The sequence below is a fragment of the Pristiophorus japonicus genome, unplaced genomic scaffold (genome assembly GCF_044704955.1).
Source record: "Pristiophorus japonicus isolate sPriJap1 unplaced genomic scaffold, sPriJap1.hap1 HAP1_SCAFFOLD_806, whole genome shotgun sequence".
In the NCBI taxonomy this organism is placed as follows: Eukaryota; Metazoa; Chordata; class Chondrichthyes; family Pristiophoridae; genus Pristiophorus; species Pristiophorus japonicus.
The window spans coordinates 94,100-166,188 of NW_027254725.1; the positions used below are offsets into that span (position 1 = coordinate 94,100).

The 72,089-nt window shown below is 45.5% G+C and overlaps 2 protein-coding genes across 10 annotated transcripts; one reads left to right on the forward strand and one right to left on the reverse strand.

The window, feature by feature from the left end:
- The first annotated feature begins 2,518 nt into the window (after window positions 1–2,518).
- Window positions 2,519–56,387, forward strand: LOC139257131 (zinc finger protein 436-like). 9 transcript variants are annotated; one of them, XR_011592228.1, is made up of 4 exons: window positions 2,519–2,605; window positions 3,375–3,605; window positions 9,542–9,645; window positions 56,185–56,387. XR_011592228.1 is itself a non-coding variant. In XM_070874399.1 (4 exons), exon 4 carries the CDS (start codon window positions 22,846–22,848, stop codon window positions 23,770–23,772), a length of 927 nt encoding a protein of 308 aa, XP_070730500.1. In that variant the 5' UTR covers window positions 2,519–2,605; window positions 3,375–3,605; window positions 9,542–9,645; window positions 22,491–22,845; the 3' UTR covers window positions 23,773–24,428. The 9 variants fall into 9 exon arrangements, 6 of the variants coding, with proteins under 6 accessions (XP_070730500.1, XP_070730499.1, XP_070730502.1 ...); XR_011592229.1 differs by lacking the exon at window positions 9,542–9,645 and adding an exon at window positions 44,845–44,929; XM_070874399.1 differs by lacking the exon at window positions 56,185–56,387 and adding an exon at window positions 22,491–24,428.
- Window positions 56,388–68,131: 11,744 nt separating this feature from the next.
- LOC139257134 (histone H3-like) lies at window positions 68,132–68,515 on the reverse strand. The gene has a single exon (XM_070874406.1). It carries the CDS (start codon window positions 68,513–68,515, stop codon window positions 68,132–68,134), a length of 384 nt encoding a protein of 127 aa, XP_070730507.1.
- Between the last annotated feature and the right edge of the window lie 3,574 nt (window positions 68,516–72,089).

Below are 72,089 nucleotides of genomic sequence, written 5' to 3' on the forward strand. Positions count from 1 at the left end.
AATCCCTTCAATCTGATTTCTGCCCTAGCCACAGTACTGAAACTGCTCTCATCAATGTCACAAATGACATTCTTTGTGACTGTGACAAAGGTAAACTATCCCTCCTCGTCCTCCTGCAGCCTTTGACACAGTTGACTACTCCATCCTTCTCCAACGTCTCTTCACCATCGTCCAGCTGGGTGTGACTGCACTAACCTGGTTCCATTCTGATCTATCTAATCTTAACCAGAAAATCTCCTGCAATGGCTGCTCCTCCCACCTCCGCATTGTTACCCCTGGTGTTCCCCTAAGGATCTATCCTTGGCCCCTTCCTATTTCTCATCGATATGCTGCCCCTTGGTGATGTCATCCAAAAACACGGAGTCAGGTTCCACATGTACGCTGATGACACCCAGCTCTACCTCGCCACCATTTCTCTCAACCCCTCCCATGGTCTCTAAATTGTCAGACTGCTTGTCTAACATCCAGTACTGGATGAACAGAAACGTTCTTCAATTAAATATTGGGAAAACCGAATCCATTGTCTTTGGTCCACGCCACAAACTGTGTTCTCCAGCCACTGACTCCATCCCTTTTCCTAGCATCTATTTGAGGCTAAACCAGACATGTAAGCAACCTAGGCATCATATTTGACCTTGAAATTAGCTTCTGGCCACATATCCACGGCATAACAGTACAATGTGGATAAATATGAGGTTATCCATTTTGGGGGCAAAAACACGAAGGCAGAATATTATCTGAATGGCGGCAGACTAGAAAAAGGGGAGATGCAACGAGAGCTGGGTGTCATGGTTCATCAGTCACTGAAAGTGGGCACGCAGGTACAGCAGGCGGTGAAGAAGGCAAATGGTATGTTGGCCTTCACAGCTAAGGGATTTGAATATAGGAGCAGGGAGGTCTTACCGCAGTTGTACAGGGCATTAGTGAGGCCTCACCTGGAATACTGTGTTCAGTTTTGGTCTCCTAGTCTGAGGAAGGATGTTCTTGCTATTGAGGGAGTGCAGCGAAGGTTCACCAGACTGATTCCAGGGATGACTGGGCTGTCATATGAGGAGAGACTGGATCAACTGGGCCTTTATTCACTGGCATTTTGAAGAATGAGAGGGGATCGCATAGAAACATATAAGATTCTGACGGGACTGCACAGGTTAGATGCGGGAAGAATGTTCTCGATGTTGGGGAAGTCCAGAACCTGGGGACATAGTCTTAGGATAAGGGGTAGGCCATTTAGGACTGAGATGAGGAGAAACTTCTTCACTCAGAGTTGTTGACCTGTGGAAATTCCCTACCGCAGAGAGTTGATGCCAGTTCATTGGATATATTCAAGAGGGAGTTAGATATGGCCCTTACGGTTAAGGGGATCAAGGGGTATAGAGAGAAAGCAGAAAAGGGGTACTGAAGGAATGATCAGCCATGATCTTATTGAATGCCGGTGCAGGCTCGAAGGGCCGAATGGCCTACTCCTGCACCTATTTTCTATGTTTCTATAACTAAATCCGTCTGTTTCCACCTCTGTAACATTGCCCGCATCTGCCCCTGCCTCAGCTCATCTGCTGCTGAAACCCTCATCCATGCCTTTGTTACCTCTCGTCTTGACTACTCCAACGCACTTCTGAATGGCCTCCCACATTCTAACCTACGTAAACTTGAGATCATCCAAAACTCAGCAGCCCATGTCCTAGCTCGCACCTAGTCTCGATCACTGATCACCCCTTTGCTCACTGACCTACATTGGCTCCCGGTTAAGCAACGCCTCAATTTCAAAATTCTCATCCTAGTTTACAAATCCCTCCATGGCCTCGCCCCTCCCTATCTCTAATCTCTTTCAACCTCACAATGCCACATGATATCTGCGTTCCTCAAAATCTGCCCTCTTGAACATTCCTGATCAGAACTGTTCAATCATCGGTGGACGTGCCTTCAGCTGCTGGGCCCCAAGCTGTGGAACTCCCTCCCTGAACCTCTCTGCATCTGGACATTTCTTTCCTCCTTTAAGACTCGCCTTAAAACCTACCTCTTGGACCAAGGTTTTGGTCATCTGCTGTAATTTGTTCTTATGTGGCTCGGTGTCAAATGTATGTGTTGTGTTCTGTAACACTGCTGTGAAGCGCCTTGGGACGTTTTACTCCGTTAAAGGCGCTCTATACAGAAAAGTTATTATTAATACTTCAGGAGTGTGCGATTGAGTGAGCTGGGAGTCCGGCGCAGGCGCACTACGAGCGGTCCCGCCTCTCAGCACCGACCGCCACATGTGATGTCACGTGGGTTGTGGGCGGGGCTATGACGTTTCCTGGCAACGGTTGAACGGCAGCAATTTTTGAAATCAGGAGCCACGTGACCCCCGAGCTGCCCAGCGCGCCTTCATCACAGGGGCACTGTGGCGCTGCCGGCTCCTATTGGTGGGAGTGGCTGGCAATCTGCTGCGTGCAGCTAATAGACGGTCCGGATGCTCTGAGAGTCATTAATTTTTGCAGGAACGCGCTCTGTGGCCGCAGTGCGCATGCTCGGTGCCTCCACACCCCCAGTCCCCGGATGCGGCGCAGTTTGCTGTGGGCAGCGGTTGGACAATGTGGGGAACGGGGGGCCGCAGGGAACCGGACTGATGGTGGGCGGCTGGGGCTGGGGCAGAGCGTTCGGCCGGCGGGCGGGGAGGGTGCGGTTCGTCTGTGAGGGAAAATACCGAACTGAACACAGCCCCGGAACTCAGGGTTTGGGGACATGCGGGAGATAGAGTGAGCTCAGACAGTGTGTAACCCGGGGGCCCAGTGAGATCAGACAGTGTGTAACCCGGGGGCCCAGTGAGATCAGACAGTGTGTAACCCCGGGGGCCCAGTGGGATCAGACAGTGTGTAACCCGGGGGACCAGTGCGATCAGACAGTGTGTAACCCGGGGGCCCAGTGAGATCAGACAGTGTGTAACCCGGGGGCCCAGTGAGATCAGACAGTGTGTAACCCGGGGGCCCAGTGGGATCAGACAGTTTGTAACCCGGGGGCCCAGTGAGATCAGATAGTGTGTAACCCCGGGGGCCCAGTGAGATCAGACAGCGTGTAACCCGGGGGCCCAGTGGGATCAGACAGCGTGTAACCCGGAGGCCCAGTGAGATCAGACAGCGTGTAACCCGGAGGCCCGGTGAGATCAGACAGCGTGTAACCCGGAAAGGATGGGCCCAGTGAGATCAGACAATGTGTAACCCGGGGAGAATTCTGGTGATTTTCTGAGAGTCCAGATGAGCGGGACAGAGATCTGAGGAAAAGGACGGAATCAAACAGAAATACTGGACATATACTTTTCTGAAACATTGTAAAAACACTTTATACTGCATTCCACTTCACAACATTAATATTTTTCTAATTTTCTGCCCTGCCATAATTAGATCTCCCGGTAAATGGCGGAGTAATTGAGAAAGTTCCACAGCTGGAAGGAAACAGGGATTGTGGACTGAGAAACAACAGCAGGTGAACCAGCACAGGATTTTGAGAGCACCAACCAGTGAGCCCCTTCTGATTGAAAGCGCTTCAATAGATCGACTGGGGAGAAAGATAAGAGAAAGTGCCATTTACTCAGATACACACCGGTCCTGTAGACAGTACACACAGGTTACAAGGTAAGGCAGGAAATGAGACTGGGAGAGTGACCACCGAGCACAATTATCCAGCATGAGGCCGTGCAATGGGATGTGAAGTGAGATCAGTTTCTGTCTCTCAACACACAGTCACAGTGAATCTTGTGTGTGTTTTAGAGTAAAGGGCTTTGATCTAAGAGGTGACTCCAGTTTGAGGCAGAGCCCAGCAGATGGACCGGTCTCTACATTAGGTGGGACTGAACTCACACCGACACCATCAGATCTCAATGTTCAAATATTTCCCATCTGGTGAGAAAGCCATTGGAAAGATTGAACCGGAAGCACGTTGTCAATTCACTGATCACGATGCACAGACCAATCTGAAATACCAGCACGACCTATCACCGATAGAATCAATTATTCATTCATGAACATTTAGAATTATAAGTAAATATATTGATAACTACGAATATTGAAGTATTGATCACTCGAGGTATGTAGTATTCTAATATACTGAAACACAGATATGGAGAGTTGCAATTTATTGATTGGCATTGTACTTGACCTCGGGATGAGCTTCTGAACCCGTATTCCCTCAATCACCAAGTACGTTTACTTCCACCTCTAACACCAGTGGTCTCTACCCTTTCCTCAGCTCATCTGCTCAAACCCTCATCCGCTCAAACCCTCATCCATGCCTCTTTTACCACCACATTGGACTACTCCAGTGCTTTTCTGATCGGCCTCACACCATGCACTCTCCGTAAATTTAAGTTCATCAAAAACACTCCTGCCCGTATCCTTATTCAAGAACACAAGAAATAGCAGCAAGCGTAGGCCGTATAGCCCCTCCCATCTGCTCCTCCATTCAGTAAGATCTCTATTCGATAGAGATTTTCAAAGACTCACAAAAGTGAAGAATATCACATCTCAGTTTTAAATGGCAGATCTCTTATCCTAATAAAGTTCGAGACTATCCAGCCCTTGTCAATCCTTCTAAGAATTTTATATGTTTCAATTATATCACCTTCCATTCTTCTAAACTCCAGAGAATATAGGCCTATTCTACGCAATCTGTCCTCAGCCCTCTCATCCCAACTTGTACCAATTTCCTTTCACCCATCACCCCTGAGCTCGCTGAACTACATTGGCCCCTGCTCCATCAATGCCTTGATTTCAAAATGCTCATCCTTGTTTTGAAATCCGTCCAGGACCTTGCCCCTCCCTATTGCTGTAACCTCCTCCAGCCCTACAACCCTCAGAGATCTTTCCATTCCTCCAATTCTGGCCTCTTGAGCAGCCCCAATTTTCATCCCTCCAATATTGGTGGCCGTACCTTCAGCAGCTGAGGCCATAAGCTCTGGAATTCCCTCCCTAAACGTCTCTACAATACTCCTTAATACCTATCCTTTTGAACAAGCATTTAGTCACTTGTGCTAATATTTCTTTACATGATTGGGTGTCAAATTTTTGTTTGATAAGGTGCTGTGAAGTGCCTTGGGACATTTTACTACATTTAAGGCACCATATTAAAGCAATTTGTTGCTGATAACTGAAGATATTTCGAATTGTAATGACTCTCACTGGGGTACAGTTTCCTCTGGCACTGACTCTCACTGGGGTACAGTTTCCTCTGGCACTGACTCTCACTGGGGTTCAGTTTCCTCTGGCACTGACTCTCACTGGGGTACAGTTTCCTCTGGCACTGACTCTCACTGGGGTACAGTTTCCTCTGGCACTGACTGTCACTGGGGTACAGTTTCCTCTGACACAGATTTACTGTGTATCTAATTCGTGCTGTCCCTGCCCTGGGAGTGCTTGATGGGACAGTTTAGAGGGAGCTTTAACCTGAAGCTGATCAGGAGCTGCGGGTGGAAAGTTTTCAGTGCAGTGGCAGATCGTACTGCTGCTGAATTTTAATTGATAAGCTGCTCAGCACGGTCGAGGCGGACACTGAAGTTTGCCCTGCAGCAGTGTAGAGGAAACTTTACTCTGTATCTAACCCATACTCCACCTAGTCTCTGGGAATTTAGTGGGATTTTGAAAGCAATTGCTTGGGTAGATAGAGAGAAAGTTATTCTGCTTGGGGTGTCTAGGACGAGGGAACATAACCTTAAAATCAGAGCCAGGCCATTCAGGAGAGATGTTAGGAAACCCTTCTTCACTCAATGGATGGTTGAAGTGTGGAATTTCCCACAATAAGCAATCGATGCTTGCCCATTGAATAATTTTGGGCTGGTTGTGATTTCTGCCCAGTGACCCATTGTTTGTTCCCTTGGATTGGATCTTTATTTATTCCTATGGTTTCGTTTCGGTTTCGTTTCAGTTTCATTGCTGGACCCACCACTCAAAAGCACTTTGTCTGATCTGCCCCTGGGAATGAGCAGACTCCTCCCTCATCTCCCACACTGTACCGTGTCTCCTCCTCTTTCCCCCTTGGTTGTGTTCCACACTCTGGGCCTTGGGCCTTCCCTGGGGATTCTCAGTATGAACAGGGGGATGTGTATTGAGACAGGATATCCCAGCTCTCCTCCTCTTTTCCCCCTTGATTGTGTTCCACACTCAGGGCCTTGGGCCTTCCCCGGGGATTCTCAGTATGAACAGGGGGATTTGTATTGAGACAGGATGTCCCAGCTCTCCACCTTTAAAGGGACACGGAGAGGACCACCTGGGCTAAATGGCCTGCTTTATGACATCACTGCAGTGCCTAGCAACCAACCTCCCTGAGCCTTGCTCATTATGGGCTGGCAGTGTCTGATGGGACAATGTCGAGAGAGAAAGACTTGGATTTATTTAGTGCTTTTCAAGACCATCGGACCTCTCAAAGCGTTTTACAGCCAATGAAGTACTTTTGGATTGTAGTCACTGTTGTAATAAAGGAGATTTACTCTGTATCTAAACCCGTGCTGTGCCTGCACTGGGAGTGTTTGATCGGATAAGGTAGACTGAGATTTACATGTTTATCTAACTTGTGCTGTACGTGCCCTGGGAGCTTTTGATGGGATAGTGTAGAGGGAGCTTCACTCTCTGCCTAACCCATGCTGTACCTGCCCTGGGAATTTTGGACGGAGCAATGTAGAGGGAATTTTATTCTGTATCTAACTCACCCTGTACCTGCCCTCGCAGTCTTTGATGGGACAGTGTAGAGTGAGGTTTACTCTGTATCTAACCGGTGCTATACCTGCCCTGAGAGTGTTTGATGGGGCACTGTACAGGGAGCTTTCCTCTATCTAACCCGTGCTGTACCTGCCCTGGGAGTGTTTGATGGGACAGTGTAGAGAGAGCTTTACTCTCTGCATAACCTGTGCTGTACCTGCCTTGTGAGTGATTGATGGGACACTGCAGATGGAGCTTTGCTCTGTATGTAATCCATGCTCTCCCTGCCCTGTGAGCGTTTGATGGGTTGTTGTAGGGGAAGCTTTTCTCTGTATCTAACCCGTACACTACCTGCCCTGGCATTGTTTGAAGGGACAGTGTAGAGGTAGCTTTACTCTGTATCTAACCAGTGTCGTAACTGCCCTGGGTGTATCTTGTGGGATAGTGTAGATGGAGCTTTACTCTGTGTCTAATCATTGCTGTACCTGCCCTGCAAGTGTTTGATGGGGTAGTGTAGAGGAAACTTTACACTCTTTTTTACAGAAACATAAAAAATAGGTGCAGGAGCAGGCCATTCGACCCTTCGAGCCTGCACCGCCATTCAATATGATCATGGCTGATCATGCAACCTGAGTACCCCACCCTGCCTTCTCTCCATACTCCCTGATCCCTTTAGCCATAAGGGCCACATCTAACTCCCTTTTGAATATGTCCAACGAACTGGACTCAACAACTTTCTGTGGCAGAGAATTCCACAGGTTCACAACTCTCTGGGTGAAAAAGTTACTTCTCATCTCGGTCCTATATGGCTAGCCCCTTATCTTTAGACTGTGATCCCTGGTTCTGGACGTCCCCAACATCGGGAACATTCTACCTGTATCTAACCTGTCCAGTCCCATCAGAATTTTATAAGTTTCTATGAGATCCCCTCTCATTCTTCTAAATTCCAGTGAGTATAAGCCTAGCCGATCCAGTCTTTCCTCCATTGTCAGTCCTGCCATCCTGGGAATCAGTCTGGTGAACCTTCGCTGCACTCCCTCAATAACAAGCACGTCCTTCCTCAGAACAGGAGACCAAAACTGCACACAATACTCAAGGTGTGGTCTCACCAAGGCTCTGTACAACTGCAGTAAAACGTCCCTGCTCCTATATTCGAATCCCCTCGCTATGAAGGCCAGCATGCTATTTGCTTTCTTTACTGCCTGCTGTACCTGCATGCCTACCTTCAATGACTGATGCACCATGACACCCAGGTCTCTTTGCACCTCCCCTTTTTTCAAAACTGTCACCAGATAATAATCTGCCTTCCTGTTTTTGCCCCCAAAGTAGATAACCTCACATTTATCCACATTATACTGCATCTGCCATGCATTTGCCCACTCACCTAACTTATCCAAGTCACCCTGCAGCCTCTTAGCGTCCTCCTCACAGCTCACACAGGCACCCAGCTTAGTGTCATCTGCAAACTTGGAGATATAACACTCAATTCCTTCATCTAAATCATTAATGTATATTGTAAATAGCTGGGGTCCCAGCACTGAGCCCTGCGGCACCCCACTAGTCACTGCCATTCTGAAAAGGACCCATTTATCCCGACTCTCTGCTTCCTGTCTGCCAACGAGTTCTCCATCACTTCAGTACATTACCCCCAATACCATGAGCTTTAATTTTGCACACTAATCTCTTGTGTGGGACCTTGTCAAAAGCCTTTTGAAAGTCCAAATACACCACATCCACTGGTTCTCCATTGTCCACTCTACTAGTTACATCTTCAAAAAATTCCAGAAGATTTGTCAAGCATGATTTCTCTTTCATAAATCCATGCTGACTTGGACCGATCCTGTCACTGCTTTCCAAATGCGCTGCTATTTCATCTTTAATGATTGATTCCAACGTTTTCCCCACTACTGATGTCAGGCTAATCGGTCTATAATTACCCGTTTTTTTCTCTTCCTCCTTTTTTAAACAGTGGTGTTACATTAGTTATCCTCCAGTCCATAGGAACTGATCCATAGTCGATAGACTGTTAGAAAATGATCACCAATGCATCCACTATTTCTATGGCCACTTATTTAAATACTCTGGGATGCAGACTATCAGGCCCCGGGGATTTATCGACCTTCAATCCCATCAATTTCCCTATCACAATTTCCCGCCTAATAAGGATTTCCTTCGGTTCCTCTTCCCATGAGACTCTCGGTCCCCTTGCATTTCCGGAAGGTTATTTGTGTCTTCATTTGTGAAGACAGAACCAAAGTATTTGTTCAACTGGTCTGCCATTTCTTTGTTCCCCATTATAAATTCACCTGAATCTGACTGCGAGGGAGCTACGTTTGTCTTCACTAATCTTTTTCTCTTCATATATCTACAGAAGCTTTTGCAGTCAGTTTTTATGTTCCTGGCAAGCTTCCTCTGATACTCTATTTTCCCCCTCCTAATTAAACCTTTTGTCATCCTCTGCTGAATTCTAAATTTCTCCCAGTCCTCGGGTTTGCTGCTTTTTCTGGCCAATTTATATGCCTCTTGCTTGGTTTTAACACTATCCTTAATTTCCCTTGTTCGCCATGGTTGAGCCACCTTCCCTGTTTTATTTTTACTCCAGATAGAGATGTACAATTGTTGAAGTTCATCCATGTGATCTTTAAATGTTTGCCATTGCTTATCCACCGTCAACCCTTTAAGCATCATTTGTCAGTCTATTCTAGCCAATTTACGTCTCATACCATCGAAGTTAACTTTCCTTAAGTTCAAGACTCTAGTCTCTGAATTAACTGTGTCACTCCATCTTAATAAAGAATTCTACCATATTATGGTCACTCTTCCCCAAGGGGCCTCGCACAACAGGATTGCTAATTAGTCCTTTCTCATTACACATCATCCAGTCTAGGATGGCCAGCCCTCTAGATGGTTCCTCAACATATTGGTCTAGAAAAGCATCCCTAATACACTCCAGGAAATCCTTCTCCACCGCATTGCTACCAGTTTGGTAAGTCCAATCTCCATGTAGATTAAACTTGCCCATGGTAACTGCTGTACCTTTATTGCATGCTTCCATAATTTCTTGTTTGATGCTGTCCCCAACCTCACTTCTACTGTTTGGTGGTCTATACACAACTCCCACTAGCGTTTTCTGCCCTTTGGTATTCCGCAGCTCCACCCATACAGATTCCACGTCATCCAAGCTAATGTCCTTCCTTACTATTGCGTTAATTTCCTCTTTAACCAGCAACGCTATCCCACCTCCTTTTCCTTTCTGTCTATCCTTCCTGAATGTTGAATACCTCTGGTTGTTGAGTTCCCAGCCTTGGTCACCCTGGAGCCATGTCTCCGTGATGCCAATTATATCATATTCATTAATTGCTGCCTGTGCAGTTAATTCGTCCACCTTATTACGAATACTCCTCGCATTGAGGCACAGAGCCTTCAGGCTTGTCTTTTTAACACACTTTGCCCCTTTAGAATTTTGCTGCAATGTGGCCCTCCACTTTTACTTTTCTTCTTTCTATCTTTTGCTTCTGCCCCCATTCTGCTTCCCTCTGTCTCCCTGCATAGGTTCCCATCCCCCTGCCATATTAAGTGTCATTCTCTAGTCTATCCTAGCCAATTCACGTCTCATACCGTTGAAGTTTCTTTTCTTTAGGTTCAGGACCCTAGTCTTTGAATTAATTGTGTCACTCTCCATCTTAATGAAGAATTCTACCATATTATGGTCACTCTTCCCCAACGGGCCCCACACGTCAAGATTGCTAATTAATCCTCTCTCGTTACACAAGACCCAGTCTAGGATGGCCTGCTCTCTAGTTGGTTCCTCGACATATTGGTCTCGAAAACCATCCCTAATACACTCCAGGAAAGCCTCCTCCATCGTATTGCTACCAGTTTGGTTAGCCCAATCAATATGTAGATTAAAGTCACCCATGATAACTGCTGTACCCTTATTGCAGTCCCTAATTTCCTGTTTGATGCCATCCCCAATCTCCCTACTACTGTTTGGTGGTCTGTACACAACTCCCACTAACGTTTTCTGCCCTTTGGTATTTCGCAGCTCTACCCATATAGATTCCACATCATTCACGCTAATGTCCTTCCTTGATGTTGCGTTAATCTCCTCTTTAACCAGTAACGCTATCCCACCTCCTTTTCCTTCCTGTCCGTCCTTCCTAAATATTGAATTCCTCTGGATGTTCAGTTCCCAACCTTGGTTACTTTGGAGCCATGTCTCCGTAATCCCAATTGCATCATACCCGTTAACAGCTATCTGCGCAGTCAGTTCATCCACCTTATTACGAATGCTCCTCGCTTTGAGACTCAAAGCCTTCACGCTTGTTTTTTTAACACTCTTTGTCCTTTTTAAATTATGTTGTAATGTGGCCCTTTTTGAGTTTTGCCCTCGATTTCTCTGCCCTCCACTCTTGCTTTTCTCCTTCCTACTTTTTGCTTCTGCCCCCTTTTTCCTTCCCTCTGTCTCCCTGCATAGATTCCCATCCCCCTGCCATTTTAGTTTAAACCCTCCCCAACGGTATTAGCAAACACTCCGCAGAGGACATCGGTTTTGTTCCTGGCCAGTTGCAAAACGCCCAGTTTGTACTGGTCCCACCTCCCCCAGAACCGGTTCCAATGTCCCAGGAATTTGAATCTCTCCCCCTTGCACCATTCCTCAAGCCACGTATTCATCTGAGCTATCCTGAAATTCCTACTCTTGACTAGCACGTGGCACTGGTAGCAATCCTGAGATTACTACTTTTGAGATCCTACTTTTTAATTTAACTCCTAGCTCCCTAAATTCAGCTTGTAGGACCTCATCCCGTTTTTTAGCTATATCGTTGATGCCTATATGTACCACGGCAGCTGGCTGTTCACCCTCCCCCTCCAGAATGCGCTGCAGCCGCTCCAAGACATCCTTGACCCTTGCACTAGGGAGGCAAAATACCATCCTGGAATCTCGTTTGTGGCCGCAAAAACACCTATCTATACCCTTTACAATCGAATACCCTATCACTATAGCTCCCCCACTCTTTTTCTGCCCTCCTGTGCAGCAGAGCCAGCCCTGGTGCCATGGACTTGGCTGCTGCTGCCTTCCCCTGATGAGTCATCTCCCCCAACAGTACCTAAAGTGTTAGATCTCTTAATTTCCAATGAAATACGAACTCCGATGGTAGTTTTAACTTTTTAATCTTAGCAGAGAGCAACAAACTGCTGGCTGATTGCCAGTTTCTTTGTCTTACTGAGACACATGGTCAAAATGGCTGTATTTTATACCTGGATCAATTTACAGAAAAGAACTCGCCTTCTTTGACCTTATTGACTCAATCGAAAGTCTTTTAACGTTTTAATTAGCTCGCTACTCAAGGTCCGAAAATGTCAAGTTGATTGATGAGTTAATGCAACATGCCGAACTGCGTAGCAGCCTTGACTTGGAGGTCTGTGAATTTTCACAGTCTGTCTTAATGAGCCTGTTTGAATACTCTATCAATCCCCCCTTTGATTCTTTCACAAACTGAATCATAAAACATCAGGTATCACTGGTTAAACATTCTACAAAATAATTTCATACATGTTAATAGAGTTTCCTTCTAAAATTTGTTGATGTGTTTCGCCACATGTCCGGACTAGTAGCTTCCACACAAATTTACACCAACCCGAGTTCCATCGTGGCCACAATGGAAGTCTGGTTTTAATAGGTTAATTAACCTTATTCCAATTTAATCCAAATCAATATTTTAATTCAACCAGTAAACAACCTTTCCTTAAGCATAACATACTCCTGTTCCACATACAGATGGTCTGCTGGGACCTGCAAGGTGTCTCACCTGCGGGACAGCAGCTACAGCCGCCTGGCGCAACAACATTTAATCAACATAAACAAACAATATAAAAGTAAAACAATTACAACAAATAGAATTAAACCTTCCACCAATGAAGTTCCTATTGAACCTAGCCATTCAGTGGCTCCACTCCACAAAGTGAATGATGGGGGTTGCTTAAGTTTTTCTACCTCCTATTGGATATGCTCCGCTAAGTGGGTAATTTCTTCGGAGCTATCTGGGATATATGTGCAACACTCAGTTCCGAGTAGGGTGCAAGTACCTCCCTTTTCAGCCAGGATGTAATCAAGGGCCAGTCTATTCTGTAGGGCGACTGCGGATTGCTACCATTTCTGCATTGATTTTAACTAGGGCCTCCGAGGTATCATTGGCTACTCGTTCCACAACGGATGCCATGTTAATGGATTCCCTTGCCAGTTTGGCGGTCCCATACCCAGGGATCAGGATGGCAAAGAACCTCTCTGTTTCTGTGATAGCTCTCTTAGGACGGTGTAAATGTTCCGACAGTAACTTTATATGATACATATAAGGCACAATGTAGGCTAAATAGCAGGATCCCATCCAATTCTGGGGCAGCCAAGGGTAGGCCTATGGCCACACACCCAATAGGTGCCATTATATGCAATGAATGTTAGCTGTTTCTTTGTCAGCAACACTCCGGGGCCTGTCCAGGCTTTTCCATTTGTTTTATTCAGAATCCCCGTTACGTTAAAAATTCCCACATCGGCCCAGTTTGGACGGTTCCGTGGCTTGATTATATTATAATTCCGGGAGCAGTTACTATACCCCATATTTTGGCCTCCTTTGATGTTTCTAATCAGACAGACCGATTTCCCCGGTCTTCCTAGTCCCGTTGTATTAGTGATAACAAAAAATGGGGGCCGTTTGGAATTATTGTAGCACGGTTGGTACCCCCCTTCAAAGGTAGTCAGATTGTAACCTGCTGACTTCCATTTACGTGCCCAGTTTTCCGTATCCTGAAATGCATTGCCTGTTTTATTTTAATTAATTATCCACTCAGCCATTTCCGAGATATTCAAGGGAACTGGCCTCAAGGAAATCCCTCCCTTTGAGTGAATAGGAATATGTGCACACACCCAACAACTAGAAATGTTACCTTGTTTGGCATAAATGTATGATGTATATAAAAAGGTATTTACATGTAATTCCCTTGCTACCCTACTATTTCCCTTTGGTGCAGAGGGTCGGCTAGTAAGAAGTAGGCCTATGCCTATAATACCTACAATCAATAATTAGATTTCAGCTTCAGTTACGGGTGCTCGTTTAACGGATCCAGGCTTTCTTTCCTTGGACTTTAACAGCTGCCTGGGTGGTCAATAACACTTGATAAGGTCCCTCCCACTTGGCACCCAAAGGTTTTTTATGCAACTTTTTCACATACACCAAGACTCCCGGGATGATGTCGTGTCCTCCTTCGGGTGGATTACCCCAAGCTGCCGATACCTGTCGGGAAACAGAACTAATAGCATTGGTTAAGTTCTGACAGTATGATAACAAAGTGTCACTCATTAAGTGAACATCAGCTTTCCATAAATCGTTGGTTCCTGGCAGCGGCATGGGTCTTCCTGTTAAAATTTCAAATGGGCTTAGACCTGTAGTTCTGTTCGGGGTTGCCCTAATGCTACATAGCACTATTGGTAGTGCCTGGGGCCATGGTTATCCTCCTTTGTGATTTGTGCTTTGTCGATGCTGGCTTTATGTCCTTTCAGCCGAAGGTGATCCAGCAAAGCTCGTAAATCTTGTTCATGCTGTACTTCCGTGTTTGAAGCTAGCAGGATATCGTCTACATATTGTTGGGGTAAGCATGTTAATTCCGCCCCTCTGTCTAAAAGACAGTCCACATCCTTATCGCCCACCCTCACAGTTATATATATCCCATCTCCTCTCTGTTGTATTAGTGCGAGGAGGGGGGCCAGGGTGGGCTCTAATCGTTTTTTGCTATCCCAAGTAACTCCTTCTGTTGTTGTATTGTCAGTCGCTTAAATGCTTCTATGAGGTCGTTATCTTGTGACAAGCCTGGCTTGTTGGCTGAATTGTATCCCTGGCTGCGACCTCTTCCCCAGCCACGACCTTTCTGTTTTGCCCTGCACGTCTTGGCCCAATGACCTTCTTTCCCACAATAATGACATTTTCAGGGTAATTTTCCTCATAACTGTTTATCGGAATCCTGGGATTTCCATCCCATAGCCTGTGCAGCTCGGACTTCAGCTCCCATATCCCGATCTAATTGGTTACATCGATCCACCAATGCTGCAAAGGTAGTTCCTCTACCTTCCCAGTCCGGTAACACTACCTTAAGCATTTTGGACAGTTCTGGCTTTAGACCTGCCACGAAAGCTGCTTTCAGGGGTCCAAACGCTTGTTCATCCATTTCCTCATCCGTATTATTCATACCCGAATGTTCTAGCCACGTGCATCTAAACCGCTCGTCATACTCCAGGACCTCCTCTGTTCCTTTCTGTTGGCAGGCTGCAATTTTTCCCCAGTCTGTCTTAGCTGGACTGAAGGCTTGCAGCCAGTGTTTAATCGTCTCCCATCCTGCATCTAATTCTTGCTCATTCTGCCCCAAAGCTTCATCTACCTTGTCGTGCAATTTTCTTCCCTGTGTTTTTGGCACCATTATGGTCAAAATTTGCACTCCGTCCCAGGGATGAAGTTGATATATATTTCTTAAGCGGTCCAATTGGTCCCACGTTTTTACTCCCCCTTTCTTTGGATTGGGCAATTCCTTGGACCATTTATCAATTTTCTCTGGGTCTGCCGGATCATGAACTAAGTATTCTTCGTACACCCTTCTCTTTGTTTTTTTGGTTCCGCCCTCATCCGCAGTCTCTTCTGATTTGACTACAACTCGTCTTTTTTTAAATGGGGCAAAGCGCACCCCTAATTCTTCATCATCCTCCGACACTGTATTGTCGGAGGATTCAGAAACCGTATTTATTCCTCGGTTGTGTCTTCGGGTTTGCGCTTTTAATTTATCCAAACATGGGTACCCTGGGAATTGATCAATACATTTTCCTTTTCCTATTACTGTCTCTTGACCTAATGATTTTTTCCATTCTTTAATTTCACCTTTAAGATCTTTAACTTCCGCTTCCAGCTTTTCAAGTTCAAGCTTTTTCTGTCGCAGCTGTGCACAAACTGCTTGCAATTGATCCTTTGTACTGGTCAGTTCTCGATCATGTTGGGAACGCATTATAATTTCATTCCAGTTTCGAATCTGTCCCATAACCGCTAGGGACCATCTAGTTCGCTCTTTATTTTTCATATGGGTCGTTTTTCCCCAGACCCTTTTAATCTCGTCCAAGGACCATTGTCCTTTGGAGGTTCCGTACTTTTGTTCGATCTTAATACAGGTTTTAGATAAGTTGAATTGTTGCTCTATGTATTCTTTCAACTGTTCAAGAATTAAATCTAAAGAAACTTCAGGTGGTGCCTGCCCACCTTTAACAGTTGTAGGCAATTCTTTGCCCTTATCTCCTGCTGCCATTTCTTTACTGAGTTCTTTACTGGGGTCTCGAGTTGAAGGCCTGCTAGCCGATCAATAGGTCGGTGATTAATTAACTAACACACCGCCGAAGTTTAGACGTCTATGGGACCTCGAGCCGACTACCAACCGGAGGGTTCGCAAACCGGAGGTTTTCGGAATCGCATAGAAGGAGAGGCAAATTTAGACTTTTGACCGAGGACTTTTTAAAAAAAAAAGTGGAGTCCTTACCTCAATATATAGGTCCGATGTCCAAAATTCAGTTTCTTTCCTCAGCGATCCTGCTCGCAGCGCCAAAATTGTTAGATCTCTTAATTTCCAATGAAATACGAACTCCGATGGTAGTTTTAACTTTTTAATCTTGGCAGAGAGCAACAAACTGCTGGCTAATTGCCAGTTTCTTTGTCTTACTGAGACACATGGTCAAAATGGCTGTATTTTATACCTGGATCAATTTACAGAAAAGAACTCGCTTTCTTTGACCTTATTGGCTCAATTGAAAGTCTTTTAATTGGCTCGCTACCCAAGGTCCGAAAATGTCAAGTTGATTGATGAGTTAATGCAACATGCCGAACTGCATGTAGCAGTCTTGACTTGGGGGGTCTGTGAATTTTCACAGTCTGTCTAAATGAGCCTGTTTGAATACTCTATCACAAAGTGGTGTATCTGTTTTGGAGGGAGATGACCGCAGAGGACCCCTGCACTACCTTCCTTCCACTGCTCTGCCTGATGGTCACCCATTCCCTACCTGGCTGTGTAACCTTTACCTGTGGTCCAACTCACTAAACTTGCCATTCACGACATCCTCAGCATCGTGGATGCTCCAGAGTGAATCCATGCGCAGCTCCAGTGCCGCAATGCGGTCTGTCAGGAGCTGCAGCTGGATACACTTCCTGCACATGTAGTTGTCGTGTCCCTGATTTCCCAAATAGCCCAGGAGGAGCATGACACTGGTCTGGGCTTAACCCTTAGATTAACTTAATTGGTAACAATGCCAAAGGTTTCTGACTGATCAGAAAAAGAAAAAAGATGAAGAAAAAGAAAAACTACTCACCAATCAACCAGCCAATCCCTTACCCTCTTGGCTGTGACATCACACTACGATTCCTTTTTACTTCTTTCTTACTTTTGACCCTGCGGCAGCTGCAGCTCGCTGCTCCTCCCCGAACTGCCGCTGACCTGGGACCCCGCTGGGCCTTTATAGGTCGCTGCTCACTCCTCCCCGAACTGCTGCCAACCTGGGACCGCTGCTGGGCCTTTATAGGCCGCTGCTCGGTCCTCGCTCGCTCCTCCCTGAACTGCCGCCGACCTGGGACCTCCGCTGGGCCTTTATAGGCCACTGCTCCTCCCCAAACTGCTGCCGACCTGGGACCGCTGCTGGGCCTTTATAGGCTGCTGCTCGGTCCTCCCCGAACTACCGCTGACCTGGGACCACGGCTGGGCCTTTATAGGCCGCTGCTCGGTCCTCCCCGAACTACCGCTGACCTGGGACCACTGCTGGGCCTTTATAGACCACTGCTCCTGCCCGTCCTGTACCTGCCCTGTGAATAATTACTAGGATATTGTAGAGGGAGCTTTACTTTGTGTCTAACTCGTACTGTACCTGCCCTGGCAGTCTTTGATGGGACAATGTAGAGGGAGTTTTACGCTGTATCTAACCCGTGTTGTACTTGCTCTGCAAGTGTTTGATGGGATAATGTAGACGGAGATTTACCGTGTACCGAACCTGTGCTAACTGGGCAAGTAGTGAGGAGGACTCAAAGAATCTACAAAGGGATATAGACAGGTGGGCAAAAAATTGGCAGATGGAGTATAATGTTAAAAAAATATGAAGTTATCCAATTTGGTAGGAAAAATAAAACAGGAAATTATTATTTAAATGGGGAGTGATTACAAAATGCAGTAGTACAGAGGGATCTGTGGGTCCTTGTAACATGAAACACAAAAAGTTAGCATTCAGGTACAGCAATTAATTTGGAAGGCAAATGGAATGTTGGCCTTTGTTGCAAGGGGGATGGAGAATAAAAGTAGAGAAGTCCTGCTACAACTGTACATGGCGTTGGCTGCGAAGTCAGGTCGCTCATTGCAGTGCGGGCAGGCACAGCAAGAGGGGTGAAGGAGCAAGAGTTTGTCGAAGGAAGTGACCGGGGCCCAGGAGAGGCGTGAGTTTGGGACCTAAAAGGGTCGAGGGTCCAGGGGCAGCACGGGCCAGCCCACACTGCTATATGTGTGCGCGCTCGGTCCGTGCAGCAGAGCTGGTCTCCAGTCGTCTTGGATAACCCTTGCCACTGGACCAAGACCAAGCTCTGTCAAGCCCGTGTGGTGGCTGGTGTGCAACGGCCACCACATGTTTAAAAAAAAATCCACGCACAGACATCTTCCACCCTTCAATATATAGTTTGGGACCTGCAATATTAGGGCCTTGATTGAAACACCTGTGAAATCATTGAACTCATCCCTTTTTGGCGTTGAAGCAAGTCATCCTCGATTCGAGGGACCGCCGAAGAAGAGGGGATTCGGCGATGGTAATGCCTTTGAATGTTATGGGGCGGTGGTTAGACTCTCGCTTGTTGGAGATAGTCATTTCCTGGCACTTGTGTGGCGCGAATGTTACTTGCCACTTATCAGCCCAAGCCTGAATGTTGTCCAGGTCTTGCTGTAAGCAGGCATGGACTGCTCCATTATCTGAGGAGTTGCAAATGGAACTGAACACTGTGCAGTCATCAGTGAACATTCCTAGTTCTGTTTTCATACCTTTGTAGTCGCCTTTATTTAGAATCAGAACACTGGGTTGAGATCTGACTTTCTCACCCTCCAACTGAATTTGAAATTCAACCATGTTATGTTCACTTTTTCCAAGAGGATCCTTAACTACGAGATCATTTATTAATCCTGTCTCATTACACTACCAGATCTAAGATAGCCTGCTCCATGGCTGGTTCCGCAACGTACTGTTCAAGGAAACCATCTCAGAAACACTCTATGAACTGTTGGTCAATTTGATTTGTCTAATGAATATGAAGATTAAAATCGCCCATGATTATTGCCGTACCTTTCTTACAAGCATCGATTATTGCTTGATTTATACTCCATCCAACAGTGTAGCTACTGTTAGGGGGCCTATAGACTACACCCACCAGTGACTTCTTCCCCTTATTATTTCTTATCTCCACCCAAACTGATTCTACATCTTGATCTTCTGAGCCAATATCATTTCTCACCACTGCACTGATCTCATCGTTTATTAACAGAGTTACCCCACCTCCTTTTCCTTTGTCTATCATTCCAAATTGTCAAATACCCCTGAATATTCAGTTCCCAGCCTTGGTCACCTTGCAACCACGTCTTTGTAATAGCTTTCCGATCATACTCATTGTGCCGTTAACTCTTCTATCTTGTTACGAATGCTCCGTGCATTCAGATAAAGAGCTTTTCATTTTGTCTTTTTACCATTTTTCGCTGCTTTGACCCCACGGTCTGTTCCACTCTTATTTTTATACATTCTGTCCCTTCCTGTTACACTCTGGTTATCATTTCCCCCACCGCTACCCTGCTCTATTGCCTTCTCCTTGCTCTTTGACTTTTTAAATTTACGCTCACCTGAACCCTCCCACCCCCCAACCCCCCCCCCCCCCCCCACTATTTAGTTTAAAGGCCTCTTTACAGCCCTAGTTATTCGCTTCGCCAGGACACAAGCACAAGCCTGGTTCAAGTGAAGCCTGTCCCAACGGAGCAGCTCCCTCTTGTCCCAGTACTGGTGCCAGTGCCAGTGCCCCATGAATCGAAACCCATTTCTCCCACACCGGTCTTTGAGCCACGTATTCATCTCTCTGATCATATTTACCCTATGCACATTTGCACGTGGCTCGGGTAGTAACCCAGAGATTGCTGTCTGGGTTCTGCTTTTTAATTTAGCCCCTAACTGCTCAAAATCCCTCAGCAGAACCTCTTTCTTTGTTCTACCTATGTCATTGGTACCTACGTGGCCCACGACAACTGGATCTTCCCCCTCCCACTCCAAGTTCCTCTCCAGCCCAGAGGCGATGTCCTGAACCTTGGAACTGTGCAGGCATCACAGCCTTCAGGACTCCCGCTCATGGCTGCAGAAAACTATACTGTTTCCTACCACTACAGCATTTCTTTTTACTCCCCCCCACCCCCCTTGAATGGCCTCCTGTACCACGGCACTGTGGTCAGTTTGCTCATCCTCCCTGCAGTCCCTGCCTGTGTCCAAGCAGGGAGCACGAATCTCGTACCTGTTGGACAATTGCAAGGGCTGAGGATCCTCCATCACTACCCCCTGCATCCCCACAGCTGCCTCGCTCGTAGTCACACCCTCCTGTCCCTGACCATGGGCCAAAGTTGAATTAATTAATCTAAGGGGTGTGACTGCCTCCTGGAACACAGGGTCCAGGTAACTCTCCCCCTCCCTGATGTGTCGCAGTGTCTGCAGCTCGGACTCCAGCTCATCAACGTGGAGCCGAAGTTCCTCGAGCAGCCAACACTTACTGCAGATGTGGTCACCGTGGACCTCAATGGGGTCAACCAGCTCCCACATGCAGCAGCAGTAACACATTGCCTGCCCTGCCATCTCGAATGTATTTAGTTAAGTTTTCACGTTTTGAAAGTTTAGATTTTTAATCCCAGCTCTTAATTTAAACCAATGCCAAGAAAAGAGAGAAAAACTGACCAACCAATCACTTCCCTGCTTTCCTGTGATGCCACACTTTGAATCTTTTTATTTCTTATCCTCCCAGGTCACTTGGTGCTCATTCGGCTGTCTGCTCGGCTGACTCACGCCCTTTGTAGGCTTGCCGCTGATCCCACTCTCGCGCCCTTTCCGAAGGGATGGGCATAAGTAGGTTTTTTCCCTCGTGTTGTTTCTCTCACCACCTGGTCAGTAGTGGTGCTACCGAGCCAGTCTTGATGGACATTGAAGTCCCCCACCCAGAGTACATTCGGTGCAGCTTGCTACTCTCAGTGCTTCTTCCACGTGGTGTTCAACATGGAGGAGTACTGATTCATCAGCTGAAGGAGGGCAGTAGGTGGTAATCAGCAGGAGGTTTCCTTATCTATGCTTAACCTGAAGCCACGAGACTTCATGGGGTCCTGAGTCAATGTTGAGGACTCCGGGCCACACCCTCCCGACTGTATACTACTGTACCGCTACCGGTGGGACAGGACATACCCAGGGATGGTGATGGAGGAATCTGGGATATTGGCTGAAAGGCATGATTCTGTGAGTATAACGATGTCAGGCTGTTGCTTGACTAGTCTGGGCCATCTCTCCCAATTTTGGCACAAGTCCCCAGATGTTGGTGAGAAAGACTGGGCTGGGTGGGCCATTGTCGGGTCCGTAGCCGGTGCGGAGGTCGATGCCGAGTGGTCCGTCCGGTTTTATTCTTATTATTGTTTTTCGTAGCGGTGGATCAATTGATGAATCAATATGATCTTATTGAATGGTGGAGCAGGCTCGAGGGGACAAAGGGCCTACTCCTGCTTCTAATTCTTATGTGCTTATACCCTAGCCCAGACCCTGTTTCTATATTAAGAGCAATGGTCCCAACACTGACCCTGGGGACACCACTGTTTACATCCCTCCAGTCTGAAGAACATCCATTAACCACTACTCTCTGTTTTCTAACCTTTACCCAACTTCCTCTCCACACTGCCCCACTCTCTTTAATACCATGAGCCTTAATTTGATCAACAAGTCTCCTATCCGGCACCTTATCAAACATCTTTTGACAATCCATCGACACAACATCCATTGCATTTCCTTTCTCGCTGCACTTTGTTATTTCCTGCAATAATCCCTGCTGTCTATCCTGAATGAATCCATTTCACTACCAAATGTTGCAACGTTTACTTCTGTAGCTAGAATCCCCCTGCGCACGGGACCGGGCTGTGCTCTGAGCAGGCGCAGTGCCAATGTTGGAGGTGGTCTGAGGCGGAAGTGACATTCTGCGAGTTGGTAGGAGCTTGTGGGCTCAGCGGAGGAATTAGACCCCTGGGTGGGCTGGGCAGCTTCATAAACACTGGTGTAGGCCTCAGGCCTCAAATATGAGCCCGCAGGCTCCATGTTTGACCTGCGATGATAGACCCGACCGCTCGGGGTAACTAGCTGAATTCTTGGACAGGATCAGGGCGCCTGTGTGGCCATCTTGGTACAGGAGCAGAGGGCAGGCGGGGCTTTAGGGTCCCAGTGACCTTGAGAGAAAATCATTTCCTCATTTATTCTCAGTCTGCACACATGGGATGTAGAACTGAACCCAACCAGAGAAGAGGGAGTGAGAAAACTGCAGATGGAAGAAAGAAATGATGGAGGTGGTGCGATGAGTTTGGATTTCACCACAGGGTGGAGGGAGAGTGTGTGGGATGGGAATTTACAGCTTTGGGGAACAAGAGACGAAAGAATGTTCCATAAAAAGTAGGATTGTCTGTCCTCAATTTCTATCCTGCACTTCCAGTGCTGACTTTCGTAAACACCTTTTACAGGATATTAGAAGAGGAGGATTTACAGATGGGAAACTCGAACCAATCATATCAAGATCTGACAGAGTCACTCGATTCACTTGAATATCATCAGCCTTTGAATGTGAAAGGAGAAACGTTTGTCTGCTCTGTCTGTGGGAAAAGATTTCAAACATCAATGTGACTGGAAAAGCACCGAGACACACACACCCGAGTGAGAGTGTTCCAGTGCCCTGATTGTGGAAAGAGCTTCAACCAGTTACACAGCCTGAAAAAACATCGCATCATTCACAGCGGGGAGAAACCGTACACGTGTTCTGTGTGTGGACGAGGCTTCAACTGATCGTCAAACCTGGAGAGACACAAGGACACCTGCACCATGGAGAATCCATGGAAATGTGGGGACTGTGGGAAGGGATTCAATTGTCCCTCTGCGCTGGAAACTCATCGACGCAGTCACACCAGGGAGAGGCCGTTCACCTGCCCTGCGTGTGGGAAGGGATTCACTCGTTCATCCCACCTCACTGAACACCAGCGAGTTCACACTGGGGAGAGGCCGTTCACCTGCACTGTGTGTGGGAAGGGATTCACTTATTCATCCAGCCTGCTGGCACACAAGCGAATTCACACTGGGGAGAGACCGTTCACCTGCTCCGTGTGTGAGAAAGGATTCACTTGTTCATCCAGCCTGGTGAGACACCAGCGTGTTCATACTGGGGAGAGGCCGTTTACCTGTCCCGTGTGTGGGAAGAAATTCACTGCATCTTCACACCTCATTGAACACAAGCGAGTTCACACTGGGGAGAGACCGTTCGTCTGTCCCGTATGTGGGAAACGGTTTGCTAAATCATCTCATCATCTGAGTCACCAGCGAGCTCACACAGGAGAGAGGCCGTTCATCTGCTCTGTGTGTGGAAATGGATTCACTAATTCATTCGAGCTTCATGCTCACCAGCGTATTCATACCGGGGAGAGACCTTTTACCTGTTCTGTGTGTGGGAAGGCATTCATTCGTTCATCCCACCTCACTGAACACCAACTTGTTCACACCAGTAAGAGACCGTTTAAATGTTCTGACTGTGAAAAGAGCTATAAAAGCAGAAATGATCTGATGAAACACCAACGCACTCACACTGGGGAGAGGCCGTTCATCTGCTCCGAGTGTGGGAAGGGCTTCACTCTTTCTTCCAACCTGCTGACACACCAACGCATTCACACTGGGGAGAGGCCATTCATCTGCTCCGAGTGTGGGAAGGGCTTCACTCGTTTATCCAACCTTCAGTCACACCAGCGAGTTCACAAGTGACTGCAGGGGTTGGATTCTGCTTTTATTGTTGCCGTTAATCACATCCAGGACTGAACCATGTTCACTTGGACAGTTGGAGTTTGTTGCTGCTGGTGTAATTAATCCCTCTAACTGGGCTGGAGTTTAATTTTCTGGATATCATAGAATCATAGAATGGTTACAGCACAGAAGGAGGCCTTTCGGACCGTCGAGCCCGTGCCGGCTCTCTGCAAGTCCCACTCCCCACCCTTTCCCCGTGGCCCTGCAAATGTTTTATTTCCGGTACTTATCCAATTCCCTTTTTGAAAGCCACAATTGAATCTGCCTCCACCACCCTTTCAGGCAGTGCATTCCAGATCCTAACCACTCGCTGCTTAAAGAAAAGTTTTTTCTCATGTTGCCTTTGGTTCTTTTGCCAATCACCTTGAATCTGTGTCCTCTGGTTCTCAATCCTTCCGCCAATGGGAATATTTTCTCTCTACTCTGTCCAGACCCCTGATGATTTTAGAGCACCTCCATCAAATCTCCTCTCAACCTTCTCTGTTCTAAGAAGAACAACCCCAGCTTCACCAGTCTATCCATGTAACTGAAGTCCCTCATCCCTGGAATCATTCTTTTAAATCTTTTCTGCACCCTCTGTCAAACAACGATGAAATAAATCAGCTTTGTTTCCTACATACAGTGAGTCGATTCCTTGATTTCTCCACGAGGAGACTAATTGATGTCCTGTTACCGACTGTTCCTTTTCTCCTTTGTATTTATAAAGTGCCTTTCACGGCCTCTGTTTTAGTGATGTTGGTTGAGGGATAAATGTTAGCCAGGACACCAGAGAGATTTCTTCAAAATAACGTCATGGAATCTTTTATGCCCACTTGAGAGGTCAGATGGTTCTGATTCTCAGAAGATCAAGATGTAGAATCAGTTTGGGTGGAGATAAGAAATAATAAGGGAAATAAGTCACTGGTGGGAGTAGTCTATGGGCTCCCTATCAATAGCTACACTGCAGGACAGCATCTAAATCAAGAAATAATGGAGGCTTATAAGAAAGATACTGCAATAAGCATAGACGATTTAAATCTTTATATTGATTGGATATATCAAAATAAAGATTAGGTAGCCTTGAGGAAAAGTTCATAGAGTGTATTCGGGATGTTTTCTTAGAACAATGCGCTGTGGAACCAACCAGGGAGCAGACTATTTTAGAATTGGTAATGTGTAATGAGACTGAGATTAATTCATGATCTCATAGTAAAGGATCCTCTTGGGAAGAGTGATTATAGTATGGTAGAATTTCAAATTCGGTTTGAGGGTGAGAAACTTGGGTCTCAAAATAGTGTCCTGAAAAATAAAGGCAATTACAAAGGAAGGGTAAGACAGTAGATAAGGAGTGGCAGATATTTAAGGAGATATTTCATAACTCAGCAAAGATATATTCCAATGAGAAAGAAAGACTCTAAGAAGGATGAACCATCCATGGCTAACTAAGAAGTAAAGGGTGGTATCAAATTGAAAACAAAGGCATACAATGTTGTGAAGATTAATGAAGGCCAGAAGATTGGGAACTTTTTAGAAAATAGCAAAGGACGACGAAAAAAAAGGGAATAAATTGAGAATAAACTAGCAAGAAATATAAAAACAGACAGTACGAGCTTCTACAGGTATATAAAAAGGAAGCGAGTAGCTAAGTTGGTTCCTTAGAAGAGGAGACTGGGGAATTAATAATGGGAAACAAGGAAATGGCAGAGAATTTGAATAAATATTTTGTATCGGTCTTCACTGCAGAAGACACTGAAAGCATCCCAATAATTGATAATCAAGGGGCTATTGGGAGGGGAGAACTTAAAACAATCACTATTGCTAGGGAGAAAAGGTACTAGGCAAACTAATGGGACTAAAGGTGGACAAGTCCCCTGGTCCTAATAGCCTGCATCCTCGGGTCTTAAAAGAAATGGCTGCAGAGATGGTGGCCACATTGGTTGTAATCTACCAAAAATCCCTGGATTCTGGAGAGATCCCAGCAGATGTAATTCCCCTATTTAAGAATGGAGGGAGACAGAAAGCGGGAAACTGCAGACCAGTTAGACTAACATGTCATTGGGAAAATGCTGGAGTCCATTATTTAGAAAATCATAATGCAGTCAAGCAGAGTCAGCATGGTTTTATGAAAGGGAAATCATGTTTGACAAATTTGATGGCGTTCTTTGAGGATGTAATGAACAGGGTGGATAAAGGGGAACCAGTAGATGTCATGTATTTGGATTTCCAGAAGGCATTCGATAAGATGCCACATAAAAGGTTACTGCGCAAGAGAAGAGCTCATGGGATTGGGGGTAATATATTAGCATGGAGAGAGGATTGGCTAACTAACAGAAAACAGAGAGTAGGGATAAATGGGTCATTTTCAGGCTGGCAAACTGTAACTAGTGGGGTGCCTCCACAGGGATCAGTGCTGGGGCCTCAACTATTTACAATCTATATTAATGACTTGTATGAAGGGATCGAGTGAATGTAGCTAAACTTGCTGATGATACAAAGATAAGTGGGAAAGCAAGTTGTGAGGAAAACTCAAATAATCTACAAAGGGATATAGATCAGCTTAGTGTGTGGGCAAAAGTTTGGCAGATGGAGTATAATGTGGGAAAATGTGAGGTAATCCACTTTGGTAGGAAAAATAAAAAAGCAAATTATTATTTAAATGGGGAGAGATTAGAAAATGCTGCAACACCGAGGAATCTGTGGTCCTTGTACATGATGCACAAAAAGTTAGCATGCAGGTACAGCGTAATTAAGAAGGCAAATGGAATGTTGGCCTTTATTGCAAGGGGGATGCGTATAAAAGTAGGGAAGTCCTGCTACAACTACACTGTTGGTGAGACCACACCTGGAGTACTGCGTACAGTTTTGGTCTCCTTATTTAAGGAGGGATATACTTGCATTGGGGGCAGTTCAGAGAAGGTTCACGAGGTTGATTCCTGAGATGAAAGGGTTGTCTTATGAAGAAAGGTTGAGCAGGTTGGGCCTATATTCATTGGAGTTTAGAATGAGAGGTGATCTTATTGAAACATATAAGATTCTGAGGGGGCTTGACAGGGTAGACGCAGAGAGGATGCTCTCCCCTGTGGAGGAATTTAAAACTAGGGGGCATAGTTTCAGAATAAGGGGTCGCCTATTTAAAATGGAGATGAGGAGGAATTTCTTCTCTGAGGACCATGAACCTTTGGAATTCTCTGCCCCAGAGAGCTGTGGAAGCTGGGTCATTAAATATATTTAAGGTGGAGATAGACAGATTTTTGAACGATAAGGGAGTCGAGGGTTATGAGGAGCGAGTAGGGAAGTGGAGTTGAAGGCAAGATCAGATCAGATCAGCCATCTTATTGAATGACGGAGCAGACTCGAGGGGCCAAATAGCCTACTCCTGCTCCTATTTCTTCTGCTTTTATGGGGTCTCATGTGAAAGAAGGCACCCCCGACAGTGCAGCGCTCCCTCTGCACTGCATTGGAATGATTTTATGCTCCATGCTCTGGGGGTGGACTTGAACCCACAACCTACTGACTCAGAGACTACCACTGAGCCACAACTAACACCGCATTGCTCGGGATTATTTGAGTTCTCTTGCCGTCTGTTACTCCCACGGGTAAGTCCGAGCTCCCCATACCTTCAAGAGTGCCTCTCCTAGCCTTGCGATCAGAGAATCATAGAAATTTACAGCACAGAAGAGGGCCATTCGGCCCATCATGTCCGTGCTTGCTGACAAAGAGCCTTCCAGCCTGATCCCACTTTCCAGCTCTTGGATCGTAGCCTTGTAGGTTACGACACTTCAAGTGCATATCCAAGTAATTTTATAAATGCTATGAGGGTTTCTGCCTCGACCACCCTTTCAGGCAGTGAGTTTCAGACCCCCACCAACCTTGGTGAAAATATTTCTCCTCAAATCCCCTCTAAATCTCCTACCACTTACTTGAAATCTATGCCCCATGGTTATTCAACCCTCTGCTGAGGGAAATAGGTCCTTCCTATCTGCTCTATCTAGGACCCTCATAATTTTATACACCTCAATTAGGTCTCCTAAGTCTCCTCTGTTCCAAAGAAAACAACCCCAGCCTATCCAATCTTTCCTCATAGCTAAAATTCTCCAGTCCAGGCATCATCCTCGTAAATTTCCTCTAACCTCTCTGGGGCAGTCACATCTTTCCTGTACTGTGGTGACCAGAACTGCACGCAGTACTCTAACTGTGGCCTAAGTAGTTTTTTATACAGTTCAAGCATAATCTCCCTACTCTTCTATTCTATGCCTCGGCTAATAAAGGCAAGTATCCCGTATGCCTTCTTAACCACCCCCCTTTGTCCCTCTACACTTCTCAGTGTCCTACCATTTATTGTGTATTCCATTTCCTTATTAGCCCTCCCCAAATGCATTACCTCACACTTCTCCGGATTGAGTTCCATTTGGCATTGTTCTGCCCACCTGACCAGTCCATTGATACCTTCCTGCAGTCTACTGCTTCTTCATTATCAAGCACAGGGCCAATTTTTGTATCATCTGCAAACTTCTTAATCATACCTCTTATATTCAAGTCCAAATCATTGATTATATATATATCACAAAAAGCAAGGGACCAAGTACTGAGCCCTGCGGAAGCCCACTGGAAACTACCCTGGGAGGGTGGAGAAGGAGATTTACTCTGTATCTAAACCAGGCTGTAGTTGGCCTGGGAGTGTTTGATGGGGAGTATAGAGGGAGCTTTACTATATATATATATATATATATATATATGTAGAGGGAACTTAACTCTGTACCTTGCCCGTGCTAAATATGACCTGGGAATGTTTGATGGGACAGTACAGAGGGAGCATTACTCTGTCACTAACCCGTGTTGTCTATGCCCTGGGAGTGTTTGAAGGGTCAATGTGGAGGGAGCTTTACTCTGTATCTAATCCCTGCTGTACTACATGTCTTATTACATTAATATATTTGCAGAATTGGCATATAATGAATTTCAACACTGATAAATGTGAGATATTGCATTTTGGTAACAGAAATAAGGAGGTCACATATTAGTTGGAAAACCAGAATCTAAATGGGGCAGAAGAGCAAAGTGATCTCGGAATACAAATGCAAAAATCACCAAAGTAGCAACGTAGGTTAATAAGGCCGTTAAAAAGAGCAAACCAAGCACTCGGGTTTATTTCCAGGGGGATTGAATTAAAAAGTAGCTAAGTTATGTTGAACTTGTATCGAACCTCGGTTAGACCACATTTGGAGTACTGTGTACAATTGTGATCTCCATATTATAAAAAGGATATAGAGGCATTGGCGAGGGTGGAAATTAGGTTTACAATTATGATACCAGAAATGCGAGGTTATGCCTATTAGGAAAGGATGAACAGGCTGGGTCTCTTCCTCTTGAAAAGAGAAGATGACTTTTGTTTTAATTCGTTCATGGGATGTGGGCTTCGCTGGCAAGGCCAGCATTTATTACCCATCTCTAATTGCCCTTGAGAAGATGGTCGTGAGCCACTTTCTTGAACCGCTGCAGTCCGTGTGGTGGAGCGGTGCGGTCAGGGCGAAGGAGCGGCGAGAGATTGTAGAGGGACATGATCGGGACCTAGGAGAGGCGTGAGTTTGGGGACCAGAAGAGGCGAGGGCGCAGGGGCAGCACGGGCCGTCCACACTGTGTCATATGTGCGCATTAGGTCCGTGCAGCACAGCTGGTCTCCAGTCGTTTTGGTTAATCCTTGCCACTGGACCAAGACCTAGCTCTGTCAAGCCCGTGTGGTGGCTGGTGTGCAACGGTCTCCATACGTTAAAAGAAATCCACGCACAGGCATCTTCCACCCTTCAACATGTAGTACGGGACCTGGAATTTTAGGTCCTTCATTGAAACACCTGTGAACTTTTTGACGTGGAAGCAAGTCATCCTCGATTCGAGGGACTGCCTATGATGATGGTGAGGGAGGGAGTGCCAGGATTTTGACCCAGCGACGAAGGAACGGTGATATTCTTACATATCAGGATGGTGTGTGACTTGGAGGGGAACGTGCTGGTGGTGGTGTTCCCATGTGCTTGCTGCCCTTGTCCTTCTAGATGGTAGAGGTCACTGGTTTGGGAGGGGCTGCCGAAGAAGCACTCTCATATCTCCACCTGTTTCTTTCTCAATTTCTCTCTCTTCCCCCACCTTCTCTCTCTCTCTCTCTCTCTCTAATTCACATTTGCTCTATTAAGAACATAAGAAATAGGAGCAGGAGTAGGCCATTTGGCCCTCGAGCCTGCTCCGCCATTCAATAAGATCTCTACCTCTCTCATTTCTCTCTGACTCACTGTCTCTCACTCTTTCCACCTTTCTCTTCTCTGCTTCTCTGTCCCTCTTTCTGCTATGTTCTCAGTCTACCTCTCTCCGCCTCTTTCACCCCTCTCTCTTCTCTCTGCCTTATTCTCTTCTCTCTTGCCATCCCGGCCAATATCTTATCTTCCTTTCCTCTCTTTCTCTGCCTCATTCTGTCTCTCCCACTCCCCCTTTTGGATTTAAGTCTCTCTGTCTCACTTACTTTGCTGTCTGTTTGATCTCACTCTGTCCAGCTCTCTCTCCCTTCCGTGTCAATCTTCCTCTCACTCATTTGCTCTCTCTCCCTTCGTGCGGATTGGAAGGTACCAAATATAACCCCACTATTTAAGAAAGGAGGGAGAGAGAAAACAAGGAACCACAGACCAGTTAGTCTGACATCAGTAGTAAGGAAAATGCTAGAATCTATTATAAGGATGTGGTAACAGGGCACTATTAAAAATAATAATAGGATTGGGCAGAGTCAATACGGATTTATAAAACTGAAATCATGTTTGACAAACCTGTTAGCGTTTTTTGAGGTGGTAACTAGCAGAATAGATAAGGGGGGAACCAGTGGATATGGTGTATTTGGATTTTCAGAAGGCATTCGACAAGAGATAATTAAACAAAATTAGAGCTCATAGGATTGGGGGTAATATACTCACATGGATTGAGGATTGGTTATAAAATCATAAAATAGTACAGGACAATATAAGCTTAAACCAAAGTAAGTAATAGAACAGGTTAGATTATAATGTGTGATGTTTATACCTATAATTATGAAACTAATAAGATACAACAACTAACAGCAGGCAGGGGAGTTTAGGGATAATTGGAAAATTACTGAAGAAAAGTAACTGCTGGGAACCAGGGAAAGTGTACTTGTAAATCACAGATTAGAGAAGTTCCAGCTGTCTTTTCCCAGCTTCCTGCCAAAACCCAGAGATGGATCACTGCAGGGTATAAAAGTGAGGGGAGACTGATGTAAGGGGGCAGTCGGGACTGGAGACACCTAAGATCAAGCTCAGGGCGCCCGAGGTTCCATCCAGTGGGCTGACCTTGTGTCATTTACTGTGGACACGAGCATGGATTGAGGATTGATTAACGGACAGAAAACAGAGTAGAAATAAACGGGTAATTTTCGGGTTGGCAGGCTTTAACTAGTGGAGTGGTACGGTAAGGATCAGGGCTTGGGCCCCAGCTATTCACAATATATATATCAATGATTTGGATGATATCCAAGTTTGCTGATGATACAAAGCTAGGTGGGAATGTAAATTGTGAGGATGATGCAAAATGCAAAGAAACTTCAAAGGGATATAGATGGGCTAAGTGAGTGGGCAAGAAGATGGAAAATGGAATATAATGTGAAGTTATCCACTTTGGTAGGAAAAATAGAAAAGCAGAGTAGTTTATAAATGTTGAAAGATTGGAAAATGCTGTTGTTCAGAGGGTCCTGGGTGTCCATGTATATGAATCACTGAAAGTTAACATGCAGGTACAGGAAGCAATTAAGACAGCAAATGGTATGTTGACCTTTCTTATAAGAGGATTTGAGTATAAGAGTAAAGATGTCTTACTGCAATTACATACTGCCCTGGTGAGACCACATTTGAAGTATTGTGTACAGTTTTGGTCTCCTTGCCTAAGAAAGGATATACTTGCCATTGAGGAATGAAGGTTCACCAGACTGATTCCTGGGATGAGGGGATTGTCCTATAAGGAGAGATTGAGTGGATTAGGCCGACATTCTCTGTAGTTTAGAAGAATGAGAGGTGATCTAATTGAAACATACACAATTCTTAAAGGGCTTGACAGGGTAGATGCAGGAAGGATATTTCCTCTGGCTGGGAGTCTGGAACCAGGAGTCACAATCTCAGATTAAATGGTCGGCCATTTAGGACTGAGATGAAGATAAATTTCTTCTCTCAGAAGATGGTGACTCTTTGGAAGTCTCTACCCCAAAGGGCTATGGATGCTCAGTCTTTGAGTATATTCAAGACAGGTTGATACATTTTTGAATATTAAGGGGTGAAGGGATATGAGGGAAGTGGAGTTGAGGTAGAAGATCAGCTATGATATTCTTGAATGGTGGATCAGGCTCGAGGGGCCGAATGGCCTGCTCCTATTTTTTTATGTTCTTATAACGTAACATAAGTGGATTGGAGTCACTGTTAATCTAGTGGAAAACTTGCTTTAGGTTCTAACTTCTGCTGCACCTCTGACACAGTTGACTACTCCATCCTCCTCCAGTGCCTCTCCACCAATGTCCAGCTAGGTGGGACTGCACTCGCCTGGTTCCATTCTTACCTATCTAATTGTAGCCAGAAAATATCGTGCAATGGCTTCTCTTCCCACTCCTTGTTTCCCTCTTATTTCTCATCTATATACAGAAATCAGTTTCTGTATGTATGCTGAGGACACCCAGCTCGACCTCTCCACCATTTGTCTTGACCCATGCTTGGTATCTAAATTGTCAGATTGCTTGTCCGACATCCAGTACTGGATGAGCAGAAATTTTCTACAATTAAATATTGGGAAGACCGAAGCCATTATCTTTGGTCCCCGCCACAAACTGCATTCCCTAACCACTGACTCCATCCCTCTCCCTAGCATCAACCTGAGGGAGAACAAGATTGCTTGCAACCTAGGTGTCATATTTGACCCAGAAATGAGTTTCCAGCTACATATCCGTGGCATAACTAAAACCGCCTTGTTCCACCTCCGTAGCATTACCCACCTCCGCCCCTGCCTCAGCTCTTGTGCTGCTGAAACCCTCACTCATGTCTTTGTTACCTCTAGACTTGACTACTCCAACTCACTCCTGGCCAGTCTCCCACATTCCTCACTATGTAAACTTGAAGTCATCCAAATCTCAGCAGCCCCCCATGTACTAACCCACCGCATCAAGTCAAGATCACCCGTCATTCCTGTGCTTTCTGACCTACATTGGCTCCCAGTTAAACAAAGCCTCGATTTCAAAATTCTCATCCTTGTTTACAAATCACTCCATGGTCTTGCTCCTCCCTATCTCTCTAATCTTTTTCAGCCTCACAACCCCACAAGATATCTTGCTCCTCAAATTCTGACCTCTTGAACATCCCTCATTATAACTGCTCAACCACCATTTTCCAATCCTCTCTGGCTTTAGATATGGTGCTGGAGGACTACTAATGTGGTACTTTTGTTTCAGAAGGGAGAAAGGGATAGACTGAGTAATTACAAACCAGTCAGCCCAACCTCCGTGGTAGGAAAATTATTGGAAAAAATCCTGAAGGACAGGATAAACCTTCACTTAGAAAGATACGGATTAATCAAGGACAGTCAGCACGGATTTGTTAAGGGAAGGTCGTGTCTAACTAACTTGATTGAATTTTTCGAGGAGGTAACCAGGAGGGTGGATGAGGGCCAAGCGTATGATGTAGTGTATATAGATTTTACAAAGCTTTTGATAAGGTCCCACATGGCAGATTGGTCACGAAAGTAAAAGCCCATGCGATCCAGGGCAAAGTGGCAAGTTGGATCCAAAATTGGCTCAGAGGCAGGACGCAAAGGGTAATGGTTGATGGATGTTTTTGTGACTGAAAGGATGTTTCCAGTGGGGTTCCGCAGGGCTCAGTACTAGGCCCCTTGCTTTTTGTAATATACTTGAATATAGACTTGAATATAGGGGGTATGATTAGGAAGTTTGCAGATGATACTAAGCTGTGTAGTTGATAATGAAGAAAGCTGCGGACTGCAGGAAGATATCAATCAACTGGTCAAAACAGTGGCAAATGGAATTTAATCCAGAGAAGTGTGAGGTAATGCATATGAGGAGGGCTAACAAGGAAAGGGAATACACATTAAATGGTAGGACACTGAGAAGTGTAGAGGAATAAAGGGACCTTGGAGTGCATGTCCACAGATCCCTGATAGTAGCAGTACAGATAGATAAGGTGGTTAAGAATGCATACGGAATGCTTTCCTTTATTAGCCGAGGCACAGAATACAAGAGCAGGGGGTTATGCTTGAACTGTTTCAAAAAAAATAGCTGGAGTACTGCGTGCAGTTCTGGTCACCACATTACAGGAAGGACATGATTGCACTGGAGAGGGTACAGAGGAGATTTATAAGGATGTTGCCAGGAGTGGAGAATCTTAGCTATGAGGACAGATTGGATAGGCTGGATTTGTTTTCCCTGGAACAGAGGAGGCTGAGAGGAGACCTCATTGAGGTGTATAAAATTATAAGGGCCTAGATATAAAGGGGATAGAAAGGGCTTATTTCCCTTAGCAGAGGATTCAACAACCAGGGGGCATAAATTAAAATAATTGGTAGAAGATTTAGAGGGGATTTGAGGGGAAATTTCTTCACGCAGAGGGTTGTGAGGGTCTGGAACTCACTGCCTGAAAGGGTGGTAGAGATAGAAACCCTCCCCCACATTAAAAAAATACTTGAAATGTGCACTTGAAGTGTTGTAACCTGCAGGGTTACAGCTGGATAGCCTCTTGTTGGCCGGCACGGGCACGATGGGCCAAAATGACCTCCTTCTGTGCTGTAAACTTCTATGATTCTACTTCCAATATAAATAGCTGTGACGTGGTGCATTTTGGTAGGTGGAATAGGAGGCCACGTACTCCGTGTCAGGTGTGGCTCAGTGAGTAGCACTCTAACCTCTGAGTTATAAGATTGTGGGTACAATTCCCACACCAGGGATTTGAGCACAAAAATCTAGGCTGACAATCCAGTGCAGTGCTGAGGGAGTGCTGCACTATCAGGTGCCGTCTTTCAGAAGCGACGTTAAACCACAGCCCCGTCTGCTCCCTCAGGTGCATGTAAAAGGTCCCGTGACACTATTTCGAGGAAGAGCAGAGGAGTTATTCCCGGTCTCCTGGCCCGTATTTATCCTTCAACATTACAAAAACAGATTGTCTGGTCGTTATCCTCTAGAGGATGAGATGGGGAATTAATAATGGAGAACAAGGAAATCACAGAGATGTTGAACAAATATTTTGCATCGGTCTTCACGGTAGAAGGCACTAAAAACATCCCAATAGTGGATAATCAAGGGGCTATATGGAGGGAGGAACTTAACACTATCACTAATGAAGTCGTACTCGGTAAAATAATGGGACTAAAGGTGGACAAGTCCCCAGGACCTGATGACTTACATCTTAGGGTCTTAAAAGAGGTGGCTACAGAGATAGTGAATGCATTGATTGTAATATACCAAAATTCCCTGGATTCTGGGACAATCCCAGTGGATTGGAAAACCGCAAATGTAACGCCTCTATTTAAAAAAGGAGGCAGACAAAAAGCAGGAAACTATAGACCAGTTAGCCTAACATCTGTCGTTGGGGAAAATGCTGGAGTCCATTATTAAGGAAGCAGTAGCGGGACATTTGGAAAAGCATAATTCAATCAAGCAGAGTCAGCATAGTTTTATGAAAGGGAAATCATGTTTGACAAATTTGCTGGAGCTCTTTGAGGATGTAACGAGTAGGGTGGATAAGGGGGAACCAGTTGATGTGGTTTAATTGGATTTCCAGAAGGCATTCGATAAGGTGCCACATAAAAGGTTATTGCACAAGATAAAAGTTCACGGGGTAGGGGGTAATATATTAGCATGGGTAAAGGATTAGCTAACTAACAGAAAACAGAGAGTCGGGATAAATGGGTCATTTTCCAGTTGGCCAACAGTGAATGGTGGGGTGTCGCAGGGTGCGAGGTCCTCAACTATTTACAATGTATATTAATGACTTGATGAAGGGACCGAGTGTAATGTAGCCAAGTTTGCTGATGATACAAAGATGGGTGGGAAAGCAAGTTGTGAGGAGGACACAAAAAAATCTGCAGAGGAATATAGACAGGCTAAGTGAGTGGACAAAAATCTGGCAGATGGAGTATAATGTGGCAAAATGTGAGGTTATCCTCACATTGACCCACTTTGGCAGTAAAAATAGAAAAGCAAATTACAATTTAAATGGAGAAAAATTGCAAAGTGTTGCAGTACAGGGGGATCTGGGGATCTGGGGATCCTTGTGCACGAAACACAAAAAGTTAGTATGCAGGTACAGCACGTAATCAGGAAGGCAAATGGAATGTTAGCTTTTATCGCAAGGGGATAGAGTATAAAAGCAGAGAAGTCCTGCTACAACTGTACAGGGTATTGGTGAGGCCACACCTGGAGTACTGCATACAGTTTTGGTCTCTATTTAAGGAAGGATATACTTTCACTAGAGGCTGTTCAGAGAAGGTTCACTAGGTTGATTCCGGAGTTGACTTATGAAGATGGGTTGAGTAGGTTGGGCCTATACACATTGGAGTTCAGAAGAATGAGAGGTGATCATATTGAAACATACAAGATAATGAGGGGGCTTGATAAGGTGGATGCACAAAGGATATATCCACTCATAGGGGAACTAAAACTAGGGGACATAGTCTCAGAATAAGGGGACCGCCCATTTAAAACTGAGATGAGGAGGAACTTTTTCTGAGGGTTGTAAATCTGTGGCATTCTCTGCCCCAGAGAGCTGTGGAGACTGGGTCTTTGAATATCCTTAAGGCGGAGATAGACAGATTTTTGAGTGATAAAGGAATACAGGGTTATAGGGAGCGGGCAGGGAAGTGGAGCTGAGTCCATGATCAGAACAGCCATGATCTTATTGAATGGCGGAGCAGGCTCAATGGGCCGAATGGCCTACTCCTGCTCCGATTTCTTATCTTCTCATCACATTGCTGTTTGTGGGAGCTTGCTGTGCGCAAATTGGTGCTGCGTTTCCCACACTACAACAATGACTACACTCCAAAAGTACTTCATTTGCTTTAAAGCTTTGTTTTGAGATGTGTGGTGGTGGTGAAAGGTGCAATATAAATGCAAGTCTTCCATTTTTGGGAAAAAAGTGTCTAAATGGTGTTGAGGAGCAAAGAGATCGAGGGCAGGGGGGGCAATTATTTGGGCTGGAGGGCCATTTAACAAAGTTTTGGTGAGCTGTTGAGTGCCGCCCACCAATATTCCACCAATCGCTGGGTCCCGCGCAGACCGATCCCCAGCTCCTGCCATTGGAAGAGACACTGCGCATGTGCAGCTGCATCGTGCCCGGCTGTGCAGCAAATTTAAAGGGACCGTGCGCAAAAAAAATTAGAACATTGCATAAACATAAATTTATGTAGTAGTCAGATGCTATCTTACATACACATCTTGTATCCGGTACTGCTTAGAAATGAAACATAGAAAATAGGTGCAGGAGTAGGCTATTCGACCCTTCGAGCCTGCACCACCATAGAATATGATCATGGCTGATCATGCACTTCAGTACCCCATTCCTGCTTTCTCTCCATATCCCTTGATCCCTTTAGCCGAAAGGGCCACATCTCACTCCCTTTTGAATATATCTAACGAACTGGCCTCAACAACTTTCTGTGGTAGAGAATTCCACATGCTCACAACTCTGAGTGAAGAAGTTTCTTCTCATCTCGGTCCTAAATGGCTTACCCGTTATCCTTAGACTGTGACCCCTGGTTCTGGATTTCCCCAACATCGGGAAGATTCTTCCTGCATCTAACCTGTCCAATCCCGTCAGAATTTTATTTATTTCTATGCGATCCCCTCTCATTCTTCTAAATTTTGTTGAATATAAGCCTAGTCAATCCAGTCTTTCTTCATATGTCAGTCCTGTCATCCCAGGAATCAGTCTGGTGAACCTTCGCTGCACTCCCTTAATAGCAAGAATGTCCTTCCTCAGATTAGGAGACCAAAACTGTACACAATATTCAAGGTGTGGCCTCACCAAGGCCCTGAACAACTGTAGTAAGACCTCCCTGCTCCTATACACAAATCCTCTCTCTATGAAGGCCAACATGTCATTTGTCGCCTTCACCGCCTGCTGTACCTGCATTTCAACTTTCAATGACTGATGTACCATGACACCCAGGTCTCGTTGCACTCCCCTTTTACTAACCTTTCACCATTCAGATAATCTGCCTTCCTGTTTTTACCACCAAAGTGAATAAGCTCACATTTATCTACATTATACCGCATCTGCCATGTATTTTCCCACTCACCTAACCTGTCCAAGTCACCCTGCAGCCTCTTAGCATCCTCCTCACAGCTCACACTGCCACCCAGTTTAGTGTCATCTGCAAACTTGGAGATATTACATTCAATTCCTTTGTCTAAATCATTAATGTATATTGTAAATAGCTGGGGTCCCAGCACTGAACTTTGCGTTACCCCACTAGTCACTGTCTGCCATTCTGAAAAGGACCTGTTTATTCCTACTCTTTGCTTCCTGTCTGCCAACCAGTTCTCTATCCACGTCAGTACATTAACCCCAATACCATGTGCTTTAATTTTGCACACCAATCTCTTGAGTGGGACCTTGTCAAAAGACTTTTGAAAGTCTAAATACACCACATCCACTGGCTCCCTCTTGTCCACTCTACTAGTTACATCCTCAAACAATTCTAGAAGATTTGTCAAGCATGATTTCCCTTTCATAAATCCATGCTGACTTGGACCGAATCAAAGATAAAAGTTGAAAATGTTGTGGTATCTTCTGGTCTCTCTAAATCAGTGCTGTGAAATAGAACTGTAGCCCCTTTAGAGCCTGTGTCAGCATCATTTTCCCACCTCAGTCATCATTATGTCCCTCTGCAAAGATTACTAATGCCGTCCCAATTGGTGCGAGATGAGAACTCCCCTGCCATTGTACCGGGAGAAGAAAGATGCAGAGCCAGTCACTGTGTTCGGTAAAAGATTTGTGGAGATCAGCAGTCATGACTCCACTCTAAATTGGATACGGCATATTCTAATACGCAGTGCATTCTGGGTACTGATGTCTGCCATTGGCGTCTAGAATTACGGAACGGATCCTTTTAAGATCGGGCCAGAGAGAATCGCTTTGGCGAATTATTAATTTGAATGAAGTATTACTATGTTTTTTCTTTGGCTGCAGTTCGGGTCTGTCTCTGACTCATGAGAAGTGAAAGTGGATAGACGAATGTGCAGCTCGAGATCCGGCTCGCTTTCTATTTCTGTCCCATCCAGCGGGCCGGATGGAATGTCTTGGCAGGCCGGAAATGGTCCATGGGCCGTATTTTGCCCACCACTGATCGAGGGGGACAGATGCACAAATCATTAAAAGCAGGTTAACAAGGCAATGGAAATGTAAATAAAGCACTGGATCTCATTTCTAGAGTAAGAGAATTGCAAAGTAGCGAAGTTTTGTTAAACGTATATAGAACTTGGTTGGACCACACTTGGAATACTGTGTTCAGTTTTGGTCTCATATTATGAAAAAGATATACAGGCACTGTGGCTGTTGCAAAAAAGATTTCCAAGGATGACACCAGAAGTAAGAGGTTATAAGTATCCAGAATGGCTGAACATGCTGGGGCTCTTTCTCTAGAAAAGAGAAGGCTCATAGAGATCTTTATAATTATGTTGCTGTTTGTTAGGATCAATGTAGAGAAGATGTTACCACTTGTGGGGAGTCCAAAACTAGGAACTAAATATAAGATAGTCACTAATAAATCCAATCAGGAATTCAGGAGAAACCTCTTTACCCAGAGAGTGGTTAGAATGTAGAGCTTGCTAGCACATGGAGTTAAGGTGAATAGCAGAGTGCCTTTAAGGGGAAGCTAGATACGTACATGAGGGAGAAAGGAATGGAAGGATATGATAGGGTGAGGTGAACTAAGGTGAGAGAATGCTCGTGTGGAGCATAAACACCGTCATGGACATGTTGGGAGGAATGGCTTGTTTCTGTGCAGTAAATACTATGTAATTCTCTAGTGAATTCTGAAAAGACGTGTTACAGCATTCGAAACAATCTTCAGCAGTCGGCTGGGTGTCACAGAGGGTCAAAACACTGACCTTTCACCCCTACCAATCTGAAGGATGTGTAAAATGAATGTGGGGAGTTCAAACACAGTCCTTGGTGAGATTTGTACCAAACCAAGCCCGAAATCAGCAGACAGACTGACGAACAAGTGCCTTTAAAAGTCTGCTTAAACCCTTAACCCATGTGTGTGTTTCAGCATGTCTGTGCATGTGTGTGTTTGTCTTTGTGTGTCAATATACAGACACAGAACCCAACCTAACAAAAATCAGTCAGTCTGAGTCTTGAACGCTTCAGTTGAGCTCCAGCTTTTTGGGGGAGAGATTTCCAGATTGCGACTGACGTTTGTGTGAAGAAGTGCATCCTGGCCACACCCCTGAACGGTCTCGCTTTAATTTTAAGTTTATTCCTTGTTCTGGACTCTTCCACCAGATGAAATAGTATCTCTCTCTCTCTCTCTATCATCATAAACATGTCAATAATATCATCCTTCATTTTCTATCTTCAAGGAAGTAAAAGACTTGTCTATGCCACCTGCCCTCATAATTTAACCCTTTTAGCCCCGGTATCAATCTGCTGAATCTGTGCTGCACCCCCGCCAAAGCTAATACATCATTCGTGAGGTCCAGAACTGAACACAATTCTCTCGATGACCTCTTCCTTTGCATGGTTTAGTTTGCGTAGATGCAATTCATCCAGTCCCGAAGATTTATCGTTTCTAAGTTTTCCTAGTTTATAAATTCAGGAACAGAAATGGTTTAGAGTAGGGCTGGGGACAGAGTGACAGTAGTAATGCCAAGGTAATGAGGATGTGCTCAGTATTGTATGTGCCCTGGGAGTGCTTGATGGTGACACTGGAGATAAAGTGGAGGAAGGAACATCGGAACAGGAACAGGCCATTCAGCTCCTCGAGCCTGTTCCCCCATTCAGTGAGATCAGGGCTGATCTGACTCTTAACTCCTTCTACCTGCTTTATCTCCGTATCCTTTTATACCCCTGCCCCGAAAAATCTGTTCATCCACAGCTCCGAGCTTCTCGCCAGTTAGAGAAGTGTATATGTGTCTATCTTTGTGGCTGTGTATGTGTTTATGTATATATTTTGATATATGAATGTGTATGTGCTTCTGTGGGTATGTCTCTACATGTGTGTATGTGTCTGTGTGAGATTGTCTCTTCCTCCTTGTTCTATTGGTCACTAAATACAGTTTAGTATCAATGTGTCTCGGCCATTCACCTCCCCAGAAAGTGCTGAATTTTCTGTTTCAATTGGTGCATTCTAATCAATTTGATTCTGGTATTTAACAGCAGAAAACAACTGTTCCAGAGTCTCAGCAAATGAATCTCTATTTGGATTAGTTCACCCTATGGAGCAGTTGCCAGGACTGAACAGGAGTAGGCCATTGAGCCCCTCGAGCCTGTTCCCCCATTCAATGAGATGATGGCTGATCTATGACCTTACTCCATATACCCACCTTTGGCCAGATCCTTTAATACTTTTAGTTAACAAACAGCTATCAATCTCCGATTTAAAATTAACAACTGACCTAGCATCAATTGGTGTTTGAAGAAGCGAGTTCCAAACTTCTACCACCTATTATGTATAAATGTGTTTCCTCATTTCACTGCTAAAAGTTCTGGCTCTAATTTTTAGACTATGCCCCGAGTCCGAGAATCCCCAAGGGAAATAGTTTCTCTCTATCTACCCCATCTGTTCCGCTTAATATCTTAAACTTCGATCAGATCAGCCCTTAACCTAAATTCTAGGGGATACAGCTCTAATTTGTGTAATTTTTCCTCATATCTTAAACTTTCGAGTCCGAGTATCATTCTGGTAAATCTACGCTGCACTCCCTCCAAGGCCAATATAACCTTCCTAAGGCATGGTGCCCAGAACTGCTCTCAATGCTCCAGGTGTTGGCTAACCAGGGCTTTGTATAGCTGCAGCATAACCTCTACCCCCTAGTATTCTAGTGCTCTCGATGTAAAAACCAGCATTCCATCAGCCTTTCTGATTATTTTCTGTACTTGTTCATGACATTTTAATGATCTATGTACCTGGACTCCCAAGTCTCTGTGGACCTCCACTGTTTTTAGCTTTTCATCATTTACTAAGTACCCTCTTGTATCCTTTTTAGGTCCAAAGTGTCTACATTGAAATCGATTTGATGCAGTTTTGCCCATTAACTTAATCTATCGCTATCGCTATCCCTTTGTAATTTGATGCTTTCAACTACACTGCCTGCAATGCCGCCTATCTTTTGTCAGGGGCAAATTTCGATATATGACTTTCTATGCCATCAACTAAGTCATTGATAAATACTGAAGATAGTTGAAGCCCCAACACAGATCCCTGTGGGACACCACATCCTGCCAACTTGAGAACCAACCTTTGTCCCTACCCTCTGTCTCCTACAGCTCAGTCAATTTCCTAACCAGGTCAATAATTTGCAATGAATTCCTACTATCACCACATTCCTCCACCCTGCTTGTGATCCACTTATCTGTGATGTTACAAGACAAAAGCTAAATTCCAATCTAGTGATTATTTACCTTATTCAACGAATACCTACCAGTGAATTCGTACTATCACCAAATTAATCCACTCGGCTTGTGTGAACGATCCAGTGATGGATTCCCACCAGCCCGAGCTCTCTCTCTCTCTCAATCTACTGGGCCTTGTTTTTCATTATTTTTGACAGCCTGTGTCTGTTTTTGAAGCAGTTTGGTCATTTTGTGCATTTATCTGAAACTTTTGAATAATTGGCAAAATGATCTGCTGAGTGTATTTCCAGAGAACACCTATGCCGCGAGGGAGCAGGGTTCATAGCCAGGTTAAAATAGAATAAACCCAAACTCACATTCCAGAGATTGACAGGTACTGAAACAAAACCTACACTCACATATTAGAAACTGACAGGTACAGAGTAAAACCCACACTCTCCCACCATAAACTAAGGATAAAAAAAACACACTCGCATACTAGAAACTGACAGGTAGAGTAAAACCCACACTCGCATCACAGAGACTGACAGGTACAGAATAAAACCCACATTCCCATAGCAGAGACTGACAGGTACAGAATAAAACCCACACCCAGTTATCAGAACAATAATATGCAGCAAGTAAAACCCATAGTCCCCTATCAGAAATGACAGGGGCACACTCACACACCAGAGACTAACGGAAAGAGTAAAACTCTTTAGGAAATCCCACTCCAGTGTCTGGCTCACCGAATCATTTTGTTGGTAATTCGGATTATAATTAAAATCCTCTCAATGTGGCCTATTTAATTAGAGATAAAATCAACTTATGAAACAATCCCATTTTTGCTGATTTAGATGTGACAAAAAGATGTCTGAGCATGCGCTAAATACATGCTGCTCCGCTCCTCCCATCCCCGCCCAGTGTTTAAACCGACGGGAAGGGCCCAGGCGAGCTCCCCTCATCCAGCTCTGTGCTGGGCTGATGATCGTTGAACACATCAGGGAGCAGAAATATCCCGGGCCAGAGTAAGAGAGCAAACAGCAGCCTCCTTACAGCAGCTCATCACATTGGGACTGTGTCCGCAGATGGGCTTTGAGTCGGGGTAAGTTCAGCGGCAGTCGGGGGCTGTTTGTAAGGGGCAGAGTGGAGCAGGAACTAGTTCCGGAACATGGAGTGAGTGGGAGAAGGGAGAGGCCATTCTCGGGCTGTGTGTGTACGGTGTAAGGTAACAGAGAAAGTAAATCACCTCGCTCTTTCAAATCAGTGCTGCTTTCTTTCCCCAAATCAGTAGTGGATGTTCCTGTTGTTCTTGGATAGTGAACAGTGGAAACACAGCCTGACAGTGAGGATGTGAGGAGTGTCACAAAGTGCATCTATTGCAGGCACCAGGATAGGAGTGTGACAGGAGACATTTCAAAAATGGGTTATTTTGTTTTGGTGTGTTGAATTCTCTAGAACCATGTTGCAGCTGATCGAGAGATACATTGTCGCTCCCTCAGATACATCTGTGACATTCTGTTAACTGTACAGGCTCTCAGCTCTGTTTCATTAGACTGAAAACAATTGTTGTACAGCCCAGGTACCTGTGCTTATAATCCAGGAAGCGATTCAGAATTTTACAGATTGTCCCATGTGAGTGGGAGATATAAACCTGGACTGTGCCAATCGGGTGTTCCCATTCATGGACCAGTGCTGGGTTTGGGTTGTGTCTGGATGCTGATAACTTACTATCGAACCGTCTGACACAGCTGGTGTGGGGAATCTGATCACTCGCTGCACCTCCGCCACAACCGTCCCGCTCCTCTGCTCATGGTCGTGGCGGAGGTGTGGTGAGTGATCGAGGCGGAGGGACATTGAGGGATCATGGCTGAGATTCGGTGGGTGATCGTGGCGGAGGTTCGACGAATGTTTGGTGTGGATGTGCGGTGGGAGATCATGGCGAAGGTGCGGCGAGTGTTTTGTGGCGGAGGAGCGCTGAGAGATCATGGCGGAGGTGCAGAGAATGAGGGTACAGGGCCCAGAAGAGCCGAGGGCCCAGGGGCAGCACAGGCCAGTCCTGGTCAACCCTTGCCACTGGATAAAGTCCTAGCTCTGTCAAGCCCGTGTGGTGGCTGATGTGTAATGGTCACCACACGTTAAAAAAAATCCACGCACAGGCATCTTCCACCCTTTCAAATGGAGTTCAGGACTGGAATATCGGGTCCTTCATTGAAACATCTGTGAACTCACGTGGAAGCAAGTCATCCTAGTTCGAGGGACTGCCTATGATGATGATGATGAGAGAATCTGAGTGCCGCTGCACTGCAGTGAGGTCAGACAATGTCACTGTTTGTATCGCGCATTCCTCTCTCCAGATACTTTACTTTATTATAAAAATATACATTAATTATAACTTTATTGTTATAGTCTAAGGGCACCTGTCCATGACTTGTACCTAATATTTTTCTCATTATTCTTGGAGCAAAATACTTCACCCCCAGAATAAATGTGATCTTTCCTCCACCCGGAACACAAGGAACAGTGCAGGCAGCTCCTTCTCACACACAGTAAGTACATTATCACTCACAGCGCGCAGAGACACAGAACTGACCTCAATCATATTGTCACAGGCAGCAGAAGCTGTCAGTCCCACAGTGATCCAAATCCCAAAGTTACATTATGAATCTTACAGTCACTTGGAACAGTACAATAAGTCCAAACATATCGCTCTGAGAGGCAGATCCATTTTCACCCCCTTACTCACACACAAGGACTGACTGACACGGTGTCAATCCACACTGGTGTCGGTACACTGACTCTCAAACCCAGCAACTAACATACAAGAGCAGGGAAACGGAGGTAATGGACTGAACCAAACCTCCTCCTGAGACAATCACAGATAATCGCAAACTAGCATAGGCCTAAAGAAGGAACAGAATCCAACAGTCACACAGAGCAAGAATAGCACGTACAAGAGACTGTCAATTACATAATGAATCTCGCACTCTCACACATCACCATTCTAATAGAGGCAGAGTGAATCTCACACTCTCAAACAGTAGCAGAAACTGACAGCTACAGAATGAACCCCACACCCACAAACAGTGCCATGGACTGAGAGACACAGAATGAACCCCACACCCACACAGTGCCAGAGACTGAGACACACAGAATGGACCCCACACCCACACACAGTGCCATGGACTGAGAGACACAGAATGAACCCCACACCCACACAGTGCCAGAGACTGAGACACACAGAATGAACCCCACACCCACACACAGTGCCAGAGACTGAGACACACAGAATGAACCCCACACCCACACACAGTGCCATGGACTGAGATACACCCACACAGTGCCAGAGACTGAGACACACAGAATGGACCCCACACCCACACGCAGTGCCAGGGACTGAGAGAGACAGAATGATACATACTCTCGGGCACACTGAATGACAGATTGAGATTGAATCACAATCACATATGGTAACAGACTGACTGACTGGCAGATATAGGTTAAAATCCATACTCACATATCAGAAAGTGACTGGTACAGAGTAAAATGGATATTCACATAACTTTTATTCTGTACCTCTCAGTTTTTGTTAACACATTCTGTAAGCCAATAGATACAGAATAAAATACACACTTGCATTCCAGAGTCAGACAGCTATAAAGTAAAACACACATTCACATACCAGAGACTGGAAGATATGACTAATATCCACACTCCTGTACAAGAAACTGGCAGGTACTGATTAAAATATACAATCACATCCTGGAAACTAACAATTGGAGAGTAACAACAACAGACAAATACCAGAAACTGACAGGTAAAGATTAAAACCAAACTCACATTCCAAAGACTGACAGATACAGAATAAAGCCCACACTGACACCACAGAGAATGACACATACAGTCTATAACACACTCACACATGAGAAAATGACAGATACAGAGTCAAACCCACGTTCACATCCCAGAGAGCGACAGCTACAGAGTAAAATCAACAGCCACATAAAAGACACTGACCGATGCAGAGTCAAACACACGCTCACATCCCACAGCCGAACAGGTACTGATTAAAACAGACTCACACATCAGAAACTAATAGATACAGCACAAATGCAGCACTATCACAGCAGAAACTGACAGGTACAGATTAAAACCCCCTATTCATATACTAGAAACTGACAGGTACAAAATAAAACCCAACTCAGATTTGAGAAAATGAAAGTTACAGCGTACAACCCAGACTCACGTCGCAGATATTAACATACAGAGTAAAACTCACACTTTCATCCCAGAGCCTGAATGATAGAGGAAAACCACACTTGCATACCAGAAACTGACAGATACAGAGTAAAACTCACACTCTCACATCAGAGACGAACAGATACAGAGTAAAATCCACACTTGCATCACACAGACAGACAGCTATAGAGCAAAATCCACACTCCCATACCAGAGACTAAGCTATACAGAGTAAAACTTACACTTACATAAAAGACAAATAGAGATACTCACTCTCTCATATCATAAACTGACATATATAGGCTAAAATCCACTCTCGCATATCAGAAACTGGCAGGTACTGATTAAAGCCCACATTAACATACCAGAAAATGACAGATACAGAATAAAACCCCACTCGCATACCAGAGTCTGACAGATACAGAGTAAAACGCACACTCACATCCCAGAGACTGAGAATTACAGAGTTTTACCTACATTCCCATACTGGAAACAGACAGGTACATGCAAAAAAATCACACTCACATCCCAGAAACTGGCAGGTACAGAGGAAAACCCATGTTACAAATTTAGAAAATGACAAGTACAGAATAAAACTCACATAACAGAAACTGACACGTTCTGAATAAATCCCCAACCACATACGAGAAACTGACAGGTACAGGTTAATACCCACATTGACATACCAGAGACAGACAGATACAGAGTAAAATCCACACTCACATCCCGGAGACAGGCAAAAACAGAGTGGAACTCGCAGTCACATTCTAGAAGCTGACATAGTGTATAATAAAACCCACTTTCGCACACCAAAAATTGAAGAAAGAACAACACTCACGTATCAGATACTGACAGCTGGAAGAGAATAAGAAATAGAAGCAGGCCATAAGACCCCTCGAGCCTGCTCCACAATTAATTACATTCATGGCTGAACTTCACCCTGAACTCCTGCCTGATACCCATTTTCCTTGATTCCCTTTGTTCTCTGTCTTAAATATACTCATTGACTGAGTGTCTCAGACCTATGTGTATAGAATTCCAAAGATTCACATCCCTCTGAGTGAATACATTTCTCCTCATCTCAGTCCGAAGTGTCTGATCCCTTATCCTGAGACTATGACCCCTAGATCTAGACTATCCAGCAAAGGGAAACATCCTCACAGCATCTACCCTGCCAAGCCTTCTAAGATTTTTTTTTAGGTTTCAATGAGCTCAGCTCTCCTAAACTCCAGAGTGTATAGGTGCATTTCACTCAATCTCCCTATCCCAGGATTCAATGTTGCACCCCCTCTAATATCCTTCCTTGGGCAATGAGACCAAAACTGTGCCCAGTAATCCAGGTGTGGTCTCACCAAAGCCCGACATAATTGCAGCCACACTTCTTTACTCTTATACTCCAAACCCCTTGTAATAAAGGCCAACATATACTTTACCTTCCTAATTGCTTGCAGTAGCTGCAAATTAACTATATGTGATCCGTGTACAATGTCACTCAAATCCCGCTGAATAACTACATTTACTAGTCTCTCTTTTAAACATTCTGCTTTTCCATTCATATAAAAATTAACACACACTCACATCCCATAGTCTGAACAATACAGTGTAAAACCCACACTCACATCCCATAGTCTGAACTATACAGTGTAAAACCCACACTCATATCCCATAGTCTGAACAATACAGTGTAAAACACACACTCATATCCCATAGTCTGAACAATACAGTGTAAAACACACACTCACATCCCATAGTCTGAACTATACAATGTAAAACACAAACTCACATCCCATAGTCTGAACTATACAATGTAAAACCCACACTCATATCCCATAGTCTGAACAATACAGTGTAAAACACACACTCATATCCCATAGTCTGAACTCTACAGTGTAAAACACACACTCACATCCCATAGTCTGATCAATACAGTGTAAAACCCACACTCACATCCCATAGTCTGAACAATACAGTGTAAAACACACACTCACATCCCATAGTCTGAACAATACAGTGTAAAACACACACTCACATCCCATAGTCAACAATACAGTGTAAAACCCACACTCACATCCCATAGTCTGAACTATACAGTGTAAAACACACACTCACATCCCATAGTCTGAACTATACAATGTAAAACCCACACTCATATCCCATAGTCTGAACAATACAGTGTAAAACACACACTCATATCCCATAGTCTGAACTCTACAGTGTAAAACACACACTCACATCCCATAGTCTGATCAATACAGTGTAAAACCCACACTCACATCCCATAGTCTGAACAATACAGTGTAAAACACACACTCACATCCCATAGTCTGAACAATAGTGTAAAACACACACTCACATCCCATAGTCAACAATACAGTGTAAAACCCACACTCACATCCCATAGTCTGAACTATACAGTGTAAAACACACACTCACATCCCATAGTCTGAACTATACAGTGTAAAACACACACTCACATCCCATAGTCAACAATACAGTGTAAAACCCACACTCACATCCCATAGTCTGAACTGCACAGTGTAAAACCCACACTCGCATCCCATAGTCTGAACTGCACAGTGTAAAACAAACACTCACATCCCATAGTCTGAACTGCACAGTGTAAAACACACACTCACATCCCATAGTCTGAACTGCACAGTGTAAAACACACACTCACATCCCATAGTCTGAACTATACAATGTAAAACACACACTCACATCCCATAGTCTGAACTATACAGTGTAAAACACACGCTCACATCCCATAGTCTGAACTATACAGGGTGACAGATTGAGCAGAGACCGTGGCCTCTGAGCTTCCAGAACAGCCTCGAGGCTTCACTCTCCAGCATTGAAATACTTGCCTGCTCCCCCCACCCCGCCCAGTGTTTAAACCGACAGGAAGGGCCCATGCGACCTCCCCTCCACCAGCTCTGCCAGCGGCAGCCATTTCCTCTGTGCTGGGCTGATGATCGTTGAACACATCAGGGAGCGGAGATATCCCGGGCCCGAGTAAGGGAGCAAACAGCAGCCTCCTTACAGCAGTATATCACATTGGGAATGTGTCTATAAATGGGCTTTGTGTCGGGGAATCGGGGGCTGTTTGTAAGAGGCAGAGTGGAGCAGGAAGTAGTTTGGGAACATGGAGTGAGTGGGGTAAGGGAGAGGAGATATCCCGGGCTGTGTGTGTACAGTGTAAGGTAACAGAGAAAGTTAATCACCGCACTCTTTCAAATCATTGCTGCTTTCTTTCACCAAATCAGTAGTGAATGTTCCTGATTCAGTCCCAATCTCACCGTGACTGCTGTTCTTGGACATGAACAGTGGAAACACAGCCTGACAGTGAGGATGTGAGGAGTGTCACAAAGTGCATCTATTGCAGGCAGCAGGACAGAAAGTAGACATTTCAAATTTGGTAATTTTGTTTCAGTGCGTTGAGTTCTCCAGAACCATGTTGAAGATGATCGAGAGATACATTGTCACTCCCTCAGATACATCAGGATCCGGGCTCTGTGACATTCTGTTGTCTGCACAGGCACTTAACTCGGTTCAAATAGACTGAGAACAATTGTTGTACAGCCCAGGTACCTGTGGTTATAATCCAGAAAGCGATTCAGAATTTTACAGGTAGTCCTATGGGAGTGGAAAGATATACACCGCGACTGTAACAATCGGGTGATCCCATTCATGGACCAGTGCCGGATTTGTATTGTGTCTGGATGCTGATAACTTTCTGTAGAACCGTCATACACACCTGGTGTGGAAAATCTGAGTGCCGCTGTACTGCAGTGAGCTCAGACAAGGACCCTGTTTGTATCACGGTTTCCTCTCTTCACATACTTTACTTTATTATAAACATAAACATTCATTACTACTGAAGGATATCCTTATTAGGGGGAAATTGTATTAGGGAAATTGATGGGATTGAAGGCCGATAAATCCCCGGGGCCTGATAGTCTGCATCCCAGACTACTTAAGGAAGTGGCCCTAGAAATAGTAGCTGCATTGGTGATCATTTTCCAACAGTCAATTGACTCTGGATCAGTTTCTATGGACTGGAGGGTAGCTAATGTAACACCACTTTTGAAAAAAAGGAGAGAGAGAGAAAGCGGATAATTATAGACCAGTTAGCCTGACATCAGTAGTGGGGAAAATGTTGGAATCAATTATTAAGGATGAAATAGCAGCGCATTTGGAAAGCAGGCACAGGATCGGTCCAAGTCAGCATGGATTTATGAAAGGGAAATCACGCTTGACGAATCTTCTGGAATTTTTTGAGGATGTAACTAGCAGAGTGGACAAGGGAGAACCAGTGGATGTGGTGTATTTGGACTTTCAAAAGGCTTTTCACAAGGTCCCGCACAAGAGATTGGTGTTCAAAATCAAAGCACATGGTATTGGGGGTAATGTACTGACGTGGACAGAGAACTGGTTGGTAGACAGGAAGCAGAGAGTCGGGATAAACAGGTCCTTTTCAGAATGGCAGGCAGTGACTAGTGGAGTGCCGCAGGGCTCAGTGCTGGGTCCTCTGCTCTTTACAATATACATTATCGATTCAGATGAAGGAATTGAGTGTAATTTCTCCAAGTTTGCAGATTACACTAAACTGGGTGGCGGTGTGAGCTGTGAGGAGGATGCTAAGAGGCTGCAGGGTGACTTGGACAGGTTAGGTGAGTGGGCAAATGCATGGCAAATGCAGTATAATGTGGATAAATGTGAGGTTATCCATTTTGGGGGCAAAAACACGAAGGCAGAATATTATCTGAATGGCGGGAGATTAGGAAAAGGTTCATCAGTCATTGAAAGTCGGCATGCAGGTACAGTAGACGGTGAAGAAGGCAAATAGTATGTTGGCTTTCACAGTTAGTGGATTTGAGTATAGGAACAGGGAGGTCTTACTGCAGTTGTACAGGGCTTAGGTGAGGCCTCACCTGGAATATTGTGTTCAGTTTTGGTCGTCTAATCTGAGGAAGGATGTTCTTGCTATTGAGGGAGTGCAGCAAAGGTTCACCAGACTGATTCCAGGGATGGCTGTACTGACAAATGAGAAGAGACTGGATCAACTGGGCCTTTATTCACTGGAGTTTAGAAGGATGAGAGGGGATCTCATAGAAACTTAAGATTCTGACGGGACTGGACAGGTTAGATGCGGGAAGAATGTTTCCGATGTTGGGGAGGTCCAGAACCAGGGGACATAGTCTTAGGATAAGGGGTAGGCCATTTAGGACTGAGATGAGGAGAAACTTCTTCACTCAGAAAATTGTTAACCTGTGGAATTCCCTGCCGCAGAGAGTTGTTGATGCCAGTTCATTGGATATATTCAAGAGGGAGTTAGATATGGCCCTTACGGCTAAAGAGATTAAGGGGTATGGAGAGAAAGCAGGAAAAGGGTACTGAGGGAATGATCAGCCATGATCTTATTGAATGGTGGTGCAGATTCGAAGGGCCGAATGGCCTACTTTGCACCTATTTTCTATGTTTCTACTTTATTTTCTATTCTCCCCATCAGTTGTCCATATCATAACTAATATTTTTCTGGTATTATTCTCAAAGCAAAATACTTCATTGATGCAGTATAAAGGTGATATTTTTTCCACCCGGAACACAATGAAAAGTGCAGGCAGCTCCTTCTCGCATACAGTAAGTACATTATCTCTCACAGAGCGCAGAGACACAGAACTGGCCTCAATCCTATTCTCACAGGCAGCAGAAGCTGTCAGTCCAACAGTGATCCGGAGTGGCTGAGTTACATTGTGAATCTTACAGCCACAAAGAGCGGGAGGATCAAATGCTGTTTCACTATTGAAACAGACCACATTCATATACCAGATACTGAAATATACAGAATAAAACCCACACTTGCACACCAGAAACTGATAGGTATAGATTAAAACCCACACTTTTTACCAGAAACTGACAGATGCAGATTAAACCCCACACATATACCAGAAACTAACAGCTATGGGATAAAACCAAGACTCAAATACCAGAAACTGACAGGTACAGATTACTCCCCACGCTCACATATCAGAGACTGAAAGGTACATCTTAAAACCACTCTCACATATCAGAGATTGACAGGTACAGAATATCACCCACACTCACATACCAGACACTAATAGGTACAGATTAAAGCCCACAATAATAGACCAGAAATTGATAGGTACAGAGGAAACCTTACCCTCACATACCAGAAACTGACAGGTTCAGATTAAAGCCACATGTTTTTTTAACCAGAAACTGACAGGTGCAGATTAAAACCCACACTTGCATACCAGAAACGGACAGGTACAGGATAATTCCCACACTCATACCACAAACTGATACATGAGATTACCCCCACACTCATACCAGAAACTGACAGGTACAAGTTACCCACAATCATATACCAGAAACTGACGGGTACAGATTAAAACCCACACTCACATACCAGAAACTAATAGGTACAGATTAAAGCCCACAATCATATATCAGAAACTGACAGGTACAGATTAATCGCCACACTCATATACCAGAAACTGACAGATACTGAATAAAATACACATACATATTCCAGAAACTGACCGGTCCAAATTAAAACACACACTCACATACCAGAAACTGACAGGTAGAGATTAAACCCACACTCACATACCAGAGATGGGCAGGTGATAAAATACACACTCATATACCAGAAACTGAAAGATACAGAATAAAATACACAGTCGTATACCAGAAACTGGTAGGTACAAAATAAACCCCACATTCGCATACCAGAGATTGAAACGTATAGAATAAAATACACACTCACACGTCATAAACTGACAGTTACAGAAAAAATACACAGTCACATACCAGAGACTGACAGGTATTGATTAAACCTCACATTCACAAAGAAACAGAGCAACATAGAAAATAGGTGCAGGAGTAGGCCATTTGGCCCTTCGAGCCTGCACCATCATTCAATAAGATCATGGCTGATCATTCCCTCAGTACCCCTTTCCTGCTTTCTCTCCATACCCCTTGATCCCTTTTAGCCGTAAAGGCCATATTTAACTCCCTCTTGAATATATCCAATGAACTGGCATCAACAACTCTCTGCGGTAGGGAATTCCACAGGTTAACAACTCTCTGAGTGAAGAAGTTTCTCCTCATCTCAGTCCTAAATGGCTTACCCCTTATCCTTAGACTATGTCCCCTAGTTCTGGACTTCCCCAACAATCAGGAACATTCTTCCAGCATCTAACCTGTCCAATCCCGTCAGAATTTTATATGTTTCTATGAGATCCCCTCTCATCCTTCTAAACTCCAGTGAATACAGACCCAATCGATCCACTCTTTCCTCATATGTCAGTCCTGCCATCCCGGGAATCAGTCTGGTGAACCTTCGTTGCACTCCCTCAGTAGCAAGAACGTCCTTCCTCAGATTAGGAGACCAAAACTGTACACAATATTCCAGGTGAGGCCTCAGTAAGGCCAGGTACAACTGCAGTAAGACCTCCATGCTCCTGTACTCAAATCCCTTAGCTATGAAGGCCAACATACCATTTGCCTTCTTCACCGCTTGCTGTACCTGCATGCCAACTTTCAATGACTGATGTACTATGACACCCACGTCTCATTGCACCTCCCCTTTTCCTAATCTGCTGCCATTCAGATAATATTCTGCCTTCCTGTTTTTGCCACCAAAGTGGAGAACATCACATTTATCCACATTATACTACATCTACCATGCGTTTGCCCACTCACCTAACCTGTCCAAGACACCCTGCAGCCTCTTAGCGTCCTCCTCACAGCTCACACCGCCACCCAGCTTACTGTCATCTGCAAACTTGGAGATATTACACTCAATTCATTCATCTAAATCATTAATGTATATTGTAAAGAGCTGGGGTCCCAGCACTGAACCTTGCGGCACCCCACTATTCACTGCCTCCCATTCTGAAAAGGACCAGTTTATCCTGACATTCTGCTTCCTGTCTGTCAACCATTTCTCTATCCACATCAGTACGTTACCCCCAATACCATGTGCTTTAATTTTGCACACCAATGTTTTGTGTGGGACCTTGTCAAAAGCCTTTTGAAACTCCAAATACACCACATCCACTGGTTCTCCCTTGTCAACTCTACCAGTTACATCCTCAAAAAATTCTAGAAGATTTGTCAAGCATGATTTCCCTTTCATAAATCCATGCTGACTTGGACCGATCCTGTCACTGCTTTCCAAATGCGCTGCTACTTCATCTTTAATAATTGATTCCAACTTTTTCCCCACTACTGATGTCAGGCTAACCGGCCTATAATTACCCATTTTCTCTCTCCCTCCTTTCTTAAAAAGTGGTGTTACATTAGCTACCCTCCAGTCCATAGGAACTGATCCAGAGTCGATAGACTGTTGGAAAATGATCATCAATGTATCCACTATTTCTAAGGGCTACTTCCTTATGTACCCTGGGATGCAGACTATGAGGCCCCGGGGATTTATTGGCCTTCAATCCCATCAATTTCCCTGGCACAATTTCCCGCCTAATAAGGATTTTCTTCAGTTCCTCCTTCTCACTAGACCCTCGGTCCGCTAGTATTTCCGGAAGGTTATTTGTGTCTTCCTTCATGAAAACAGAATCAAAGTATTTGTTTAACTAGTCCACCATTTCTTTGTTCCCCATTATAAATTCACCTGAATCTGTCTGCAAGGGACCTACGTTTGTCTTCATACCAAAAACTGACAGGTGCAGATTAACCCCACACTCACATACCAGAGACAAACAGGTACAGAATAAACTCCACACTCAAATACTAGGGAGTGACAGGTACAGATTAAAACCCACAATCACATAACCGAAACTGAGAGTTAGAGAGTGACCCCCACAATCATAGACCATTAGCTGACAGGTACAGATTAAACGCCATACTCATATACCAGAGATAGATAGGTACAGAATAAAATACACACTCAAATACCAGAATCTGACACCATCAGTTCCCAGGAGATCCAGACCGCCGTGCGCCTGCTGCTCCCCGGGGAGCTGGCCAAGCACGCCGTGTCGGAAGGGACAAAGGCGGTGACCAAGTTCACCAGCTCCAAGTAAAATTCCATGCTGTTCTGAGAGAACAAACCCCAACGGCTCTTTTAAGAGCCACCCACAACCTCTCTGAAAGAGCTGCACAAGTGCATCACCCTTTAAACTCAATTTACTGTAATTATTTCCTGAACATATGTGTTTGAGAACCTTTGCAGTTCCTACTGTGGATTTAGTTTCGAATTCTCATAATTCTCACTGTCTGGTTTGACGTTAGGGCCGCTGCTGAATTTCCCGCCATTCAAGCTACAAACACGGTTCCTGGTCGCTCTTTCCCATTTACTGCGCCTGGCAAGGAATTGGGAGCTTGTTCAGGGGATGAGACTCAGATTTCAGTCACCTCATTCTCTTGCAAGCCCCTTTCAAGTTTATTTTTTTATTCCTGTTGCGTGTCAATCTGTTTATTAACCCGAGACTCCCCGCAGTGTAACAAACCAGAATGGGAGTTCGTACACAGACCAGAACATGAGCAGTTTGAACACTCTGTCCCTCTTCTCTTTTCCCAGTTCTGGTCTCACTCCCGCCTGTGCGGAGGATCGATCCGTGGTTTGTGATTCTCAACTTTTACAGTTTGAGCTGGAATGTGTCCCGTTACAGAATCAGTGGAGATTGATTGCCATCCATTACAGACAGTTTGAAAGTGAACGCGAATTTAATCCTGATTATAACAGCCTGGAATTTGTAAGGGAAATATGGAATAAAATAAAAGGAAATAAAACCTATTTGTAAATCTTTGGCTAATGGTGAATTTATTAACATAATCCGCACTTTAAAAAATTATTGGTGGGGTTTTTGAAATTAAAAATTGTTCGAGGTGTGACTGTTGAGGACAGGAATTTCCGCCCTCGTTTCATTGGTGGGCTCAACAGACAATGGGTAAGGCGAGAGATTAACATTCAGCGGTGATTTCAGTAAAGAATCACCATGACTGGAAAAGGTAAAGGAGGCAAAGGACTGGGTAAAGGTGGAGCCAAGCGACACCGTAAAGTGCTCCGTGATAACATCCAGGGCATCACCAAACCAGCCATCCGCCGCCTGGCTTCCCGTGGCGGTGTCAAGCGGATCTCGGGCCTGATCTACGAGGAGACCCGCGGGGTGCTGAAGGTTTTCCTGGAGAATGTGATCAGGGATGCGGTCACCTACACTGAGCACGCCAATCGCAAGACGGTCACTGCCATGGATGTGGTGTACGCTCTGAAACGGCAAGGCCGCACACTCTATGGATTCGGCGGCTGAATAACGTGACCCTTTCCCCCAAGCACAACACAAAGGCTCTTCTCAGAGCCACCCACCGCCTCACAGAGAGAGCAGCGACCTGGGGAACGGGGGCGAGATAGTTGATTTACATTTTGTTCTGTATAGATATGTTTTTTGCCAAGATCTATATCATGGCGTTAGGTGTTTTAAATCAGCATATACATAATGGACGGAATGTCCTTTTAGTGTTCGAATCATAGACATTTACGGGGCATTCCAGATGAAGGTAATACTGAAACACCTAATGTAGTTAGAACATAATAAATAGGAGCAGGTGTAGGCCATACGACAGTGCCGGGAAGCCACTTGGGACCTTGTCCATAATTTAATACAAATACAGGATCATTGATTTCAATCTCACGTGACACATTTGTGCCATCATGGTATGCACTTTGTTGAAGCCGCCTGCTCTCTACCTGTTCCTGTAGATCAGGATGAACTGACGAGAGCCTTGTCTTAAGTGCTCTTTTCATGAGCAGTTCAGCAGGTGGGATCCCAGTGAGTGAGTGTGGTCTCGTGCAGTAGGTAAGTAGGACTCGGGATAGGTGAGTTGGCAGTGAGCCTTCAGTTACCCTCTTCAAATCTTGCTTGATGGTTTGCACTGCTTCTCTACCTGACCATTGGACGCTGGTTTAAACGGGGCAAATGTGACATGTTTGATCCCGTTACGGGTAATGAATTCTTTGAACTCAGCGCTGGTAAAACATGGCCCGTTTTCGCGCACCAGGACATCGGGTAGGCCGTGTGTGGCAAACATGGCCCGCAGGCTTTCAGTAGTGGCAGTGAACGTGCTAGCCAACATTATCTCACATTCAATCCACTTGGAATACGCGTCTACAACCACAAGGAACATTTTACCCAAGAACGGGCCTGCATAGTCGATGTGTACCCTACACCACGGTTTGGAGGGCCAAGACCATAAACTTAGCAGCGCTTCCCTGGGTGCATTGCTTAACTGCGAGCATGTATTACATCTGTGAATACAGGACTCTAAGTCCGCATCAATACCGGGCCACCACACATCGGATCTGGCTATCATTACGATGCCGAGGTGGGTACTATGGAGGTCATTGATGAAGGTATCTCTGTCCTTCTTGGGGACCACTACTCATTTGTCCCTGCCTGTATAGACATTTCATCTTTGCACTGCTGGAATGGCTTTATCTCTTCCTGCATTTCAACTGGGGCACTGGACCAGCTCCCATGAAGCACAAAGCTTTTGACTAGAGATAATAAGGGGTCCTTGCTTGTCCAGGTTTTGATCTGCTGGGCAGTGAAGGGTGATTGCTCACTCTCAAATGCTTTCATAACCATGGCTAGATCTGTGGGCTGCGCCATTTCCACCCCCGTGGTGGGCAATGGCAGCCTACTGAAACCATCGGCGCAGTTTTCTGTGTCTGGCCTGTGGCGGATGGCTTAGTTGTATGCGGACAACGTGAGCGCCCATCTCTGGATGCGGGCTGATGTGTCAGTATTTATCCCTTTACTCTCGGAGAATAAGGATATAAGTGGCTTATGGTCAGTTTCCAATTCGAATTTTAGCCCAAACAGATATTGATTCATTTTCTTTACCTCATTGACACACCCTAACGCTTCTTTCTCAATCAAGCTGTAGGCTCTCTCAGCCTTAGACAGACTCCTGGATGCATAAGCAACCAGTTGCAGTTTCCCGATTGTTGCAATATATGCCCGACACCATATGACGACGCATCACATGCTAGTACCAAACGCTTACATGGATCATACAACACAAGCAATTTGTTTGAGCATAACAATTTTCTCGCTTTTACAAAGGCATTTTCTTAGCTTTTACCCCAAACCCATTCGTCCCCTTTTCATAGTAAGACATGCAGTGGTTCTAACAGTGCTGAGACCCGGTAAGAAGTTACAAAAGTAGTTCAGGAGTCCCAGAAACGACCACAGCTCTATCACGTTCTGTGGCCTCGGTGCATTATCGATTGCCTCCGTCTTCGCATTGGTGGGCCTGATGCCATCGGCCGCAATCCTCCTTCCCAGGAACTCGACTTCAGGTGCCAGGAAAACACACTTCGACCATTTTAACCTGAGCCCCACGCGGTTGAGTCGACTGAGAAGCTCCTCCAGGTTCTGCAGATGCTCGACTGTGTTCCACCCGGTGACCAAGATGTCGTCCTGGAAGACCACGGTGTGTGGGACCAACTTCAGTAAACTTTCCATGTTTCTCTGGAATATCGCCACCGCTGATTGGATTCCAAACGGGCATCTGTTATAAACAAAAAGACCTTTGTGTGTGTTGATGCAGGTGAGGGCGTTTGATGATTTCTTCAGTTCCTGCGTCATGTAGGCTGAAGTCAGATCCAGCTTTGTGAACGTCTTTCCTCCTGCCAGCGTTGCAACAAGGTCATCAGCCTTTGGTAGTGGGTATTGGTCCTGCAGGGAGAAACGATTGTTAGTTACTTTGTAGTCGCCTCAGATTTTGACTGTGCCATCTCCCTTGAGGACTGAGACGATAGGACTGGCCCATTCATTAAACTCGATCGGTGAAATGATGCCCTCTCCTTGCAGCTGATCTAGCTTGATCTCTACCCTTACTCTCATCATGTACGGTACTGCTATCGCCTTGTGGTGGATGGATCATGCCCCCGGAATTAGATGGATCTGCACTTTTGCTCCTTGGAATTTCCTGATGCCTGATTCGAACAGCAAAGGAAATTTGTTTAAGACCAGAGCACACGAAGTGTCATCAGCGGGCGATAGCGCTCAGACGTCATCCCAGTTCCAGTGTATCTTTCCCAGCCAGCTCCTGCCGAGCAGCGTGGGACCATCGCTCGGTACCACCCAGAGTGGTAGTTTGTGCACCGCTCCATCGTAGGAGACCTTTATGGTAGCACTGCCGATTACAGGGATCAGTTCTTTCGTGTAAGTTCTTAGTTTCTTATGAACTGGAGTTAAGACTGGCCTTGAGGCCTTGTTGCACCACAACATTTCGAAAGTATTTTTGCCCATGATGGACTGGCTTGCACCTGTGTCCAGCTCCATTAACACCGGGTGTCCATTTAATTCAACATTCTGCATTATCGGGAGACAATTCGTGGTGAATGTCTGCACTCCATGTACCTCTGTCTCCTCGATCTGAGGCTCTGGTTCGTCGTGATCCTCTGTGGATCTGTCCTCTTCTGCAACATGGTGGTTTTAGGTTTAATATTCTTTGCAGCTCACCTGCACAGTCGTTGGAGGTGTCCCATTGTTCCACAACCCTTGCAAATGTACTCTTTGAATCGGCATGAATGGAAACAATGATCACCCCCGCAGCGTCAACAAGGTGTTAATGGCCTTGCATTCATCACCCTTGATGGCAGACTCTGAGACATCTGCAGGTATGTGTGACCTGCCCTTTGCATTATGATTCAAAAACAACATCACTTTGTTCACAGTACTTGTAGCAGCACTTGTGTGCTGAGAGATTTGCTTCATATTGTCACTGGTGGCAATGAATGCCTGGGCTATCGCTATGGCCTTACTCAAGGTTGGGGTCTCTACAGTCAAAAGTTTGCGAAGTATGGTTTCGTGGCCAATGCCAAGTACGAAAAAGTCTCTGAGCATGTGCTCCAAATGTTCTTCAAATTCGCGATATCCTGTAAGGCATCTTAGCTTGGTGACATAACTCGCCACTTACTGGCCGTCAGACCTTTTGTAGGTGCAGAACCGGTACCTCGCCATCAGAATGCTTTCCTTCGGGTTCAAATGCTCTCAGACAAGTGTGCACAAATCATGGTATGATTTCTCTGTGGGTTTTGCTGGAGTGAGCAGTTTCTTCATGAGGACATACGTTGGTGCCCCACAGACAGTGAGGAGGATCGCCCTTCATTTGGCAATGCTTTCTTCCCCATCTAACTCATTGGCCACAAAGTATTGGTCGAGTCGTTCCACAAAAGTTTCCCAATCATCTCCCTCCGAGAATTTCTCCAGGATGCACACTGTTCTCTACATATTTGGGTTCGCTATCTGTATCTCATTGCCAGTTGTAGTAGATGGAGAACGAGTCAGACTGAACACTGAGCTCAAAGTAAAGTGTGACCGTAGTCTTTTGTTGCAAGTCTCCAGAGTGCCTCTCCAACCTGTGAAGCCTCCTTAAATATCTGTGCTCCCTTGGGACTCCAGGGGATGAGCCCTTTGGTGGGTGTACAGAGTAAATACAAGTATACATAAATAACAGTAAAGAGTTGGGGTCCCAGCACTGATCCCTGCGGCACCCCACTGGTTACTGATTGCCAACCTGAGAATGAACCATTTATCCCGACTCTCTGGTTTCTGTTCGTTAACCAATCCCCTATCCATGCTAATATATTACCCCCAACCCTGTGAACTTTTGTCTTGTGCAGTAACCTTTTAGGTGGCGCCTTGTCAAATGCCTTCTGGAAGTCCAAATACACTACATCCACTGGTTCCTCTTTATCCACCCTGTTCATTACATCCTCAAAGAATTCCAGCAAATTTGTCAAACATGACTTCCCCTTCATAAATCCATGCTGTTACATTCATGTTGCAGCAGTGACAGATAAGAAAGGTGTTGAATTAATCGATGGGTGGAAGCTAGCATCAGGGCGGAAGGACAGTGAGGGGCTCTTGCCTTCACAGAAGGACTCCCATGTCCTGATCAGAAGTGACCCTCAGGCAATCTCGGTTACAAACCGGTCAATGACTCGAACATGTAGAAATGTAGATCGACAAACACAGCTGTTCAGATTATTGAATATATACAGGAAAAAACGTGAGTGAACCTTCCTCATAAGTCCGGCCATCATTAACCATTTTTGCCTGAGAGCAGAATAGAAACATAAAGAACAGATTATAAATCGGGAGGGGATGTCATTGATGACCTTATTCAAGAATTTGAGAATTTGGCGAGCAATAAATCTGATTGGATGTTTAAAGATACCAATCAGAGAGATACAGAACAATGGAAATTGACAACGCGGCCAATGAACCAATCACAGTCATTGCCTTCACCCATCCCTCATTCGCTGTGGGCGGAGTGTGGGGCTGCCTATATAATGCGAGCCCGGAGCAGAATTTCCTTCATATCTGTACCTGACTGAACAAGACGATGCCTGAGGAAAAGAAACCAGCTTCGAAAAAGGGTGCCAAGAAAGTAATCAAGAAAACATCACCGAAGGGTGGTAAGAAGCGCCGAAAGTCGAGGAAGGAGAGTTACTCCATTTACATCTACAAAGTGATGAAGCAGGTTCACCCCGACACCGGCATCTCCTCCAAGGCCATGGGCATCATGAACTCGTTTGTGAACGATATTTTCGAGCGCATCGCGGGTGAGGCTTCCCGCCTGGCCCATTACAACAAGCGTCGCACCATCAGCTCCCGGGAGATCCAGACCGCCGTGCGCCTGCTGCTGCCCGGGGAGCTGGCCAAGCACGCCGTATCGGAAGGGACAAAGGCGGTGACCAAGTACACCAGCTCCAAGTAAAACTCCACGCTGTCCTGACGGAACAAAATCCCAAACACAACGGCTCTTTTAAGAGCCACCCACAACATCATTGAAAGAGCTGCACAAACACATCACCCTTTAGACTGAATTTACAGTAATTATTTCCCGAACAATTGTGTTTGAGAACCTTTACAATTCCAGCTGTAGATTTAGTTTTGAATTCTCATAAGCAGCTTCACTGATGGATTCGACCTTGGCGTCGCTGGAATTTCCCGCAGTGAGTAAACTACAAACACGGTCCCTGGTCGCTTTCCCTTTGCTCTCAGACCCGTTCATTCACAGAGCCTGCCGACGAATTTATTTTGGGAGGGCGGAGAAACTCCGATTTCAGTCACACGTTTTCACTCAAGCCCTTTTCACGTTTTGTTTTTATTTCGTTGCGGCTCAGTCCGTTTATTAACCCGAGACTCCCCGCAGTGTAACAACCCAGAATGGGAGTTCTTAGAGACTAGAACAGGGCAGTTTGAACACTCTGTCCCTCTTCTATTTTTACAGAATGACTCTCAGTTCAAGTCTCACTCCTACAGCAGCTCCTATGAAAAAAAGTTCACTTTTACAACGATGGAGCTGGAATGTGTCCCGTTACAGAATCAGTGGGGACTGAGTCCCGCCCGTTACAGACAGTTTGAACCTGAAGCCGAATTTAATACTGATTGTAAGAGGCTGAAATTTGCAAGGGAAACATTGAATCAGACAAAAGGAAACAAAAAGTGTTTTGAAGTATTTGACTAACGCTTAAGTTACTAACATAATTATTGGCGGGATTTTTGAATTTAAAAAATCGTTCGGTTCTGACTTTGAGAACCAATAATTTTCGCCCTACTTTCATTGGTGGACTAAAGAGGCTGTGATTGGTCATCGGAAACGACCAATGAAATTCACCACAGAGTGACCAATCACAAGTTCGCTCCCTGCATCGCTCCAGAATGTATAAGAAGGGCAGATGTAGGAGGAGTTTCTCATTCTTTCTCTGAGCTTGTGGATTGTGGAAATGTCTGGAAGAGGAAAAACCAGCGGTAAAGCTCGGGCCAAGGCCAAGTCTCGCTCCTCCCGGGCCGGACTGCAGTTCCCTGTGGGCCGTGTTCACAGGCTCCTGCGTAAGGGGAACTACGCTGAGCGTGTGGGTGCCGGAGCCCCGGTCTACATGGCTGCTGTGCTCGAGTATCTGACCGCTGAAATCCTGGAGCTGGCTGGCAACGCGGCCCGTGACAACAAGAAGACCCGCATCATCCCCAGACACCTGCAGCTGGCCATCCGCAACGACGAGGAGCTCAACAAGCTGCTGGGAAAGGTGACCATCGCTCAGGGCGGGGTGCTGCCTAATATCCAGGCTGTGCTGCTGCCCAAGAAAACCACCACTTCGTCCAAGACCAAGTAAAGCGGACAAGATTTAAACTAATAACCCAAAGGCTCTTTTCAGAGCCACTCACAGTATCTGAAAGGGCATCTTACTGTCTTAATGGAGACCTTGAGTTCAGGTACCAATAAATTGGCCTATTTCAGACCTGTATGCGGGAATTTTCAGTTCCTGGTATCTGCATTATGGTTTTCTGCTCACACAAACTGTTTTGTTAGTAGCTAATAATTAAACTACAGTTGTCAGAGACTCAAAAATTGTATAAATACCGCAACTGGTTCCCTAAATATTATTTAGTCTATCAATGAAAACTGTATGAAGAGAATCGGCGGTTATTAAAAGGGCCTAGTTTAATTCTGATCTGGTTTGAGAGTTTGATGCTGGTTCTGTTCCCGGGATCTCCGGGCTGTTTATTTTTCTCCTTAGCCGGTCAGTTTAGGCCTACACTGAGCAGCCAAGTGCAAGACGGTCACTGCCATGGATGTGGTGTACACTCTGAAACGGCAGGGCCGCACTTTCTATGGATTCAACGCGACCCTCTTCCCCCAAGCACAAAGCAAAGGCTCTTCGAAGTGCCACCCACCGCCTCACAGGGAGTGGAGATGGGGGGAGGAGGGAGGTATAGTTGATTTACATTTTGTTCTGTTTCGATAGATATTTTTCGCCAAGGTCTCTATGTTTTAAATCAGCAAATGCACGATGGACGGAATGTCCTTTGTTTCAGAATTATAGACATCTATCATCGAAGCTTACAGCACGGAAGGAGGCCACTTCGGCCCATCGTGTCCGTGCCGGCCAACAAAAGGCTATCCAGCCGAATCCCACTTTCCAGCTCTAGGTCCGTAACCCTGCAGGTTACGGCACTTCAAGTGCACGTCCAAGTAGTTGTAAATATGGTAAGGTTTTCTGCCTCTACCACCCTTTCAGGCAGTGAGTTCCAGACCCCCACCACCCTCTGAGTGAAGAAATTTCCCCTCTAAACCTTTTGCCAATTACTTTAAATTTATGTCCCCTGTGCTAAGGGAAATAGGCGGTTTACGGCACAGAAGGTACGACATATTCCAGGTGAAGGTAACACTGAAACAACTAATATAGTTACCGCAGTGACAGATAAGAAAGGTGTTGAATTAAATGGTAGGAGGAAGGCAGCATCAGGGCGGATGGACAGTGAGGGTCTTTTGCCCTCACAGAAGGACTTCCAAGTCCTGACCAGAAGTGACCCTCAGGCAATCTCGGTTACAAACCGGTCAATGTCTGTCGAACATGTAGACATCTAGATCGATAAAGAACAGAATATGGCTCGGGAGGGGATGTAACTGATGACCTAATTTAAGAATTTGAGATTGTGGCGAGCAGTAAATCTGATTGGTCTCTTTAAACATCCAATCAGAGAATTACAGAACAATGGCAATTGACAACGCAGCGAATGAACCAATCACAATCGTTGCCTTCACCCATCCCTCATTAGCATAGGGCTGTGGGCGGAGTGTGGGGCTGCCGATATAATGCGAGCTCCGAGCTGAGTTTACGTCATGTCTGGGTTGGATTGAACAAGACGATGCCTGAAGAGAAGAAATCAGTTACTGCCAAGAAAGGCGCCAAGAAAGTGATCAAGAAAACGGCACCGAAGGGCGGCAAGAAGCGCAGAAAGTCGAGGAAGGAGAGTTACTCCATCTACATCTACAAAGTGATGAAGCAGGTTCACCCCGACACCGGCATCTCCTCCAAGGCCATGGGCATCATGAACTCGTTTGTGAACGATATTTTCGAGCGCATCGCGGGTGAGGCTTCCCGCCTGGCCCATTACAACAAGCGCTGCACCATCAGTTCCCGGGAGATCCAGACCGCCGTGCGCCTGCTGTTGCCTGGGGAGCTGGCCAAGCACGCTGTGTCGGAAGGGACAAAGGCGGTCACCAAGTACACCAGCTCCAAGTAAAGCTCCACGCTGTTCTGACGGAACAAACCCCAAACACAACGGCTCTTTTAAGAGCCACCCACAACTTCTCTGAAAGAGCTGCACAAACGCGTCATCCTTTAACCTCAATTTACTGCAGTTATTTCCTGAGTAAGTGTTTTTGACAACATTTAAAGATCCAGGGTAGATTTAGATACGAATTTTCAGATAATCGGTTTTACTGTCCGGTTCAGCCTTAGCTTCGTTGATGAATTTCCCTCCCATTAAACTATAAACACTCCCTGGTCGCCTGCCGACGAATTATGGTCTTGTTTTAAGGGGGGAGACTCAGGCTTTATTCACCTCATTCTCTCAAGCCCTTTTCAATAAAAAAAATTCTAGTTAGTCAACCCGCTTATTACCCGGGGCCTGCGTGTGCAACAACCCAGAATGGGAGTTCTTACAGAGACCAGAACGGGGCAGTTTGAACACTCTGTCCCTCTTCTCTTTTCACAGAAGGACTCCCAGTTCTGGTCTCACTCCCACCTGTGCGGAGGATCGATCCATGATCTGTGATTCCCAAATTGTACAAAGATTGAGCTGGAATGTGTCCCGTTACAGAATGTTTGAAAGTGAACCATAATTTAATCCTGATTGTAACATCCTGGAATTTGGAAGACAATATGGAATAAAATGTGTTTGGAAATCTTTGGCTAATGATGAATTTATTAACATAATCCGCATTGTAAAAATTATTGGCGGGGTTTTTGAAATTGAAGATTCGTTGGATGTCGAACAATAATTTTCGCCTTCTTTTCATTGGCGGGCTAAACAGATGGTGATTGGTCATCGGAAAAGACCAATGAAATGTACCGCAGAGCGACCAATCACAAGTTCACTCCCTGCATCCGTCCAGAATGTATAAGAAGAGCAGATGAGGGAGGAGTTTCGCATTCTTTCTCTGAACCTGTGGATTGTCTGGAAGAGGAAAAACCGACGGTAAAGCTCGGGCCAAGGCCAAGTCTCGTTCCTCCCGGGCCGGACTGTAGTTCCCTGTGGGCCGTGTTCATAGACTCCTGTGAAATGGGAACTATGCTGAGCGTGTGGGTGCCGGAGTCCCGGTCTTACATGGCTGCTGTGCTCGAGTATCTGACCGCTGAAATCCTGGAGCTGGCCGGCAACGCGGCCCGCGACAACAAGAAGATCCGCAACATCCCCAGGCACCTGCAGCTGGCCATCCGCAACGACGAGGAGCTCAATAAGCTGCTGGGAAAGGTGACCATTGCTCAAGGCGGGGTGCTGCCTAATATTCAGGCTGTGTTGCTGCCCAAGAAAACCACCACTTCGTCCAAGACCAAGTAAAGCGGACAAGATTTAATCTAATAACCAAAGGCTCTTTTCAGAGACATTCACAGTATCTGTAGAAGAGCTGCTTACTGACTTAATGGAGTGAGAGCCCTTGAATTCATGTACCGATAGATTGGCTTATTTCAGACATGTAAACGTAGAAAATAGGTGCAGGAGTAGACCATTCGGCCCTTAGAGCCTGCACCACCATTCAATAAGATCATGGCTGATCTTTCACCTCAGTACCCCTTTCTCTCCATACCCCTTGATCTCCTTTAGCCATAAGGGCCACATCTAACTCCCTCTTGAATATATCCAACGAACTGGCATCAACAACTCTCTGCGGTAGGGAATTCCACAGGTTCACAACTCTGAGTGAAGAAGTTTCTCCTCATCTCAGTCCTAAATGGCTTACCCCTTATCCGTATGCGAGAGTTTTCAGTTACGGTTCTCTACTCACACATACACTCTTCCAGTTAACAGCGAATAACTGAACTACAGTTGTCACTCAACAATTGTATGAATACCGCCACCGGTTCCTTAAATATTATTTAATGTGTCTGAAAACTAGAGAGTCGGCGATGATGAATTAATATAGTAATGAAAGGGCCTAGTTTAATTCTTGTCTGGTTTGAGATAGTTTGAATGCTGTTTTTGTTCTCGGGAGCTCCGGCCGTTCCGGCTGTGTATTTATCTGCTAAGCCAGTCAGTTTACACTGCACTGCATCAGCGAGCGATATACACATACAGGACCCGGATCCATTGCAGTGCTTCCCAGATCTGCCTGCCCCCATTCTCCGGCAACACCGAATGGGGAAATCTGTGCTCTGCCCCGGGGAACTCGAGGTCAGAGCGACGCAAAGCCGATGTCAGTTTCTGAAAATATTAAAGGGCTCATTAGTTTATATTAGTCAAAGCTCATGTGAACCGAGCTGGTATATGAACACACGATCAGTAATCAATACCACACCCTCTGCCCGTCCCTACAATGGGTTAATGAACAACACGAAGCTCTGGTTACAGGAGATCGCAGCTCTTTCCTTTGTTGATTTGGTGGCTCTGAAAAGAGTTGTTGTTTCACTTGGTGCTGAAGCTCCGAGCCGAGGCAGGGGGTGTCTAGGCGCACTCCCCGCGGATGCGGCGGGCCAGCTGGATGTCTTTGGGCATGATGGTGACTCGCTTGGCGTGGATGGCGCACAGGTTGGTGTCCTCAAAGAGCCCCACCAGGTAAGCCTCGCTGGCCTCCTGCAGGGCCATGACGGCCGAGCTCTGGAAGCGCAGGTTGGTCTTGACGTCCTGAGCGATCTCCCGCACCAGGCGCTGGAAGGGCAGTTTGCGGATCAGCAGCTCGGTGGATTTCTGGTAGCGGCGGATCTCCCTCAAAGCCACGGTGCCGGGTCTGTAGCGATGAGGCTTCTTCACTCCGTCGGTGGCTGGAGCACTCTTCCAGGCCGCTTTGGTCGCCAGCTGTTTACGAGGTAACCTGTGGAACTCCCACATCCCATGAACGAATGCAAAAGAGGAAAGAGCAGAGGCCTTGACCATCATTTTCCAGTCCTCTTTGGATCTGGGCATGGTGCCGGAGGATTGGAGGACTGCTAATGTAGTACCCTTGTTTAAGAAGGGAGAAAGGGATCGGCCGAATAATTACAGGCCTGTCAGCCTAACCTGCATTTGGAAAGGCAAGGATTAATTAGGGTCAGTCAGCAAGGATTTGTTAAGGGAAGGTCGTTTCTGACTAACCTGATTGAATTTTTTGAGGAGGTAACCGAGACGGTCGATGAGGGTTGTGTGTACAATGTAGTATATATGAACTTCAGCAAGGTTTTTGATAAGGTTCCACATGATGGACTGATCATGAAGGTTAAAGCCCATGGGATCCAGGGCAAAGTGGCAAATTGATTCCAAAATTGGCTTGGAGTAAGAAGCAAAGGGTAATGATTGATGGATGTTTTTGTGACTGGAAGAATATTTCCAGTGTGATTCTGCAGGGCTCAGTACTGGGTCCTTTTCTTTTCATGGTATATATCAACGATTTAGATTTGAATATAGGGAGTATGATTCAGAAGTTTGCAGACGAGACTAAAATTGGCTGTGTGGTTGATAATGAAGAGAAACGTAATGGGCTGCAGGAGGATATCAATCTACTGGTCAGGTGGGCAAAGCAGTGGCAAATGGAATTTAATTCAGAGAAGTGTGAGGTAATGCACTTTGGGAGGGCTAATACGGATAGGGCATACACATTAAGCGATAGGCCACTTAATAGTGTAGATGAACAAAGGGACCTTGGAGTGCTTGTACACAGATCCCTGAAAGTGGCAGGCCAGGAGGATAAGGTGGTTAAGAAGGCATATCGAATGCTTGCCTTTATTGGCTGAGGCATTGAATAAAAGAGCAGGGAGGTTATGCTTAAATTGTATAATACTTTGGTTAGGCCACAGCTCGAGTATTGCTTGCAGTTCTGGTCGACGTATTATAGAAGGACGTCATTGCACTAGAGAGGGTGCAGAGGAGATTTACTAGGATGCTGCCTGGAATGGAGAATCTTAGTTATGAGGACAGATTGGATAGGCTGGGTTTGTTCTCATTGGAACAGACGGTTGAGAGGAGACCTCATTGAGATGTACAAAATATTGAGGGGCCTGGACATAGTGGATAATAAGGGTCTATTTCCATTGGTGGAGGGGTCTATTGCGAGGGGGCATTGTTTTAAGGTGGTTAGTGGAAGTTTTAGAGGGGATTTGTTGTGGGGGGGGGGTTGGTTTCTTAACGCAGAGGGTTGTGGGGATCTGGAACTCACTGCCTGGAAGAGTGGTGGATGCAGAAACCCTCACTACTTTTAAGAGATGGATGGATGGGCACTTAAAGTGCCGTAACCTGCACAGTTACAGACCTAGAGCTGTAATTGGGATTAGACTGCATGACCTTTTGGTGGATGGAGCAGATATAATGGTGAGTGCTGCAGGGAATAAAATACAACCAGGATGATCTCCTGGACTATTTTCGATCACCTGGATGGGTCGGAGAGGAATTTTCCCATATTTTGTCTCTCTAAATTGGCCTGGGTTTTTGCCTGGTTTTTGCCTCTTCCAGGAGATCAGATGGGTCTGGTTGGGGTGGCGTGTAGAATGTTTCAGTATAAGGGGTGTCACAGTTGTGGTGAGGCAGACTGGTTGGGCTGGGTGCTCTTTGCCTTTCCGTCATTGTTCATAGGTTTATATTTAGCCATTAGGGCTGCTGACCAAGGGCCGTGTGGCTCTTTGGCGGCCAGCGCGAACATAAAGGGCTGAAATGGCCTCCTACTGCGATGTAAATTTCTATGTTTCTATGTTTCTAAATACATGGTATGTGACACCTTCTGCACAAAATAAAGTTCACGGGATTGGGGAAATATATTAGCATGGATAGAGGTTTGGCTAACTAACAGAGAACAGAGAGTCGGGATAAATGGTTTGTTCTCTGTTTGGCAATTAGTAACTACTGGGATGCTGCAGGGATCAGTGCTGGGACCATTAATACAATCTATATTCATGACTTAGAAGAAGGGACCGAGTGTAATGTAACCAAGTTTGCTGATGATACAAACATGGGAGGAAAAGCAATGTGTGAGGACGACACAAGAAATCTGCAAAAGGACATAGACAGGCTAAGTGAATGGGCGAAAATCTGGCAGATGGAGTATAATGTTGGAAAGTGTGAGGTCATGTACTTTGGCAGAAAAAAAATCAAAGAGCAAATTATTATTTAAATGGAGGAAGATTGCAAAGTGCTTCAGTACAGCGGGACCAGGGCGTACTTGTACATGAAACACAAAAGGATAGAATGCAAGTACAGCAAGTGATCAGGAAGGCCAATGGTACCTTGGCTGTTATTGCAAAGGGGATGGAGTATAAAAGCAGGGAAGTTTTGCTACAGTTATAAAGGGTATTGGTGAGGCCATACCTGGAATACTGCGTGAAGTTTTGGTTTCCATACTTATGAAAGGATATATTTGCTTTGGAGGCAGTTCAGAGGTGGCTCACTAGGTTGATTCCAGAAATGAGGGGGTTGACTTATGAGGAAAGGTTGAGTAGGTTGGGCCTCTACTCATTGGAATTCAGAAGAATGAGAGGTGATCTTATCAAAACATTTAAGATTATGAGGGCGTTTTACAAGGTGGATGCAGAGAGAATGTTTCCACTGATGGGGGAGACTAGAACTAGAGGGCATGATCTTAGAATAAGGGATCGCCCTTTCAAAACAGACAAAGATAAATTTATTTTCTCAGAGGGTTGTAAATCTGTGGAATTCGCTGCTTTGGAGAGCTGTGGAAGCTGGGACATTGAATAAATTTAAGATAGAAATAGATAGTTTCTTAAATGATAAGGGAATAAGGGGTTATGGCGAGCAAGCGGGGAAGTGGAGCTGAGTCCATGATCGGATCAGCCAAGATTGGAGGGGGAGAGGGAGGTGGAGGGGTGAGAGGGGGAGGGGGTTGAGAGGGGGAGGGGGTTGAGATGGGAATGGGGGTTGAGAGGGGGAGGAGGTTGAGAGGGGGAGGGGGAGATTGTATTGAATGGTGGAGCAGGCTCGAGGGACCATATGGCCTACTCCTGCCCCTATTTCTTCTGTTCTTATGACAGAGAGACAGAGAGGGAGAGACAGAGAGGGAGAGATTTTGAGAGAGAGCGCAAGATATACTCTCTCGCTCTCCCCCCTCTCTCACCCTCCCCCTCTCCCCTCTCCTTCCCTCTCCCCCTCTCCTGTCCACCTCCCTCTCTCTCCCCCCTCTCTCTCTCCCTCCCACACTCTCAGCACCTTACCCGCACTCACCCTACCTCCCTCTCCCCTCTCCCCACCTCCCTCTCCCCTCTCCCCCTCTCCCTCTCCCCCTCCCCTCTTCACCCTCCCTATTCATCCTCGCCCCTTCCCCTCCTCCCGCCCCCTCTCTCTCCCCCTCCTCACCCCCTCCCTCCCCCTCTCTCTCCCCCCCTCACCCTCTCCCCCTCCTCTCTCTCCCTCCCCCCCCCCGCCGCTTGCACATGGTTACCCCCCTCCCCCGTCCTCCTCCCCTCCATAGGCCCCCTCCACCCCC

Excerpts from the sequence above, each read along its gene's own strand:
- LOC139257131 (XM_070874399.1), top strand. The coding sequence starts at position 22,846 with ATGGAGAATCCATGGAAATGTGGGGACTGTGGGAAGGGATTCAATTGT.
- LOC139257134 (XM_070874406.1), bottom strand. The coding sequence starts at position 68,515 with ATGTGGGAGTTCCACAGGTTACCTCGTAAACAGCTGGCGACCAAAGCG.